The sequence below is a fragment of the Berghia stephanieae genome, chromosome 5, assembly GCF_034508935.2.
Source record: "Berghia stephanieae isolate SIO BIC M18660-M18661 chromosome 5, UCSD_Bste_1.3, whole genome shotgun sequence".
In the NCBI taxonomy this organism is placed as follows: Eukaryota; Metazoa; Mollusca; class Gastropoda; order Nudibranchia; family Aeolidiidae; genus Berghia; species Berghia stephanieae.
Window position 1 is genome coordinate 24,869,283 of NC_088364.1, and position 60,948 is coordinate 24,930,230.

At 35.0% G+C, this 60,948-nt stretch overlaps 2 protein-coding genes and 1 pseudogene across 9 annotated transcripts in view; all 3 read right to left on the minus strand.

The window, feature by feature from the left end:
• The window catches only part of LOC144972643 (uncharacterized), a 19,430-nt gene extending 19,266 nt beyond the window's left edge, over positions 1-164 (minus strand). Inside the window, exon 1 of the mRNA XM_078914114.1 lies at positions 38-164. Coding sequence (XP_078770240.1) covers positions 38-92 — 55 coding nt within the window. The 5' untranslated portion in view covers positions 93-164. The remainder of the gene's footprint in view (positions 1-37) is intronic.
• Positions 165-8,357: 8,193 nt separating this feature from the next.
• Positions 8,358-21,276, minus strand: LOC144972644 (RNA demethylase ALKBH5-like; annotated as a pseudogene). The gene is made up of 3 exons (XR_013645398.1): positions 20,930-21,276; positions 16,391-16,783; positions 8,358-12,764 (listed from the first exon to the last, which is right to left on the minus strand). The product of XR_013645398.1 is annotated as an RNA demethylase ALKBH5-like (transcript).
• A 5,410-nt stretch (positions 21,277-26,686) lies between these two features.
• LOC144972645 (geranylgeranyl pyrophosphate synthase-like) lies at positions 26,687-59,884 on the minus strand. Of its 7 annotated transcripts, none has more exons than XM_078914119.1 (13): positions 59,733-59,884; positions 55,781-55,920; positions 54,739-54,826; positions 53,383-53,451; positions 52,575-52,660; positions 52,285-52,331; positions 39,570-39,689; positions 38,617-38,718; positions 34,310-34,370; positions 33,722-33,800; positions 32,332-32,434; positions 30,107-30,221; positions 26,687-28,357 (listed from the first exon to the last, which is right to left on the minus strand). In XM_078914119.1, the coding sequence occupies exons 3-13, from the start codon at positions 54,805-54,807 to the stop codon at positions 28,249-28,251; spliced, it is 960 nt and encodes a 319-aa protein (XP_078770245.1). In that variant the 5' UTR covers positions 54,808-54,826; positions 55,781-55,920; positions 59,733-59,884; the 3' UTR covers positions 26,687-28,248. The 7 variants fall into 7 exon arrangements, with proteins under 7 accessions (XP_078770245.1, XP_078770241.1, XP_078770247.1 ...); XM_078914115.1 differs by having other exon boundaries at positions 54,739-54,825; positions 55,781-55,865; positions 59,733-59,868; XM_078914121.1 differs by having other exon boundaries at positions 55,781-55,828; positions 59,733-59,837.
• Positions 59,885-60,948: the final 1,064 nt, after the last annotated feature.

Here is a 60,948-nt window from a genome sequence, read left to right on the forward strand (position 1 = left end):
TATGGATCCGAAATATCTCAAATATTTTTATACTTGCCTTTCACAGCTAAATCCTCTAGCTCCAAACACTTTGATACCAATTCAAGAGACATCGTTAATTAAGCAGTAAGAATAGAAATCTAGTAGAAAGAGGCTCAGTCGTCAACGTCGAGCAGGGTTGCCAGATTATTTTTCAACAAAATGCCAGGGGAAGACTCAAAAAATGCCAAAACACTCAAAAAGATGCCAAAGTCTGTTGACTCCCACCCCCACTAAGAAAACTACTCACTTTTGATAGACAATTTACTATCATATCCTGGTGGCTTGCGTGTTTTCTTTTCTTTTTCTTTTCTTTTATTTTTTTTTTTTATTTTTTTTTTGAATTATACTAAATTTCCTGTTGGGGTAATTATTTACCTACTGACTACTAAGTGGAGTGCTAAACCACTACACCACGGTTGGATTTTAAGAATGAAAAAGAAATGTGAAGATGTTTGTTTTTACGCGTTTAGAAATAATTAAGAAAAGGTGTCATTTGAAGTATAATATACAAGAAAAGAAAATGCCAAATGAAAATGCCAAATGCCAAATGATTTTTCTAATGCCAAACGGTTTTCAAAAATGCCAGATTTTTGGAATCTGGCATTTAAAATGCCAAACTGGCAACCCTGACGTCGAGAAAGCATTTGGGTTTTTTTACGATAGAGTTATCTTCTCTTGGCTCTTGGACTTTTTGAAACGTACAATTGTCTATTCGCATTTGTTTCCGGAGTTGTCTTTTTTATTTATTTATTTATTTCAGTGGACTGAAAACACAGGAAATAAAAATATTTTAAAAGGACCAAATATCGTCTATACTTGTTACCAATTTTCACCAATACGGACCACATTGATACTGAGCCTATTATAGGCATCATCAGAAATGGACAGGCATATAATTTATGACAATTCAATGGGTTAATAATATTATTTACAGCGTTTTATTTACTCTCTGCAAGTCTTGATTGAGAGTTGTTCGAAATCGGGCGTCTGAAATAGATCTCAATTCTCGATAGAATATAAGGAAAAGGCTATTCGGACCCGAGTCTGAATTGCTTCCCGTGGCAATTCGGACCCCGAGTGTGAAGTGCCTCCGGTCTTCGTAAACACACACACACAAACACACACACTCATGAGTATCTCTAAGTCATTAAAAACAGAATAATCACACACACACACACACACACACTCCACCCCCCCCCCCCCCCCACCCCTCCCAAACAACCATTTCCACAACCTAAGAGCCGGCGGCTTTTTCTCTTTGATCTCGTATCACCATGTTCTCCCCTGCGTCCAGCGCCTCGGTCGTTTGTGGGTTGTGGAGATGTATGGTTACCCCCATCGTCTACTTGAGAAGTCGCTGGTTACTCCCCAATCCCATTACCAGTTGATCATTAATTTTCTCTCCGTATTCAACCAGTGCTTATTTTATTAATAGGCACCTAGTCCAGTATTAGTATTATCTAATATTATTATTATTAGACGGTACTCTGCACCTACCCCAGTGGCGGGGCTCTATTGCATGGTTTGCCACCAAGAACGCCTCTATTTTTATATTTAGAAATAAAACAGTATTTTTTAATTTAAAAAGTAGATACTGCCTTTTGTCAAAGCCTGACCCATACTGCCGTTAAAATAAAAGGCTCAAAGCCCATATTATTTTCCTTTCCCCCCACTTTTTCGCGGCCGCAAATGGCAAAATATATAATGTAGATATGTCATGCATGTATCTTTTGCAACATGCTCATGGCAAATAAAATAAATCTTCCAACACAAAGACACTCTTTTATCTATGCGAGGGCAAATTGATTGTTAACGTTAACAATAGCGACTACAATTGTAATCTCCCAAAGACCACAAATATTTAGATTGTTTTTGTTTTTTAAGTCGCTTGCAACACATTTAGGTCATATCAGCGCCAGTAAAAAGGGAGAAATTGGATAGTAAAAAGTTCTAGAATTACAATTAAAAAGTACCCAAGAAAAAGTAAAACAAAGGGGAATAATAGATCACCGCTTTTGAAGGTTAGTCATCTTCGGGAGTTCTAAAACGTGACTTGCTCGCTCACTCGCCCTCCTACCGACTGACAACTTACAACTGAGAACACAGACTTGGAGGGTCCTGTATTCTCTATGACTGAGAACGAGCACCTTCCCCCCAACCTACAACGCTTCACTTTCGACCCATCGTCCACTTCCGACACTTCCTGTGATTGCGCAGGCGCATTGTGGCAAGAGTCCGAATTGCCACGAGAAGCAATTCAGACTCGGGTCCGAATTGCCACTTCGATAATATAATACGAGATTCTTACCGTGGCTGCCAGATGGCCATGGACCTGGCCAATTTGGCCACACAGAGAAAATTGTCTCTACGGTCAATTTGAATTAACATTTATATCTATTTTTAATTTTTCCTAATCCGTCTGAATTTTTGTGATTATCAAAACCGATGAGTTTTCCCTATGTGTAACCTTAAATGTATATTGTCTCATTCATAGAATTTATGGATAACTAATCATCACCTCGCCCTTCCCTTGGAATAGACCCTAGGTAAAAATTTCCCCTTTGGGATGAATAAAGGGAATTTTATTTATCAGTTCCTCCAGGAAAATGCGGCCGCAAAAATTAGACTCATACAAAATATTAAAGAAAAAAAATATAAAAAATGTAAACAGTTGTATTATAAAGGGAAATACCCCATTTATGTTTATGTTTCTTGGCAATACAGTCCTTGATTGAAGGCTTCATTGTCAAAGTGTTGGTTCTATTTTATTGTCACTCGACAAGCTCATGTTGTTTTGTTTTTAAGGGTTTTACGGCGCTTGCAACACATTAAGGTCATATAAGCGCCAGTAAAAAGGAAGAAAATGGGATAGTCAAACGTTCTAGAATTACAATTAAAGCACAAAAGAAAAGGTGAGACAAAGGGGAATTGGTGTTCAAATATGTTTGTGTGTTTTATGGGTTTTACGGCGCTTGCAACACATTCAGGTTATATCAGCGCCAGTAAAAAGGAAAAAAATGGGATAGTAAAAAGTTCTAAATTACAAATAAAGCACACAAGAAAAAGTAAGACATAGGGGAACTGGGAACAAATAGGGATCAAATGTAGATTCCAAGAGCACACTATCAAAGAACTTAGTTTGAGATCACCTATAAGTCTCATCTGGACACAAGCACAAAATCCAACAAAGAGAAATACACTCAAATGCTTACATTATAAATTCAAAATAAATATAATAATACATAACAGAAAGATGATTTACAAGGAAAAAAATATCATCTCCCAAAACAATAACTATGCATTTGACTGTTTCCCTCCCAGCTAGGACCCCGGCCAGGGCCAGGACAAAACCAAGTAATCTCATTCCAAGACAAAAGACAGAAAGCATGTTGGAAAACAGATATAAGGGGATAGAAGACACAGTATGTACCTCCCTGCCCGCTATGGGAGGTCAGGATCCCCACCCGGTGATGTTGCGACTGTTGAAGCGTATTAGGGCTTAGTTTAAATAAACTTTGTAAATCCAATTTTCAGCACCAGGATCCCCACCACCCCAACATAAAACTGAATTGAGATAGATGATGAAATGTGTACTGCGTGGAAAAAAAAAATTTTATTCTCTATTGTCTTCTGGCACTTTTCTATTCACTTCATATCTTGTTGTTACCAACATAAGTGCCTGCTCCACTCACTTTTCTGAATTAAAAATTCACCCCATACACCGGAGCATACTCAATGTCTCAATCGTTTCTATGTTATATGTTTGTGTTGAGAATATTGGCTATTAAGCTTAACTGCTGGTCAAAATTATTCGCGATGGTGGTGTACGAACGAATCGGCGGTCTCAAGAAGTGGGTGAGAGAGGGATCTAGTAATGACTTTGGGTTTGAAACGAATATTTTTGTGTTCGTGGATAGCTCACACGGTAGAGCCACGCTCTCACCTGCCAGGCGGAGTTGTCGTACCAATAAGGTCGCAGGTTCGAACCCCACCACCGCCGCGAAAAATTTTTATTCTCTATTGTCTTCTGGCACTTTTCTATTCACTTCATATCTTGCGTGGAATCAGCGCTATTTCAGTTGGAACTCCCAAGGGACCAATAACCCTCCCTGCTCGTTACCTGCATGAGGTCATTGGAGTTCAACTGGTATCAGGCAGTGCCGTGTCCAATGGGGGCAATTATGGATATTTATGGTCTTATAATATGTCTGTATAGCGGGAAAACAATAACAGACTCTTTCACTTTATTATTTTGATTTGAAAAATCAGTTGTCTTTCTATACATCAGTGAAGATTTGACATTCTTGTGGTTAATACTTTTCTTTGAATATCACAAATTGTTGATCTAATTTTAAGTGCTTGTAAATTATGGTGCACTTAAATAAAAAAATTGTTATTCAAAACTCAGCGGCAGTATCTCAAGAATTTTGATAAATATCAAAAAAACATATATGCATCTATGTTCCTGTGCAATATTATCATATTGGCAGTTGATTTTCTTGATTTATTCATGGTTTTGTAAGTTCTGTGTATTGTTTTTTACCAATTCCGTTCCTCTCAAACAGTTGTGTTGATCATAACAGTAAACTGATATGATTCATGTCTTTATGTGGTAAAATAACTCATAAAGATAATATTTTATTGACCAGTAAAGACTAAAAACTAATATTGTGTATATTTCAATATCTCAATTTACTATCAATCTGCCTCTGAACTATGACTTCTTTACAAGAAAAAAATCAATCACCCAACAAGGTTACTGGACATACTACAAATATTGCAGTATCAATCATCAATTACAACTAACACTAAGCACTGGTACTGTTAAATTAAATGATTTGCTCAAACAGACGGACATAGTATGTGGACAATAGAGGATTCAAAATGATGAGGGCATATAGTTTATTCCAAGTAGTAACCTTTTTCTCCTTATTGACCAACTACATTCAAAACGAACACACTATCCATATAGGTTATATAGAATCATCTCCTTTCCTCCAAGAAAACACATTTAGTCATTGTCTTATAAAGTCATCTGATATACCATTGAACTCCAGTCAGTCAAATTTAGAGATAAAACAATTGAATAACAACCGGAGTCAAATCAGTATAACACCACAGGCATACCACAGCAAGATCATTTAATTTTTGGGAAATCACTGCCATATATATCTGGACGCTTCAGTCTATAAAAAGTTAACACATTCACTTGTGCACAAAAGGAGAACTTGAACTTACATTATATTACAACATGCAAGAATACCCTAAACATTGACACCTATATGACACTATAAAGTCGGCATTTCCTGAGACAACCACACAAAAGCAGTACCGTATACATCTTCAAACTATAATGCCTAACGGTCATAAAAAAAATATAATTTTGACTTGAATCGTAAGGGATTTAAGTATAGAAAAAAAGTTATCAAGCCATTAAAACGTTGGCTTTCAAATGTGCCCAAAACTCATAATATTTAAGTTAAATGCTTAAAAAATAATATTAATATTATTTTCGTCTAATGGTTTATATTTTATTCCTAAACTGATATTTGGACATAATTCATGGCATGGAATACTATGTGAGAGAAAATAAGGATCTCACCAAGTCATGCCAAATAAGAAATTTACACTAAAAAATTCATATCTTTTAAGGTTTTACTGCCCGGACAACAAAACTTGGCATGTGTCAAGATCATCATTTTTACTTTATATTGATGCTTGTTTCAATCATTTTCTGCCGCTGGGAATTAAAATATTGATATGCAAATTACAATAAATTAATTTCATTGATAGCTCAAAAACCACTAAATTGACACCTCTCTTATGAGCAGCCTTAAGAGGATACATTATTATAAACCATGGCATATGATGAAAGAAACAATTTTCATATTTGTGTTAGCAACTGAGCAATACCATGAAATATTGCAACAATTAATTACCATCAGTGGCATCACAGATTCCTACTGACCGCTACCTGTTCCACCCATGGGCTGACCCCACTAATGGGGTCAGGTTGACCTAGCACTGAAATACCGCTCAGAGGGGGAAATGCCACGCAGTGTGTGGTATATTATAAAAAGAAACAGTTTCGATGTGAAAGGATTAAAATTGAATCACAAAACAATTGTGAAAACATTGAAAAAAAAAACCCCAGTGAAATGTTCATTTTTAAATTTTTTTTACTATATTGAGCACTTGTATTACTTTTGTCTTTGTATTTTGTTTTTAAGGGTTTTACGGCGCTTGCAACACATTAAGGTCATATCAGCGCCAGTAAAAAGGAAGAAAATGGGATAGTAAATAGTTCTAGAATTACAATTAAAGAACAAAAGAAAAGGTAAGACAAAGAGGAACTGGTTCAAATAGGGAACAGATGTAGATTCCAAGAGCACACCGTCAAAGTACTTAGTTTGGGATCACCTAAAAGTCTCATCCAGACACAAGCATGGGTCCCAACTAAGAGGAATACACTCAAATGTTTACCAATCATATAATATAATATGTAAACTAAACATAATACAATGCATAACAGAGAGATGATTTACAAGGAAAAGAAATATCATCTCCCAAAACAATAACTAAGCATTTGACTGTTTCCCTCCCAGCTAGGACTCCGGCCAGGGCCAGGGCAAAACCAAGTAATCTCATTCCAAGACAAAGACAGAAAGCATGTTGGAAAACAGATATAAGGGGATAGAATACACAGCATGTACCCCCTGCCCACTATGGGAGTGGTTCAAATAGGAAACAGATGTAGATTCCAAGAGCACACTATCAAAGTACTTAGTTTGAGATCACCTAAAAGTCTCATCCTGACACAAGCACAGGCCCGGACTAAGAGGAACACACTCAAATGCTTACAAATTATATAATATAATATGTAAACTAAACATAATACAATGCATAACAGAGAGATGATTTACAAGGAAAAAAAGATCATCTCCCAAAACAATAACTATGCACTTGACTTTTTCCCTCCCAGCCAGGATTCCGACCAGGGCCAGGAAAAAACCAAGTAATCTCATTCCAAGACAAAGACAGAAAGCATGTTGGAAAATAGATATAAGGGGATAGAAGACACAGTATGTACCTCCCTGCCCGACAAGCTCAATTTAACAAGAAGTAGAAGCTTAAATGAGATCTGAGACCATTTGAAGTATAAAATAAGCTTATATGCATAATTCAATGCAAATCTTCAAAAGTGGTGTGAAAGGTTATAGTTATAGTGAAAACCAGCGTTTAATAACCAACTGAAAATGTGACTCATCAGCTGATGTGTAAACAGATCAAATGTATGAAAGAAAAGTGACACACGTTTGTCACCTTTGAAAGAATATTAAATAGTCTACACATCGGTGCATTGGTATTTCCTAGAAGTTAACGTTCCGGTGGTGCAATAATGATAAAGCCGGCAGAAGAGTCAAAATGCCGGAAGGCAATTATTACATTTACTAAAAAACCGGAAATTCCGGCATATGCCGGCAAACTTTCACCCATGGTTAGTAGTACTCAAGGAAACAAGTGATTCCATTGGCTGGCCTATTAAATACAACTCACGATTTGTTTTCTTTTGTGCCCAAAAGACTTGTCTTTTGACGTCCTTTTTTGGTCAGTGTCAGGCTATAGATAGTATCCGCTTGGCTCAGAATCTTACAATGACAACATTGCCATCCGGAAGTATAACGGACCAGCACACAAAACTCTGTGTAACCGTGAACTTTTATAGCCTGGATAATACATTTAAGTGAGAATTACTCATAAACGTGGATGGCAAAAAGCAATATCAAAGACCTGAGTGACGTCAACTTCATTCTACGAGTTTACAAAAAAAATTTTACCAACAGAGACAGCACCGTTCTCGTTAGTTCAAGTACACATTTTACACCAGAGAATGGTGGGGAAAAAAAGTGAGTAAAAAGCATTCTCCAAGGACTCAATCTTGTGCAGTTCATAGTGATAACCGAAACAGAGGCTTACAGATAAGAAGTCGAGTGTTGTACTTAAAATGGGACTACTTGGAATAAGAACCCAGCAGCATTTTCTCGCTGTGTGTCTTCTATGAGACCACCAAAAGTTCCACATAGACGCCAGCACTCAAAAAAAAAAAAAATAGTTCACAACTGGATGTTTTCCAAATCATTGAAATATCATATAAAAAGATGATTTCCAAGAAAATCATGTTAATGTTGTACATGATAAATGAATGAATAAATGAAAATAAAAACACACGTTCAGTAATAGTTCATTTCCAATAAATTCCTTTGGGCTCTGACAACATCCTTTACCTTTACCACCAAAAAGCAGAACAAGCAAACATAATAACATGAATTGCCATGTCAGTTCATATAACATTTTATTCAACAACTGATAATCAAAAGAAACAAAATCAGCAATTATGTTTGGCTAGTGTTGTAAGAAAGGCAAGTCGATAGACTTAGAGAGCAGAAATAGATGAAATGTACCTCTGGACCAAGTCTGAGACAAAAATCACTGTCTCTCTTGGATCTTTGCAAGAAATGAAAGAGACTTGTTTACAAAAATCAATGCATACATAATACAAATAAACAAATACAAACTAACCAAGAGGATTCAAAAGAAAGAAAAAATCATCTGACAAATGTGACTATCCCCAGATGACATGCTGTGATCTACCTACCACTACCACCCATGATTTCTATTGCAATAGAACTCAGTCCATCTAAACATCCAGAAACCCTGATACTGATAGTTTTACCCCACAATATGCAACAGGAGAGGTAATGTCATCTTGTTTCAAATCAGCGGAAAATTTCTGAGATCCGCAGAAAATTTTCATCACTGCAATCTACTTTTATTGTAATTGAGAGGAACATGGGTTTTTTAAAGCTAAATTTCGATATGCTATGAAGCTATTTTATCCCATGTTCATCATTACTCCCCCCCTTTACAATGCTGATGCCCATTCAAACTTGCATGGAAAATGTATAAACAATCATGTTTGGGATCCGGGCAAATCGGGCAGAATAAAACATAAATAAAAAATCCATGCTATTTATTAACTATTTATTAATTGATATGTAGGGAAGACGGAATAATGGGAGGGGGGGGGGGGGGGGCAATATAGTAAGGTTTCACAGTTCATATGTGCAGCTTGTGGTCTAATGATATGCCAATCAATGTGTCGGGTGACTTGTACTTTTAAGTCCCATGTTCCAAGTCTGATGAGGTCAGTGCAAAGTTGAGTTCTTAAAAAAATTATAATAGTGTGTGTAGTGTGTAAGTCCTACACATTGAATGTTGCCTTTGGCTGGTAACTGGTAGCAAAGCATTTTGAGCACAGTTTACTAGACATTGTCCTGTATTAAGTGTATATCAGGTTTGATTTATAAAGTAATGGGATAAAGGGTGCCTATTATAAGCCATATATCCAGCGCACCTCATTTACAACAAAGTCAACAGAACTACAGGTCAACATTCATTAGAACCAGCGTTTGGTTGAATCCAAGGTGTCACTTTTGACTTTAACATACAAGACATATTATCTTGTAAGCACTCAAAGTTGGTAAATATGAATGGATTACCCTCCTTGTCACATTGGCCCTCCAAGCACCACAATGATGTACAATGGCTCTTCATTCAACAGCCGTAAGATTGACCTTAACCCCTTCTTGACTTCTCATTGGATCCGAGATTGCTTAGATAAAGTACGGAGGTGCACTGTTTTATGTAGAATCCATTAGCAATATACCCATGTGTCTAGCATAATGCAATCTACAAGTTGATCAAGACTCACTAAAAAGGACGAACTTGGATGGTTTCCAGTACACATTCACACAAATATGTCTTACAAGGAAAATGAATATTATCCCCCATAAAATAAACACAAAAACTCATATACACATAAACGTACTCATATCTAATTGCCTCTATCTAAATGAATGGCCTCAGCAAAGATCTGGGTAACATTAAGACGTCCCACTCCAGGACAGGAATATAAAGTATCATGAGATGGAACTGCAGGTGAAGGGGAGCAAAAATTAAAGGCCTTACAAGTATTACCAACTGCTCACATGAAGCCATAGCATACATCCCTTTTTTGTGGCATAAAATGTTTTGTAGCATCTGTTAATACTCTCTATACGATAAATTGGTCTTTTGCGTATTACTCTTCACCAAATTTCAGTTAGACCACGCCGGACTCAGTGATTACCAGCATAAGGAAGGGTAAAACAGAGTCAAACCAGAGTAATTTGTGTATTTACTACCTTATAATTTTTATGCCTAGATTATTTTCAACCATTCCCCCTATTATCTATTTATAAATAACCACACATATACCTAAACATTTTCACCGATAGCCCTGTTAAACAGCAATGAAACATCGACTTACCAAAGTCGGGTTGCATTTCTGCAACTGGGGGTACCTGACAGCTGAGTTGGTAGAGAGCTTGCTTCACATACAAAGGGACTGAGTTCGATCCCAGGTGAGATCAATATTTTTTCTGACCCTCACCCCCCAGTGTAACTAGCAGTGATTGGGTACCTGGGTCTGTTAGATCTGGTGGAAAGCACTTTGTGATAGACTAGCGTCCTATCCAAAGGTAGCAAGCAATTGCTGTTGTCCATTTCACACTATAGAGACCGAGATAAACTCCAGTTCCATGGGCCTTATGGGTTTGAAGGACTACATCGTTGTTACTGCTCTCTAGGTTTATATATGTGGTTATAATGAGATAAATACTGTAATTGGAGAAATTAAACTCAAACCCAACTTCAAAGGTTTACATTATCATTCAAAGTAATAAGATCTATAACTTATATGCAAATTCTTGTTTCATCTCTCTCTCTCTCTCTCTCTCTCTCTCTCTCTCTCTCTCTCTCTCTCTCTCTCCCTCTCTCTCTCTCATAGCTGCCAACTTTTCAAAAATAAAATAAGGAACGCCCATTTGGTCCGGGATGAGGCGACGACGTGTGCCCCCCCCCCCCCCTTTCATCGAATCACAACATATAAAAGTCAGCCTTTTAATTACTACCACTAACACTGACAAGTTTGAGATGACAGAGGCTCGTCCAAATGTTGCTTAAGTACCAGGTATAGTCTCAGCACATTTAAATCGTTGTGAAAAGACAATTTCCACAATGAGATCAAAATTTCAGAACAGACAAAATAAAGAAAGAATTCAACTGCCTTAACTTTGATAAGGACCAATACACAAGCACCATGGTAAAATAAATGCAATAACTTAGGATGTTTAGAAATGCCTAACTGCCAACCTGGTACATCATTTGAGAAGGGGTTTTGGGATAAAAATTAAGGAGATTGGCGAAAAATTAGGCGATTTCATCTACATTTTCTTTCATGCAACATAATGGTCTTTAAGTAGTATGTAATAGTAATTGTAGTAAATTGAACCTCTAAATATTGAAGAATTCCTACCTCTTTACTTTGACAACATAAACACACTTAAAAATGGAGTATACTTATTTCTCTTGAACCTAAACCGTTGTAAAAGCTTACTTGAAAAAAAAAAATAGAATCAGATCAACATTTTTTTTAAGGGATTGAATTTATATTTCATAAATTAATAAAGGGAATAAATCATTGTAATGTTTAACTCTCTCCTTACCGATGATTTTCAGTATTTTCCCAAAATGACAGGCTTACCAAGCAAAAAAATTGATATTCTAAACTTAAAGAAGCTCTCTACAAAACAACTTTATGTTCTTATTAATTAAACAAAGATCATTCTTCAAAGTTTGTGATGTACAAAATAAATCTTAATAAGAAAAAATGTATATTGTGTCGTAACAAATGTGACGATTTTGCTGTAGGTGGTAAGGAGAGGGTTAATCAATATAAGTAATTGGTTTTCTGATTGAATACCTTCCAATCAAAGATGTTAAGTTAATTTTAATTTTAATTAACACACTCTTTGTAACAAATAGTGAAAGTATCAATTCTATCTGAGAATACTAAAAGTATATTCTAGGCTAACATGCATATTTTATGCAAATTTCAAATACATTATGAAATGTTTTAGTGAAAAACAGGCGTCATATAATCAACTAGAATTTTTTAAATTGTTGAAAATCATTTATCACAGAGATGTATTATTCAAATTAAAGAACTACATGGGAATGAAGCATATGCTGTGTTGATTTAAACCCTGCTCATCATCTCGAGCTGGACACCAATAATAATAATAATAATAACAATAATAGTATTGTGTAGTAATAATAGTAATAATAATTCATTAGGCCGTGTTTAGCACAAATCAGCCAAAAATGACAAAATACGGATTTTGAACTAAAAATACGGACTTACGGACTCAGGAAGCCAAATACGGAACAAATCCGTTTTGTACGGAACGGTTGGCAGCTATGCTCATATAAATTCTGGGTCACAAGACATCTTGACAACCATTATTGTGTACAAAAAAAAGAAGGAAAGTAATAATCATCAATGTGTTATTGGCAAAAATTGTAGCAATCAAATATCTTTTCTCTGCAAGCTATTGTGACTGGGAAGACCATCGGACAAACAAATTACTTTTACTTTTGAATTAACCTTTACAGGTCTCATGGCATCTCCAGATTCATATCCATCCTCTCTCTTGCCAGCTTCATCTTCACTACTTGAGGAAAAATAATTACATCGGTTCACTTCAACTTTGTCTGCATGATTTCCTTTTTCCTTAGTTCTCTTTCTTGATGGTGAATCAGTCTGTATCACAGGAGGCAAGCGTGGGGCGTCATCTCTTACTCTAATAAAGAAATAATATTTAATATAGATATCATAAGTCTGTATAGAAATATAACTTTAAGGCACAGACTCTTCATAAGCTAAACATTTGTCTATATATTGTCTATATTTATCTTACTATTAATTCTCTTCTAATTAATGCTTTGTGATATAGTTGCAAATATTTATTGGAATTTTGGAATTTTAATATGTACCACACATCTGTACAAAGAATTTCCGACAGGATGAAATAAAAACTATTATTATGAGTATTAATATTAACTTATATTTTCAAGTATTACTTATTTCCAGTCACCACCACCCCAATAATAATAATACTTTATTGCATCCCAAAAAGGAAATATTTTGTACAGAAGTGTTATAATTTACACAGTAAGATATACATATAAATAAGGAGTGGTTTCACAGCCAAAACCGCGTTTTATATATGAATAATTTCAACACTGTAAAATAGTTAAAATTGCCACTCTAAATTGAAAATTAATCAATTAATATTTACATTATTTGGAAGTAAAATAGTGAAAATAATTACATAAAATGATTATTGCTTGTTGTTATAAAGCCAAATACTGGACGGTAGAAAAGACCTTCGGTGTCTCTCTCTGTTTTTGTTGAAATAGAGAAAGGGCGACCACTCCTTCCTGACATAATAACTAATGGCACTAATGGTCTTAGTGGATGATGCTGGTCATTTAATATTTTAGTATTTTACTAATACAACATCTCTCATATAAAAGATCTACATTGTCAACATCATTTGTATGGCACTTAATGGATTTTTTAATTACTTGAATTTATTTTATTCCTTTCCACAGCTAAGCAATTGCCTCCCCAAGCTGTTATACAAAATGACAAGACACTTTCGATTACTGCTTTATAAAATAATGTGCATAAAGTGAGAAAGTTTTGATATAAAATAAGTACGTCTGCACATCTTATGTTTAATTATTTTCAAGCGCTTGTCCCACTTGAGCCTGTCATCAATCGTTATACCAAGGTGTTTGTAGTGAGGAACTCGTTTTCAAATGCATGCTCACCAAATATGCGAGTCATTTTTGGCTTCACGAGAATGGGATTATCAGATTTTGATTTTGATGTCAGGATTCTGGCTGGGACATAAAATCAGTGATGATAATGGTAATTTGTCAAAAAGGAGGAAAATGTATCAGTCCATCAGTCAAACTCAAACAAAATCAAAACATAAAATATCATAGTTTCTTATATCATATTACTACTACAAGTATACATCCATTCTTAATAGAAGAGAGAGAAAGTGAGAGAGAGAGAGAGAGAGAGAGAGAGAGAGAGAGAGAGAGAGAGAGAGAGAGAGAGAGAGAGAGAGAGAGAAAGAGAGAAGTTTAATTCATTATTTTCTTCTAATTAGAAGGAAGTTATAACAAGTTTCTTGTTAAACGCACCTATAACTAATAATAATGCGCTTTTATCAGAGGAAAATGATTGACAAGCAAAAATCAGCGGAAATTTTCTGAGAAAATCCCAAAACCCCAGAATTCCGTGGATCCGCGGAAGATTATCATCATTGATCAAATTTAAGCATTGCGTTAAAGTATCCAGGACAATCAAAATGCAGTGATTTAAAAAAAAAAAGTACAAATCTTGTATGTTTCTCTATTGGAAGCCAACGGAGTTTCCTTAGCAAACCCGAAGTAGATTGATTTCTCCTCTTTCCATAAATAAGCCTGGCAGCATCCGTCTGGGCTACATGAAGGGATTTATTTTGTCTTTGTTTATGGAAGAGAGGAGACAATTACAATAATCTAAAGATAATAATCTAAAACTGCTAAGACAGTGCCAAGAGGTGTTAACCTTCTTGACCGGAAATGTTTGGTAAATCTTAATCTTGAAAAACTATCAAACGGAAAATTGTCTTATAACAGAAGAAATATTATAAGAAAATATCGCTATCGCTGTATTTTAATGTGTGAATCTTTTTTACAAAGTACCATTGAACATTTTAGGAAGAGATTAGTGCTCCATAAATTGCATGATTATCATTATTACCATAATGCGATAAACTATAGTCAGATTTTTAATAAGTGGCGCATGCTTTTCTTTTTTTTTCCCCAGCTGTCTCACAATGCACAGCTGAAAAAGTTTGTATGAACCTCTGAATCATTTTATCTTCAATTAAAAAGGATAGGGTTTCACTTATTACAGCGATACTAAAAATGATAACTGGTAAGGATCGGAACTCATAGATGATTTACAGTTTTAAAATTATGAATTTTCACCATATCCATTTTGAAAGATTTCGTTCAAATGGAATATTCGATTGAAGCCATGAAATCATGTCAGTTTCTGAAGTTGGAGATTTGAATTAATCATGGGCCACTGAATGGTAGCTTTGTTCAATACAATACAGCTGGGTACTTCAAGGGAAGGCAGCAAACGGTTCTTTAGCGAGTCTTTAAACACCTCTGCATTGACCCCAGAATGAGTCTCTACCTTCCAGATGATAAAAAGAAGAAAAAATGGCATGGCATCCTTCTAAATATCTAGTATCTTCACCACCTGCAAGATTAACAATGATCCTCTATCCAGAACCCATGGGCCTTTTTATATCCAAATTATCAAACGTGCATTCCTTTGTCGGATGTATGTTTACATTCATCCAGCTCCATACAACTTTGGATGATATCCATATCAAAGTTGTCCTAGATCCTGGACACACTGGTGATATCTCTGTCAATTTAACAATATTGAGTGTATAATCAATACTTCCAAATTATTTAAAACTAGAGATTTCATATTGGTAATTGCGACATGATGTAGATTATATGCAATAAATAAAAAATTCTAAATTTAATGCAAACTATTAGTTATAAGTTTGTAACAGTAAAAGCAAATTGTTTTTATTGGGAAACAAGTATGACGTGAACTCATAATCATAATCACTAACCGGAACTACTGTGGCAGCACAAGATTTTTTGGAATTACAATGAATTTATCTCTTACTTTGTGGTGCGTAACTTGTTTACATATTTAAAAATGTAAAACCTCTAATTATGACAGAGGTTTTAAAGTAGTTTTTTATAGGTCTTAAAGAAAAAAACTTTTTTTAAATGGCATCAACACAGTCCAAAATCTATATTCAGTTTAAACAAATTGATCCAGAGGTTGACACAAATTTTTACAACTTTGGATAGAGGGACAGTGGAGATAAACCAGACAAACATGAGCCATTATTAATAAATAATCTGACTGTAGTGTCCTATCCAAAAAATCTAACTGTAGTGTCCTATCCAAAGGATAACAAGCAATAGTTGTCCACTATAGAAACCGCATGGTTATGAGGGACTACTTCCCACTATAATCCAGCAGAATTGTGGATAATATGTTGTTTTTAAAAAGAAAAAAAAACAACTTACGGATATGTCTTGAAAAATTTGGTTGCTATCTATTCAGTGGTTTGAGAGCCACAATTTCAATGTCATAATATACTTAGACTAGATGTTAAGCGTTTAAATTTCTTTATGTACAGAATGTCTATTCATTGTCAATTTGTAAATTATTAATGTTATCAATTTGGGTATTTAATTTTATCCATTGAACAGTCTGATACACTGCAATAAATAAATAGCTGATTAATGCTACATATATATTTACCTGAGCAAAGTGACACAGCCACGAGGTAAAGGCAAGGTGAGGACTGGTTTTGAAACTCGAATTGGTTTGAATGAAAATCGACACCCAAAGCTTAGGGCACTTTCACTGAAAAATGATACTGATGCAATCGGCCTTTCAAAAATATGTAAAGGGTCAATATGAGACACAATGCAGCCTCCTGGTTTATAGTCATTGATGACAGCTGAATTGACGAATCCCTCAGGAATGACCTTTGCTTCACACAATGGCTTTACTACAAGAAGGTGTATCCAAGTTGGAATTTCATCTACATCTCCTTTACAGTAAAGTCTTTCATTTCCTGGACCTTTTTTTTCTAGTTGAGATCCATATGTGTAACCTTCACCAAAAAAGTATTTGTTTCGCAGTGGAGCCCTGTATATATAAAACAAAACAAATATTTAAAATAGTAGACGGAGTAGATAATAGTAGAAATAGTAGATAACAGTGTTATCATTAAGTCATCCTCCTAAATAAATAATTTCAAATGACACACCACTTATCATGTGAGTTCGAGTTCTTCCAAGTCGACTTTCATCTCAAATGTGCAACCCTGTCCAAAGTACAATGGTTGCCAGGACTTATGCCATTATGTGTCTGAGAGGAGGTTCCCCAGTTCGAGAGCAACTTGATAACATTGAAAGAGGGAAGGGGCAAACATAAACTGAAGATCTTCTTTAAAGGCATGCTAACTAGGACAAACAGCCATCCCAATCAAAGACCACTCACAAAACCCAAGAAAGTAGCGCTGCTATCAGCTATCCCACTCCAGGTAGAAAACACTACACTCAGTCCTATTTTCTGAGTTTAATATGGGTATGGAATTTCTTCCAAACAACTTGAGAAATTTTGACAGTTATGAAAATTTTACTTGTCAATTAGAAAACATTTGTCACAGGAAGACATAAATATTGTGATAGAGAGTCATAAACTAACACCATCCCATATCACACAAATGTTGCGTCTATCTTCAGTACAAAAGCTGCAACAGTGTAGCCTGCCAATTGAGGCCAGGCTAGGTTCATGGAAGGGTTGCCAAATAGCTACGTCAGACCTGCCAAATTGAAAACAAACTTCAAATTTAGTAATTTCTATGTCAATTTTTAGTAATTTGACAAGGAAATTAAGTAATTTCTGAAATCGTATAAGACCACAATTTGACCTTGACGATCTCTTCCACATTACATCGTCATGCTTATTTATGCGCTGTAGAAATGCTCTATTGTTATTATTATTATCATCATCATGATCATTGTAGTCATTATTATTAATATTATTATCATCATCATTATTATTATTATTATTATTATTATTATTATCATTATCAGTATTATCAGTAGTAGTAGTAGTAGTTCTTATCATTATTATAATTATCATTATTTTAGTATTACTGAGAATTAAAATTTGTAACTTTCCATACAATATTCGTAATTAGCCATGACATTTGTTTAAAATTCGTAAAATTTATGAAAAATTCATAAGCTTTGGCAGGTATGCTATGTGCGTAGCCAAATTAATGAAAATTAGTTGAGGTGAGAATTATGTTTCTTTTATTAATTCACATTTTTTTGTTTTGCTTAATTTTATATTTTAATTTTTATCAAATTATAGCAATCTTTGAAAAGAAGAAGAAAAGGAAAAGTTCGTACCATCAAGAGTTGCGAAATTTCAGACCAATTTTTACCCCAAAATTACCATTGCAAAGTTGTGACCGAAATCGTGTGATGTTAATAAAAAATGGTTAAAACAGTCAATATGGGGTTATCCTATATTGTATACCAAAATGTTTGTCTTATCGAGGACAATGCATTTACATTAATAAAGAGGAAGATAAACAGTTCAAATTAACACATTATTACATAATATGACGCAAATGTTACATAATTAAAAACTTGACTAGACGTGAGAAACAATTTGCTATATCACTTCTGGATTTATCCCCAATATCTCACTGAAACAATTGCAAATAATTCCCCTCTTTGATTTAATACATAGAGAATAAAAAAGGGTTTGAGAGTATTTAAATGAAAAGATAAAATGTTGCGTAATGACATAATGAGTTTATTTTTACCTCTGGCAATTTAATTGCATATAATAAAATGGTAGATTGAAAAAGTTCAAATAAATTGAAACGATTCCCTATTTTAATTAGAAGGAAAGTTCTGGCTTTTAATACTTTAAAAAATTATGCTGAACCACTTTGGGTTTATTGCTATTACATCATTTGAACTGACAATTAATATAATGTTATTAATTATTATTGGATTTTTACTTAATTGGCACCATTTAAAAGGAAATTGAAAGACGAAAATAATGATACCAAAATATCTCCGATATTCCTCTTTATAATGAAGTTATGCATCTTTAATTGAACCCCCCAAAACACGAACAGCAATTTCCAGTCACAACTTTCCTATGGGCGAGTTGGGTCACAATTTGACTGCCACTGCTGCTGCTCACTAAACTGCCTGTCGTTACAGAAGCAAGCCTGAATGCCGTAAGCCTAGCCTGGCCTCACTAGGCAGGCTACATTCAGAACCAGAATGTTGATAATGTGAAAGTCTATCAGTTTTCAAACGGCATTTAAAAACCAATCTTTTTCATCCTCCTGTTCGTGATTCTAGTAATTCTAGATGTGAACTTCTAACAAGATTATATGTGTGTGACTGTTGCCGTAATTTTGCAGTCGAATGAATGAATGTGTGATACAAAAAAAAAAGGCTACGGTTATTCAGAGTCGACTCTGAATAACTGTCTACAGTTATTCAGAGTCAGGGAGTCCACTACTCTGAATAACTGTAGACAGTTATGAGTGATGAACTTCCAGTTACCAACCACACGGTTTTTCTGTTTTTTCTTCTCTTCCACCTCTGTTTAACCCGACGGGAAAAAATCGTTTTACTTTTTGGTATTTTCTTGTCTCTTCTGCCATGGCAGTTTTTAGCATCGCTGATTTGCATTGCGGCCGCAAAATTTGCAATTTTTCGAGATTTTGCAACAACAAAAAAAAAAAAGAGATATTTTTTTAAATATAGTGGGGACCAGTGATGATAATCTTCCGCGGATTTCTGGGATTTTAGGATTTTTTCATCAATGTTCCGTTGTTTTTGTCATGTCAAACAATTTCTGCTCAGTGGTAGTTCAGGGAAAAAAAACAATAATATGCCTTCTATCATTCTTTGACACCTCTGCTCAGTTGCATGAATTTTGGTGACACTCCTTTATTTATGAAGTTAGTCTAGACACACTGGCGCCAAATGTCAAAAGTAGCACAAGACACATGGTGGCCATGAATGGGAAGATGATCAAAAGGGAAGGGGATGGAGCAAATGGGTGTAAATATTTGTGTACTTTTTAGCTGTAGCATGATAGTACATTAATTTGGTGATTTTATCAGTTTTTGTTTCTTTTTTTTTTTTCCCTTTTTAATTTTTGTTTTGTTTTTGTTTGATTGTTCTGAATTTGTTAATAGAATTCATTACAATTTATGTCTAATTATAAAACAATTTTTTTTAAAATTAAAAATCAATTCATCTCTCTCTCTCTCTCTCTCTCTCTCTCTCTCTCTCTCTCTCTCTCTCTCTCTCAGCCACCATTCTATCTCCATATTATGTAGCTATCATTTGGTAATAGAGAGATAAAAAGTTAGGCTGATCGATTTAAGAAATGATTGTTTATAGGCTAATTTAAATTTGCTTTGTTGATGGAATATGTTTTGCAATTGAGTAAAGATTCCTATTTATAAGCGACTGAAGTTGAAAAATCGCAAAGTTTTAAGAATTTGGCACTAAAATTGCCAAAGTCACAAAGTAACTGTAGTAAACTGGTATCAAATTGAAAGAAACTCATCTCACGAGAACTCAACTCGATAGGCTACTCGGCTCTAACTATCTGTACACATGGTTATCCAGGGTCGACTCTGAATAACCATCTACAGTTATCCAGAGTCGACTCTGAATAACTGCCTACAGTTATCCAGAGTTGACTCTGAATAACCACTTCGAAGAAAAAATTATATTGTAAAGCAGCCCTAATTCAAATAGGCTACTTAATAGATAACATTAGCCATCAAAACAATCTTGAACCAAATGTAGGAACGTATTTATTATGTTTCAATGTGTTCCAGTTTGTTGTTGTTTGGCTATTAAGTTGTTGTTGTGAATTGATCTCATGCTGGGTAACCTTGGGTGTCATGGTGAGTTCCATTCACTGTTGTGTGTTGTTTCTTCCCATGAGTTTTGTGACGTCACAAGGGGTATAAAAACGGGGTTGCCTTCATTATACAAGCTCTTTTTACTACGAAACGGATAATGGATATTTGATTGAAATTCAAGTGTTGACTCTGTTTCTTCTACCGGACGAACATACCCGGACTAATCGCGTAACTATCCACTTCGGTGGAGATACATGCCTCGTGCATATTAATATTATTTATTTATTTTATTTTTCATCGTGAATCATTCACTGAATGAGTATGAGATGTAAAAATCTATTCACGACACAAAGATGACAATTACTAACCTATCTACAGTGTGCTTCTTATAAATTCCCATTTCACTCATTTGACAACTTTATCTATCTTCTTTTCGATATCACGGCATTGTTCGGGAGTGAAAAGAACTCTTTGAGAGATTCCAGCTTTCACATTTTGACTCATTTTGCAGTTGCAGTTCCTCTTCACGTTCCTCGTTGTTCAGATCGTCATATTTTGATTTTGGGGCTGATTTCCTTGTATATTCAGACTTCTTTCTTTGGTTTGAGCTTTTAGATTTTTTATACGATGTTGAAATATCAATACATTTGGCTGACGATTTAAATAACTTTTCTCGTAGATCTGCTTGCAGTGAGTTGGTCTCCATTATGTTAAGTTTCTGTTTGACTTTGTTGAACCAATTCAAATCTTCACGATTAAAGAGTAAAGAGCTCGTAATTAGGAACATAAAACAATTCGTCATTTATTATTATTATTATTATTATTATTATTATTATTATTATTATTATTATTATTATTAGAGTGCGGCTATGTGGTCCTGTGGTATGACACTAGTCTTGTCTTCTTATCGGAAGATCCTGGGTTCCAGTTTTGCTATGATTGGTGCATGGCATATTTGAGTCCTCGGAAAATAATCTTTACTTACATTCTCTCACCATACTCATGTGTAAAATGAGTACCTGGCCATTAACAGCGTTGTCCCTATCCCAAAATGTAATTTTGCCTAACAGGCGGCATGTCTCGTTCTACATGTTAAGTGTTGCTGGGGACCCTTGTAAAGCCTTGTAAGTACGGTATCATCATCATCATCATCATCATCATCATCATCATCATCATCATCATCATCATCATTATCATCATCATCATCATTATTATTATTATTATTATTATTATTATTATTATTATTATTATGTAGTAGTAGTAGTAGTAGTAGTAGTAGTAGTAGTAGTAGTAGTAGTAGTAGTAGTAGTAGTATAGTAGTAGTAGTAGTAGTAGTAGTAGTAGTAGTAGTAGTATTATTATTATTATTATTATTATTATTATTATTATTATTATTATTATTATTATTATTATTATTATTATTATTATTATTATTATATTATTATTATTATTATTATTATTATTGTTATCATCGTCATCCTCATCATCATCATTATTATTATTATCATTATTATTATTACTATTATTATTATTTACTTACAAGTGTTCTTACATTAAAGGTTCCAATGTTAAAATATAATTTCATCATCCAAAAACATTTGACAAGTGAGGCAAAAGACAATTCGCTGAGTGGAGGCTCAGTGCCAACAGGTGTCAGCCATGTTGACTCTGCTTAACACAATTAGAAAATCGCTCTCCCTGATCACACTGAATAGAATTAGACCGATTGTTGAAAATTATTTGTCACATAGTCAAAGCGGATTCAGGACAGAGAGAAGTACTGCAGATGTAGTTTGGACTCACAAATGGCTTGCTGCCAAAACCTGTCAGAAAAAATAGAAATAGTTATAACTGGAATAGATAGGTCTGCCGTCTTCGATCCTATCAATCGCCAATCCTTGTTAAATATTATGAAAGGAATAGTTATGGAAGATGAAGTTAGATTAATCAGATTCCTTATAAGTGAAACCTGGATAACGACCAAAATAATCGGTGCCTCAGAGAATAATTCATTCCTTGGTAACATCGGTACACCACAAGGAGACAGTCTAAGCCCTGTTTTATTTATCATTTACCTAGAAAACACTTTAAAAGATGTGCATAAATGTGTTTCTTCAGCCCAATTACGTTTTGAAAACGAACTCCCCATGGAAATTGCATATGCAGACGACATTTACTTTATCGGCCTCAAACAAATCAATGTAAATGACATCCAAAGAGCCTTACAAAATCACCAACTGTACGTTAATACTGACAAAACAGATGTAACATTACTGTCAAGGAAGAAAGATGAATGGAGAGCCACGAAAAAAGTAGGATCATTAATAGGAGACAAGGAAGATGTAGAAAGAAGAAAAAGTTTATCGACGGCTGCACTAAATAAATTATTACATACGAGGGCTCTTTCAGAAATAACCGAAAAATGCCCATTACTCAGCAACCAGTGGAGATTTTTTAATTCTGTAAACGACATGATATTCCTTATTTCCTTACGGATATTCCCAGAAATTATGAAGTGCATCATTTTGCACAATGAATTTCTAGACGATTTTAAAGATGGCGGCCCACCTTGAAACTTGGTCAAAGGAGGAAATCAGAGCTGTCATACGTTTTTTGAATGCCAAAAGTCTGAATCCTACCGAAATTCATAAAGAACTCCAGAGTGTATATGGTGAGCATGTTATAAGCTGTACACAAGTCTATCACTGGTGTAATTTGTTTGAAGCCGGCCATTCCGACTTGACAGACAGGGAAGGGAGAGGGCGTTCGATAACTGCGACGTCAGAAGACAATGTGAAGCGAGTTGATGAGCTTATTCGTCAAGACAGGAGGTTGAAACTTCATGAAATCGCAAGCAGTCTTAAAATTTCGGAAACTTCTGCCCATAGAATTGTATTTGATGAACTTGGCTACAGAAAAGTCAGCGCAAGATGGGTTCCTAAGCAATTGACAGACAATCATAAAGAACAAAGATTGGACATCTGCAGGGAACTTTTGAGAAGAAGCAAGAGCTCACGCAGGGTTCACGGGCATACTGCCAACGCCGGCGGAGACTTTCTAGGGTACGATGTGACTTTTCTTGACAGCATAGTCACCGGTGATGAGACTTGGTTGCACCATTGCACCCCAGAAACAAAGCAAGATTCGATGACATGGAAACCCATCCTCACCTGTCGCGAAGAAATTCAAAGTCATGCGGTCAGCAAAGAAAATAATGGGAACTGTTTTCTGGGACAGTCGTGGTGTTATTCTGTTCGAAACCTTACAACCTGGAGAAACAATCAATGCTGCAAGGTACTGCCAAACTCTTGACAAGCTTAGGGAGGCCATTCGCAGAAAGCGCCCAGGGCAGTTGACCAACGGGGTCTTTTGCAACACGACGACGCTACACCCCACACAGCACGAGTGACGCAAGGTTGGCTAGAGAAATATGGATGGGAGATTTTGCCACACCCACCACACAGTCCAGACCTCGCACCATCTGATTATCACCTCTTTGGGCCACTGAAAGGTGAGCTGGCAGGAAAGCGCTTTGATGTCGATGAAGAGCTTGTTGACCATGTGCGGAAATGGCTACAAAACCTTGACGGAAATTTCTTCCGAGAGGGTATCTATTCCATGGTGCGGCGTTGGCAGAAGTGTGTCGACAGACTTGGCTGTTACGTAGAGAAATTAAGGACGAGTCAAGGTATGAACACGTGCAAGAATTTTGTTGATAGCAGAAAAAACGCGGATTTTACAGGCATTTTTCGGTTAATTATGAAAGAGCCCTCATATATGGATTAGAAAAGATAAAATAAAATTAAATTCTAAAATCAAATTATACACAACCATGGCCGACTAATTATGTCATGTACACAACCCTTGTAAAATCCGTGCTCATATACAACTGCGGAACATGGGCACTGACTGGAACCGAAGAGCAAAGATTAGACAGATTCCATAGAAAACAACTGAAAAGAGTCCTGAATATACGATACCCCACAAAAATAAGCAATAAAACACTGTATGAAAAATGCAATGAAAGACCCTTATCCATTCAAATCCTGGAGGCAAGATGGCGGCTTTTTGGGCATATACTCAGAAGAGATGTAAATATACCAGCTAATAAAGCCATGAATACTTTTTTCACCCCATCCAGACACAAGAAATATCAAGGTAGACCACCCATGTCAATTCACACTGTCCTCAATTGAGATCTAAAACGCCTTCAAAATAACAAAGTATTAAAATCAAAGGAAGACCTCACAAAATTAGCATCCACAGCAAAAGACCGTGAACAGTGGAAAGAAATGACACGGATGATTAGAGAGACAGCCGAGGCGTCCTGATCGGATGATTAGGAAGCGAAAGGCCTTAAGTCAGTCATTATTATTATTATTATTATTATTATTATTATTATTATTATTATTATTATTATTATTATTATTATTATTATTATTATTATTATTATTATTATCATCATTATTATTATTAACATCATCATCATCGTCATCATCATCATCACAGAATCATTATCATCATCATCTTCATCATCTACATCATACCAATAGCTCAGTTGGTAGAGCACTCACTTCACAGGCAAAGGGACGGAGATTGATCCTGGATGAAGTCAAGACTTTTTTCTAACCCTCATTCCCTTCACCCAGCAGTAATGGGGTAGTTGGGACTGTTAAGCTCGACAGAAAGTAATTTGCGGTGGACTAGCGTCCCATTCTTAAATAGAAATTAATAATAAATTGTGGTAATGTAGCGCATATTCCCGGTGAAGGGCTCTATGCGCTTTACAATAAGATCGCAAGAAAAAAAAAACATGAAAACATGACATGCAAATATTAGCGAGAGGTCTATACATACGCATCTGCAAGTACAAGGTAGAATGAAAAGTCTTGACACAGCTCTTGTATTTTCAATAATAGATATGAAATTGACAAAGGTATCAAAACAAAGCTCAGCTTAAATGCTGGCCAACATACTTGTTTGTTTGTTTTTAAGGGTTTTACGGCGCTTGCAACACATTTAGGTTATATCAGCGCCAGTAAAAAGGAAGACAATGGGATAGTATAAAGTTCTAGAATTACAATTAAAGCACCCAAGAAATAGTAGGGAAACTGGGAACAAATAGGGATCAGATGTAGATTCCAAGAGCACACCACCAATGTATTTAGTTTGAGATCACCTGTAAGTCTCATCTGGACACAAGCACAAAATCCAACAAAGAGGGATACACTCAAATGCTTACATTATACATTCAAAATGAAAAATATAATAATACATAACAGAGAGATGATTTACAAGGAAAAAAATATCTACTCCCAAAACAATAATTATGCATTTGACTGTTTCCCTCCCAGCTAGGACTCCGGCCAGGGCCAGAACAAAACCAAGTAATCTCATTCCAAGGCAAAGACAGAAAGCATGAGTGAGGCAATGATTGCACCATGTACACTATTTTGAAGGATTATCAGTGTACCTATTTAAAGGGTCAAAATAAGATTATGTGGTTCTTTCCCTTGAAAATCGGCTATGACAAGAGCTAGGGAATAACGAGAATTTATAATTGGAACAGAGGTTCTCGTAATAACCGAGCTCCGCTTTATAGAGTTTCCATTTATAGAAACACTTCATTCAATGCTGTTCTGCTCTTTTCAGAGAAAATAATGTTTATGTAAACATTAAAATGTGGATTTATTCTTGAGTTCATTGAGCAATGTGAAGAAATCCCCAAAAATTGCTCAAAAAACTTGCTAACCTACATGTTCTTTAAATCCATCAAGATGGTTGTTGGATATAAAGGTAAAAGTGTAAATATTGTGAATATGCTATTCCAAATTACATAAAAACAGAAAAAAAAAAAAAGAGAGAGAGAGAGAGAGAGAGAGAGAGAGGGGGGGGGGGGGAGAGAGAGAGAGAGAGGAGAGGGAGGGAGAGAGAGAGAGAGAGAGAGAGAGAGAGAGAGAGAGAGAGAGAGAGAGAGAGAGAGAGAGAGAGAGAGAGAGAGCAAGTTGCATTGTGCCGTAGCCTTCGTGAACTTGTAGCCTGAACATTACTCCCCCCCCCCCCCCCCCCACTCCTCAAGGAAAAAAGAAAACAAGACATTGATCGCGAAAAAAAAAGAAAGTTGATTCCTGTGAGTTGTATTCAATAGCTCAACCAATTGAATCATTTATTTCCTTCAGCACCACTAACAACCATTCACTTTTCATATTTTAAAACTTGTTATCCCCGTCATGAAATATGACATAAATTTGTGGTCAGTCTCAGGCATAGCCATCTTAAGTGCTTGCCTGACCTGAAACAATCAGACCCATAATGTTTGTGTATTTATCACAATACGCTGGCACACCAATGAAAGTATTGCATTGCGACACCTGTCAACGTCAAGCTTATTTTTCAATTACCTGTGACAATCATTAGATAGCCATGGTTTCAGGCTATAGTTTTGCGAAGGGTACACGTGTGTAGACCAATGCCTTCCCCCTCCCATTCTTACAACTTCACCCACATCCTACCATGTTATCCCGCAAGTTGTTAGGCATGGTGGTGCATGTTTTGTTTGTCTAACTCAGGAGTGAATGATATTCATTATTCTGTCAACAAAAAGGAATGAATCCACGAGATTTGGATGTGTAAACATTGAGATGATATATTTGTACAGAAGGCTACATCACAGTTTGTGTCTCTTGTCTTACAGCCATTATTCACGTATTTGTCGAAACACAGAATCGAAAAACTTTTCAAGCTGTCCTTTGTAGTTCATCGAATGCGTATTGCTCTGTTGACATCTTTATTTCTATAATTCAAAATTCAAAGAATATTTTTCTTCACTTTCAATTTATTTTTAAAAACATAATCAATAAGGTAATCAGTAAATGAAAAGAATGATTCTATTTTCAAGTTCTAAATCTGCACAAATTAATTAACATATTGTAAGATTTTTGGATTTTGTTCCTTGGCAATGACATAAATAGATTATTTCAAAGCCAAATTTATAAAATAACATATTTGAAAACATTTATTTGAAAAAAAAAGCTTTGTTATATTGTATGGAGAGGGGTAAAAGAGTATTGCACTAGTCAATGGAATTTCAATGATAATCATTTCAAAACATTCACTCAGTTCATTCATTTCAATTCATATGGATTACATATGGAATGGGATTGAGACAATCACATCAAACATTGAACAAAGTATGAGTAGCAAGAAACGCAAAGTAGATTTGACGATAATATGGCAACAAAATGACTTTTAACTCACTTGAGCACATCAAGCAAGTTACGCATGATATGGAATCAGGTTAAAATGACGCATCAAGCAACCCTAGACTATCGTATATACATACATTTATTGCCTTTATTTTATGTAAAAATATAATTTATGAATATTTTATATATTCTAATTTAAAGAATTTTTCTTGATTGCTTTTTTCGATATATTTTTCGAAAAAAGAATTTTTTTTAAAGTATTGTCTGCAGAGGTTTTGAACTCCTAAAAATCCCTGTCTCAAGTGAGTAAAAAATCTCATTCACAATTATTCAAAACATCACTAAAACAATCATTGTAAAAGCTTTGATTCAAGATAAACTTTCTTTTCTTAATTTTTGGTCCATGATTTAAAAATGCAAGTTATTTTTAAAGTTGAAAACAGGTACATGTAAAGCTAATATGTTTTTAAAATGACACAGCATTAACTTTTGGAAGCAATGTCATTTGGTTCCTTGTAAATCTTGCTCAATTCATTAACAACTGCGCCAAGATATGGGTTGTCTCCACATGCCGCTATCTCATCCAACAGCCTGTTGAAATATAAAATGACATGGTGAGAATTACAATAAGGCAAATGATAGCATTTATATTTAAAAGTATTGCCTTAATAATAGATTATAGTTGAAGATGTGCAACATGAGTTTTGAGCTGGACCTTGATTCAACAATGAAAATGAACATTTCAATTATTTGCCATCAATAGTTTTTCGTGTCCTCCCTTCTTAGCATTGAGTTGTTGAACCCCATGTAAGAGTCACTCCAGAAATCAATCTGGAGTTTGAGCTATAAAGAAATGTGAAATCAAAGCTGCTGCTTGAATGCTTAGAGGTGAACACCGAAATGAGATAATACCATTGAAAAGAGCCCTTTCAGACAATATTAAATTGAAACAGCACCTTTCAGAAACTTATATTATATGAATTGACATTGAAAAGAGCCCCTTTCAGATTTTGGTAATATATTAATTGACTTCAGGCCTTTCAGACACTGATATTATACGAATTGACTTTGGAAACAGCCCCTTTTCAGACACTGATTATAGGAATTGACATTGGAAACAGCCTTTTCAGATACTGATATTATATCAATTGACATTGGAAGCAGCCCCTTTCACTGATATTATATGAATTGACATTAGAAATAGCCCCTTTGAGACAATGATATTAAATGAATTGAAATTGGAAACAGCCCCTTTCAGGCACTGATATTATATGAATTAATACTGGAAACAGCCCCTTTCCTTATATCCCCAAGATAAAAATCTGAAAAGGTGTGTACAAAACAGTGTCAGACAAAGCAGAAAAAAAAACTTACAAGAAAAAATCATCTTAGAAAAACTGTCTTTTGATTTTTAAAGGGGTAATGTACTGCTATTCCTCAAACAAGCCCATTCAGATAGAGTAAAATGCATTGTTCCAAGGCAAAACTTTATGATACAAATATCTATGTCTGTCATTAGTGCATGGCACTCTTGGAGAATCGAATCTTGTAAAGTCAAACAACACATGGTATATTGACCAACTTTCGTGTGAATTATATATTGTTAGTATGACACTTTCCGTCCTTACGTATTACAAATATTGTAAAATATTTCCTTTCACATTTGATACATATTTTCATATTCAGTTTTATCCTTATATTAATATATTATGAAAGTTTTGAAGGTTTAAAAGCGTATGCAAAACATTAGTTATTTTTGTCCCTTGAAAAGGAAGATGGTACACAACAAAGACAGAAAGATCATACTCTGTGCCAAGCCTTTGACCATCCAAACTCTCAAGCATGCAAACGGTATGGGATACTTCCAATTGGAAAACATCCAGGTCATTCATGATATGAAATCAATCACCCAGAGAGATGCTTAATGCGACCAATTATTTCACTCACAGACAGAAGGTCGTGTGTATGTGTGTGTGTGGCGGGGGGGGGGGGGGGGGGTGTCATATAACCTATCTCACGGATACCTATATCAGTGTACCTATGCAGAATCGAATCTTGCACAGTGAAAATAATCTGGAATAATGCCCAGCTTTAGTTTGAAGTACAAATAGTGAAAGTAATACTATTCGTCCTTACGTAAGGCAATGACGGGTGATGATATTTGTCCTTACGGATGAATAGGGCTACCCTTATCAAAATTTGTCCCAATATCAATTATACAGGGGGGTTTTTTTCTATAACAGGAGCATTTTCAACAAGCAATGGAGGTCTTCTGTAGAAAAAAAAATAATAATAATAATTGGCAATGCATTATGAACACAATAATTAATATATACTTACTGTTTCTCAAGATCCTTCATGACTTTTCTTGTGTATTCAAAACTTCCAATTCGCTCCATATAACTCACACAATATTTTTTCAAATCCCTGTCTTCAGTCTTTTGACGTAGTATGTCTAAAGCCAATAAGGAAAAACTCACTGGCATTTTTAAAAAATCAAATCTAATTTGATTATGTAAATGCTACTTAACACCTTGTCTCTTACTCTACTGACCATGCTCAAAATTTTCAAAACTGTGAATCAAATATCATTAAGAACAATGTATTTTTAATTCAGAAAAGTGAGTGGAGCAGGCACTTATGTTGGTAACAACAAGATATGAAGTGAGTAGAAAAGTGCCAGAAGACAATAAAGAATAAAAAATTTTTCGCGGCGGTGGTGGGGTTTGAACCTGCGACCTTATTGGTACGACCAACTCCGCCTGGCAGGTGAGAGCGTGGCTCTACCGTGTGAGCTATCCACGAACACAAAAATATTCGTTTCAAACCCAAGTCATTTCTAGATCCCTCTCTCACCCACTTCTTGAGACCGCCGATTCATTCGCACACCACCATCGCGAAGTAATTTTGACCAGCAGTTAAGCTTAATAGCCAATATTCTCAACACAAACATATAACATAGAAACGATTGAGACATTGAGTATGCTCCGGTGTATGGGGTGAATTTTTAATTCAGAAAAGTGAGTGGAGCAGGCACTTATGTTGGTAACAACAAGATATGAAGTGAGTAGAAAAGTGCCAGAAGACAATAGAGAATAAAAAATTTTTCGCGGTTGTGGTGGGGTTTGAACCTGCGACCTTATTGGTACGACAACTCCGCCTGGCAGGTGAGAGCGTGGCTCTACCGTGTGAGCTATCCACGAACACAAAAATATTCGTTTCAAACCCAAGTCATTTCTAGATCCCTCTCTCACCCACTTCTTGAGACCGCCGATTTGTTCGCACACCACCATCGCGAAGTAATTTTGACCAGCAGTTAAGCTTTATAGCCAATATTCTCAACACAAACATATAACATAGAAACGATTGAGACATTGAGTATGCTCCGGTGTATGGGGTGAATTTTTAATTCAGAAAAGTGAGTGGAGCAGGCACTTATGTTGGTAACAACAAGATATGAAGTGAGTAGAAAAGTGCCAGAAGACAATAGAGAATAAAAATTTTTCGCGGCGGTGGTGGGGTTTGAACCTGCGACCTTATTGGTACGACAACTCCGCCTGGCAGGTGAGAGCGTGGCTCTACCGTGTGAGCTATCCTACGAACACAAAAATATTCGTTTTAAACCCAAGTCATTTCTAGATCCCTCTCTCACCCACTTCTTGAGACCGCCGATTCGTTCGCACACCACCATCGCGAAGTAATTTTGACCAGCAGTTAAGCTTAATAGCCAATATTCTCAACACAAACATATAACATAGAAACGATTGAGACATTGAGTATGCAAAAAAATAATAAAAAAATTGTAAAAAATTTTATTCTCTATTGTCTTCTGGCACTTTTCTATTCACTTCATATCTTGCTGTTACCAACATAAGTGCCTGCTCCACTCACTTTTCTGAATTAAAAATTCACCCCATACACCGGAGCATACTCAATGTCTCAATCGTTTCTATGTTATATGTTTGTGTTGAGAATATTGGCTATTAAGCTTAACTGCTGGTCAAAATTACTTCGTGATGGTGGTGTGCGAACGAATCGGCGGTCTCAAGAAGTGGGTGAGAGAGGGATCTAGAAATGACTTGGGTTTGAAACGAATATTTTTGTGTTCGTGGATAGCTCACACGGTAGAGCCACGCTCTCACCTGCCAGGCGGAGTTGTCGTACCAATAAGGTCGCAGGTTCAAACCCCACCACCGCCGCGAAAAAATTTTTATTCTCTATTGTCTTCTGGCACTTTTCTACTCACTTCATATCTTGTAAGAACAATGTAGCAAAACAAAAAATGGTGTTGCTTAAAAATCCTCCATCAAAAAGTTATAATATGAATATAAAAGGAAGTATATTGATGTAGTGCCAACTGCAATTAAATTGAAATCAAGAAAGTTAGCAATAATGATTTTAACAACTTCTATGGTGAAATGATGATGATTATATGATGATAATGATGATGATGATGATGATGATGATGATGACGATAATGATGATAAAATAAACTTGATAAAAAAGGTTTTGTTCAAAATGAACAGCTATCACAAACTATACTTCATAAAAGTTTCAAAGGATACTTATAACTTGGTGGTCATTGGGGTCAGCACGGATGGCATGAATGATAGGAAAGGAGAATTTGCCCTCTGTTAAATCTTCACAATAATTCTTGTTGGTCTCGTACTGGTAAGGAGGGAAAATAACATCCAATGGAGTGCTGAGTGAGTGGCAGTACTAACGTATTAAATGCAACAGTAAAGCAATATTAATATGAAAAAAAGGACGATGAAAAGGTAAAGAAAAAAGAGGAGGAGGGGTGGAGGAGGAGGCAGAGGAGGAAGAAGAGGAGGAGGAGGGAGAGGAGGAGGAGGAAGATTGAAACAAAATGTTACAAGATGGAAATATCCCGCAGCAAAACACTATTTAGATCCAACTACACAATGAACAATCACACAATGGAGCAAGTTATGGAAAATTCATATTTAGGCATCATTATATAAGAAAACTTAAAATAGCAAGCACACATCAACAAAATAATAAATAAAGCAAATTCAGCACTAGCGTTCATGAAAAAGAACATCAAACATTGCCACACAAACCTAAAAGAAACTGCCTACACAACACTCATAAGATCCATCTTAGTCCATTCTTGTACAGTTTGGGACCCCCAACTACAATCAGATATAAAAGCAATTGAAGCTTTCCAGCGCTGCACTGCAAGATTTGTCTTAAATGACTACAGCCCCCATAGCAACATAACAGAAATGATCACACAGCTTGGATGGTCTCTCTTACAAGAAAGACGGAAAGAACAACACTTAACTCTCATGTTCAAAATTACAAACAAAATGACGGCTATCTTACCAGAACAACTAGACTTACAACGAAATACATGCATTCAAAGAAAAACTCACTCAAAAACACTAAAATACCTATCTACAAACTCAAACATCTTCAAATATTCATTTGCACCTCGCACTATCAAAGACTGGAACGCTCTTGTTCATGTGTCAACACAACAGATTTAGAAACATTCAAACAAAGATTATCAAAATTCTTCAACCAAAATACCAACAATGGCTGTCACACTCAACAACTCTCTCCGCCCTCAGATACAAATACTCAGATTGAGTCGACATCGAGTAATATTCAGATCCAGAATCAGAGGAGGAAGAAGAAGAAGAGGAATAAAAGTAGATGAATAAAAGAAGATGAATAAAAGTAGATGCAGGTCATTACGTGGATTTAAGTTTAATTTCATGAATGCTATTTTATAGAGAGATTAATGTATGCTAAAACAATTAGAGAGAATTGGGGTCAGGGTGAGCAGCTAAGAAAGTGTTTGTTCCCTTTTCAATAGGCACTTTTTATCATTTTTTTCTTTATAGTCATTACTAAAGAAAACATAGGACAAAGATTATATATAAACAAGGACTAAATACAATAATATTATCTAATTTGCTCTCTTACCTCTACAGAATACAAATTTGCGTAGTCATCTCTAATCTGAAAGAACAGGCCTATCAAGTCTACTAGAGGCTTGAAATCCCTGTTAAAAATAATATAAAATTAATAGTTGGAACGTAACAAAAAAAGGCTTATTGCAAATAGGATGGTAAGTAGCTCAAATCTAGTTTGAAAAGGTCAAAAGTTGTGGATTTGGAATGAGGCAATAAAATATTTCTTGTAACTGGACAAAGAATCTAAGGACATTGAGGATCTTGAGGAACTGCAGATAATTGCTGCAGATCAACAACATTGGTTAAACCTAAACCACGACTTGTTGGAGCAACTGAGGCATTCCAGTCCGATGACAGAGATGCGAAAGGCTCATACATCAAGTTAGTCATAACTGGAAAGTTTAAATGCTCTGAGGCATAATGACTATACATTCAATGAAATATATATTTGCACACAATAAAATAACAATGTTTTTGATTTGAAAAAAAATAGATAAAACTGAAGATTTCCAATAATGTTTTTTTTCACTTTTTCAAATAAGTGCCAATCCTAAAAAGTGCTAGATAAAATGGAAATTATGACCAAAAACGAGATTACCTTTTATTTTCACTAAACAACTGCATTAATTCCACAGCTAGACCAAACAGTCCTCCAGTCTCTGTAACATGTGATAAAAAGTCATAACACAAAATAAGGAGTTGAGGAGTTAGAAAGATGTTAAAATGATAAAAACACATGTTAGGTGATCTCTTCTAGCGACAAGTGAAAAAAATCACAGGTACTAAACCTTGAGGATGTAATTTTAAGAACAATGATTTTGGGATAATATTCTATATTTTTAATAAATATATAAATATATATCATATTATTTCTCTTCTTTTTTTAATTGAAATAATTAATTTTCTCAAGATATTTGGCGAACATTTTTCTTGCAGAAAAAAAACAAGCATGCTCAGATAAGGCAGTATTGATTTCAGCATTGATGAAAAAATCATTTCAAGTGATAGAAATCTGACACAAGTCTAAACTACATAGATACTATTTTTACCTATTAGCAAACTGCAATAGATAAAGAAACCTAAAGCTAAAAATGACTAGGTGAGCCAGTCAAAAGGTAACAAAAATATAAAGAATAAATATGGCTCATAAAATGAAGAACCGTCCATACTCATTTTAATAAATACAGCTACTCTCCCTTGAATTCAGACAAATCCTCTTTATTTGTAATCTACAATCCAGAAATTTACACTCCAGTTCTGAACACCAAATTAAGGAACAAGTTAACGGATAATATAAAGCTCATGCTTCAGTGATCTGAATGCTCAATCTCGCAACTCCATCAAACAATGACTCACTACACAAAATTCTTACTGATCAATCAAGACACTGATGGTAGACGGTGTGGATCAACGAATCTCATTTAAAATATGCATTCACCGTTCAGTGCTTGTGTAATGTCAGTAATGCAGATAATAACACTACAGAGAAGAAAAAAAAAAAAAGAAAAGAAAAAGAAAAAAAAGTGAGACAAAAAAAACCATAAATGATTACCCTTTTTCTGCACTTTCTGAAGAATGAATATTCCATGACCTACATCGCTTTAATTTCTGAAGTAAAATTGCTGGAAATTAATATTCAGATTTAGGAGATGCTTTTGTTGTTGTAAGTATCTATCTTTATGAAACTCTAATTTTGTGAGTTATGTTTGAAAAGAAAAGTTTTAAGATTTTGTTTTATCTTCAAAAAAAAAAAAAAAGATGACGAGTCTCTGCAACTTTGTAATTATTTAAGATTTAATCAAATCCTTAAAAGCCATTGAACCTTCTTGACTATTCATTCATTCCAGATGGATTGCGGTAATGAGGTAGGAAATATTTATCAAAATTCACTTGAATCGTTGTTCTGTTTTGGTTTGTTTATTTTTTTATTTATTCAATTTATAATGTATACTATACTTTACAGTATTGTAGGTGAATGTAAGAATTACTGTATTATTCTGGTGTCAATTTTAACTACCAGGTTTTGAAATCCATTTCAGAGCTACTAACAAAATAATGAGACAATTATTTGAAGAGCAGATCAAAACGTTCATGATACAGCAGTCTGTATTTTTCAACAGGGAGTCAATCATAGTCGGTTGCGGACATATTGTAATTGTAGTGATGCTGGATTTATTTATAAAGTTAATGAGGTGATTAGAGTCATTGATGATTTCAATGAAAAAAGAAGTGCTGGTAATTTTCTGTGGTTGGGATGGGTATCTCAAAACACATGGATATGTTCTTCAATAATGTTGTTTGCTTCATGGTCTCCAAAGGTCTGGACTTTTAATTTTTGTTTGCCACGTGGTTCTTTAAAGTGGAATTTGTTTTTATGTTTGTTTTTAAGGGTTTTACGGCGCTTGCAACACATTTAGGTTATATCAGCGCCAGTAAAAAGGAAGAAAATGGGATAGTAAAAAGTTCTAGAATTACAATTAAAGCACCCAAGAAAAAGTAAGACAAAGGGGAATTGAGAACAAATAGGGATCAGATGTAGATTCCAAGAGCATACCACCAATGTACTTAGTTTGAAATCACCTACAAGTCTCATCCAGACAGAAGCACAAAATCCAACAAAGAGGAACACACTCAAATGCTTACATTATACATTCAAAATAAAAATAATAATACATAACAGAGAGATGATTTACAAGGAAACAAATATCATCTCCCAAAACAATAAATATGCATTTGACTGTTTCCCTCCCAGCTAGGATTCCGGCCAGTGCCAGGACAAAACCAAGTAATCTCATTCCGAGACAAAGACAGAAAGCATGTTGGATAACAGATATAAGGGGATAGAAGACACAGTATGTACCTCCCTGCCCGCTATGGGAGGTCAGGATCCCCACCCAGAAAGTGGAATTTCATCATGGACCATTTTGATCATAGTTAAGCAGAGGTTTCTTCATCAGTGTCGCAAATCTGGCAGATCTTGAATTCTTAACATTTCGTTTATACAACCAGATGATAATAAATCTGAATCCCTTATGTTGGACACAATCCAGCTTGTATATGTCTCATTTCTGTTATGGGTCCCAAAGAACTGCACCATATTCAAGGAGGGACCTCACAAAAGAAAGATAAGTTCTACATTGAGATGACATTGAGAAGTACTTAAAACTACAATGGAGAAATCCTACTATTGATGAGTGATCTTCCTGATATGTTTGCCACATTTTCAGGTAATTCAATGCCGATATATTTATGGTTATGTCAGGATTGTACCATTGAGGCGATAATTGAAATTTGACTTGTTTTTAAGTCCTGCTTGGGCATTTTCGGGTGTTGAAATGCATGCCAAAAGTTGTACCTAGGATTCGTGCAAATTTAGTATAAATTCATTAATGACCTGGGGAAATTAAGCATGTGGCAAATAAAGAAAAATATTAAAAACAAAAGGAATGATAGAAAGGATAAAGACCATAACATTTATGTTGACATAATAATAGAGTTATCAAAGTTTGGAAAAAATAATTAATTAAAAAAAAAAACTAATTGAAAGAGAACCAATTTGTTAATGTATCAGTCATTTTTTTTTAAGAGAAAAGAAGTTGAATAAATTCCATGTCCCACAAGGCATTCAGTTAATTATCAAATCAAAATACACTGCAGCTACTTCAAATCAGTTGTTAAATCTTATCTCCAATTTGTTTTTGTTTGTTTGTTTGTTTTTTTATTTTGATATGAAAATATTACTTGACTATGTCTTTTAATATGAAAGTCAAAGGTCTGTTTTTGTGTGTCATAAAATTATGGCAGTTTAAATTGGGTTTATTTTCAACAAATCGGGGTGCTGACTGCATCTATTTTTGAATGGTTGTAATTCAGTAAATCATGGGCCCAAGAGCAACAAAAACCTGAAATCTAAAGTCTTATTCATAGGGATAATTCCAAATTATAAAGTTGTAGATAAACTTTAAAATACTTGTTTTTCAAATGTTAAAAACTGTCCAAAAGAATGTGCACAAAACTTCCAATCATCATTGAAAAGTCAATAACAAGAGTAAGCACAACTCTGGGAAAACGGAAATAAAGATATCGCAAAAAGATTTCTCATAGTTCTGAAGCGTCTGAAAATGTCATAGCCAAAATTAAAATCTTTCTTTTTTCCCCTTTTTTCCCCACATTCAATTTGAAATCTTAATACATTACTCCCTTCTCGATGTTAAAGAAGTCTGATGTTTCGTTATCAAGTTTGACACACGCTGTTTGATTCCAGTATAATATAAGTTTTTCACAAGTCGAAGGTCTTTACTGTCTACACCGATCTTTTCTAAGATTTTGAATAGTGTTCCGTGCTGTACTGAATCAAAAGCTTTGAAATCATCAATTTTAAAAAATCACTTTACCTGTGCTTCATTGATTATTTCAAAGCCAAAATATTACTAATGATTATAAAAAAGACTCTTTCACAATTTGGCCTCAATGAAAAAGGGAAGAATAAAAATGATTTAACACATGTGATAATAATTCTTTTTTAAAAACACGAACAGGTCAACAAAATTAAATCTAAAAAGGACAGAAATGATTTTTTTTTTTCAAATAGAATGTGTTCTCTTTAATCTGTGATTCATATAAAATCTAAAGAGAAAAATGAATAAAGGAATGAATGAAACCCAGAAGATAAAGTAAAAGCTCATTGGCTTCCAACTCAACATGATAAAATATACTTTAACAATATCTAATTCTAGGTAACATTAGGTTCTCTTAGGTCTGATCGTTTACAGTTTGTTTTTTTCTTGACCATGAACCGGATCATTTTTTTCAATGAAAAAATCGTTTATGAATGAAAAAATATTTGTTGAAAATTTAAAATGGCGATTGACAAAGATGTGCGAGTAGAAAGCATGAGGATCCTACTTCTCAAAACTATGAATTTATACTCTTCCTCTGTTGGGCATGTGCAGCTGTCTCGCCAATAAATGTCCATACCTTGACCCCTATGCAGGTCAAGCAGATGTTCTGAAATGTAGCAAACAATAAGATTATGTGTTTAATTGCCTCAAGAAATCGCGAATCTGTTGAGAGAATTATTGACAAAGTAATATTCAACTTTAAAAAAACAAACAAAAACAAATACCAATAAAACCTCAATTCATTTAAATAGGAATTGATGCACTAATCAAATGTTGATGTAAAGCTGACAGTAAGAATCATACAAATCCTTTGGATTTTCATTTGTTATAATAGTAATTAAAAAATAAATTGGAGTAAGATGCTTTAGTAGAGCAAAAGCTGAAAGGAGTGAGGGAAAAAACTGTTCTAAAACAAGTTTTTTTTTATCCTTAGCTTGTCACTCTAAGGGGGATGGACCACAACTAAGCCACAACTCCTGAGTGTCTTTTTTATTTTTTTATTTTATTTTTGAGCTTTTAATTCACAGTGCCATCAGCAATGTAATATTCATATATATGTACAGGTACTTCTCTCCAATCCGAACATATCTGTTCCCAGCATATTGTCTGGATTACAGAGACATTCGGATAATGGAATCATTCCCGAAAGTGTACAAATAAATTAAATAAAATCTATGCCCAGGAAAATGTACAGATAATGGAGATATCGGGATTGTGGAGTTCCGGATTAGAGAGATGAGACTGTATTTAGTGCATTTCTATAAATGGGCTAAATATCCTTTATAGCCTTACAATTATTGCTCCATCAAGCCATACAAACAATTTTCATTCTATAAACAACATAACTGCAGATAACTTAAAATCAGAGGCACTAACATAGAAATGATTTAATGAATTCAAAAGAGTATAAACTATAAATTCTACAATAATATTGATCAAGTCAAAATTGTGGCATACCTGTGAAGACTCGTGCTGTGTCTGCTATGTTGCCAAGTGTCAAGAGCTTCTCAAGAGCCAAAAAATAGACGTAGTTTGCCGAGTTGAGTGTTGATGGGACACCATAAATAGAGTGGGTCACTGTTGAGGTAATACAAATATCAGTAAGAATGACATTACAAATAATAATGAAAAATTAATTCCCCTCGTAATAAAGACACATATTAATACGAATATCGTTATCATTATTTTTACACAGAGAAACTATGTATGGTCCTGTTGAAAATTTTCTCTCTGTTCCCTTTATCAACAAAACTGACATGGCGGATTTTTGCAACAAAAAAAATCCCAAATTTGGCAAGCTAAAATCAGCAAAATTTGCAAAAAATTTGCAAATATTTTGCAAAATATTGCGATGAATTTTCCAAAAAACCCATAATTCGTTCATGAAAGAGAAAGGTATTTGTTTGTTTTTAAGGGTTTTCACAGCGCTTGCAACAAATGTAAGGTCATAGCAGTGCCAGTAAAAAGGAAGAAAATGGGATCTAGTAAAAAGTTCTAGGTTTACAATTAAAGTACCCAAGAAAAAGGAAGAACACGCTATCCGTGTGCTTATTTTGAGATTATCTAACTGTTTCATCCTGACACAAGCACAGGTCCCCCAGTGATGATAATGAAAATTCATCAAAAAGGAGGAAAATCTACTGGCCCGTCAGTCAAACCCAAATCTAATGCAAATATAACATAGGTATTCATAGTTATTTAATATATTATTAGTCCTAAAGCACTTCTGAACATTAGACACATCCTGGCCTTTTGCAAATATAATTTAATGAATTGTCAATTAATTGTCCAATTAAACATTTTAGAGGCCTATAATGTCGCCCATTATATCAAGTGATTATGATAAGACCAGGAGGTATTTGTTTTTACATAACAAACCCGGTTAGTGTCTGTATTATTGCAACCTTGTGATGATGCAGCTTATAAATAAGAATCTTTAATTAATTGCACAACATATTCCATCAACAAATCAAATTTAAATTAGCCTTTAAACAATCATTTCTTAAATCGATCAGACTAACTTATTATTCTATTACCAAATGATATCTATAAACATAATAATTGAAGGGTGGCTGAGAGAGAGAGAGAGAGAGAGAGAGAGAGAGAGAGAGAGAGAGAGAGAGAGAGGGAGAGAGAGAGAGAGAGAGAGAGAGAATAGGGGGGGGGGGAATTGATGAATCTATTTTTTTTAAATTGTTTTATAATTAGATACAAGTTGTATTGAATACTATTAACAAATTCAGAACAATCAAACAAAAACAAAACAAAAAAATCAAAAAGGAAGAAGAAAAAAAGACAGGCTTATAAAACATAAAATCGCCAAATGTACTATGCTAAAAGGTACATAAATATTTATATCCATTTGCTCCATCCCCTTCCCTTTCGATCATCTTCTCATCCATGGCCACCATGTGTCTTGCGTTACTTTTGACATTTGGCACCAGTGTGTCTAGACTAACGTCATAAATAAAGGAGTGTCACCAAAATTCATGCAACTGAGCAGAGGTGTCAAAAAATGATAGAAGGCATTTTTTTTTTCATGAACTACCACTTAGCATTGAAAGAAACAATCCTGGCATCATACTTGCCACAGAAACAAACCTCAATAATGACATCGAGAGTGATTACATATTCAATGAGAATTATATGAATCTACCACCTTCTTGTAAAGACAGTAAACTCGGGGAAGGTGGTGTGTTGATAGCTACAAAAAGTGACATTATAAGTATAAGCACAGAAAAAGACACAGATTCTGACTGTAAAATCATTTTTCATTTCTAGAAAGTATGTGCCTGAAGTGAAAAAGTTTCCTGCCAAGTTCATCTATGAGCCGTGGACAGCTCCATTGACTATGCAACAGACTGCTGGTTGTATCATTGGCAAGGATTATCCCAGAGCTATTGTTGACCACAGCATAGTTAGCAAGGCAAACATTAGCAAAATGGCTGCGGCCTACAACGCAGCTAAAAAAGGTAATTAGATAAGAAGTTGCTGTAGTGATATCTTTTCTCATTGTTTATCTGCTTATACCTACGGACTAATCAAGCAGAGCAATTACAGCATCTTTTGAAACATAAGTTGCATGATTGATATTGTTGTATCAGTGAAATAATATCCAAGATGGCGGCTCATTGATTTCTCAAGGATTTTGTGATCAGATTACTCGAAGTTAACAAATTTTTAGAGGAGAAATTCAGTGAAATTCTTAATATATTTTATCTGTGTGATATAAATTTATAGTTTTAATCATTTTGAAGTGAAAATGTCAAAGAATAAGAATAAAAAAGTCAATGGAAAGACTTCTGAAACTGAGGTTGTAAACACCCAAAATGGCGGAAAAAACAAATCATCGAAAAATGTTACTATTGAAGTTGATGAGTGCAAAGTATGTCACCAAGAGTTCAGTGATCCAAACCATGAAATGATTATTTGTGACAGATGTGATTGCTATGTTTGCAGAGTTTGTAGTGAAATAACAATAGAACAATATGCCCTCTTGATAGATGATTCCTGCAAGTTTCACTGGTTTTGTGAGGAGTGCGAGCGACCAGCTATGTCAGCAGTCAAAAAAGATAAATTAATAGAACAGAAATGCAATGAAATCCTGGATGATTTTAAAAGGAATGTTCTAGAAGATTTGAAGTCCCAAATTTTAAATCTCAGGGAAGAAATTGATACTTTGAAAAGAGATAAGAGTGTCCCACGAAACCCAACAGCAAATGCCCAACAAAGTTATGCAGAAGAGGTTAGAAAAGACTTAGCTAGCCAAGTGACAGCAGAGAGTGCAAAGGAACTAGCAGAAAGAGATAGGAGGAAGAATAATATTGTCTTTTTCGGTATCCCAGAGAGCAGTGCTGAGGAACTAGACCAGCGTATTAGAGATGATAAGACCTTTCTCATCTCGCTTTGTAAAGAAACTTTAGACACTGATGTTGACATATCAACCTGTAAACGCCTACACTCCAAAGCCCCTGGTACAAGACCTCTTCTGATATCAATTAAGAATGAGGAGCAGGCTTCTGGAGTTCTGAGAAATGGTCGTAAACTCCGCCAATCAGAAATACATAAAAATATTTTTTTTAAAAAGGATTACACCCCTTTAGAAAGGGAAGAGATGAGGAAATTGGTAGAGATGAGAGACAAAAAAAGGGAAGAGACAATACAGAAAGGGGGAGAGGAGAAGTGGACAATATGGAGGGGGAAAGTTGTAGATTCCAATCGAAGACAGGGCAGGCCAGCAGACAGAAAGAGAGAGGAGGAGGAAAGAAAATAACCAACGATTTTAGTTCTAATGTACAGAATGTTTTTAACCCCCATCAGACGGACAGTTTTAAGTGCTTGTACAAAAAATTAGACCGTCATCGTACGGACATTTTAAAGTGCTTTTATACAAATTCAGATTCTTTTATCAACAAGAGAGATGAACTTTTATTAACGATTGATGCTGAGAGTGTTGATGTTATAAGTATAACTGAAGTGTTACCTAAAAATCAGCAAAGAGGTAAAATCGACCCGGTAGAACTTCAGATTCCAGGCTTTGATTGTTTTCACAATATTCAGGATAAAAGTTGTCATCGTGGTGTAGCCATATGGGTTCGTTCAAAGCTAAATGCTCAACCAGTCAAGTTGTCAGACAACTTGTCATCATCCAAAGAATCCGTTTGGTGTGAAATAACACTTAGAGACAATGATAGGATGTTAGTTGGCTCGGTTTATCGTTCACCGAATAGCTCTTTTGAAAACAATGATAAGATTAATGAACTTTTAGTTAAAATGACAGAAGGCAAATCACATGTTCTAGTTACGGGAGATTTTAACTTTCCTGAAGTAGACTGGGCAAACGAGTTATCCCCCAAGGACTCAGATCACTCTGCTTCTAAATTCATGGAAGCTGTCAGGGATTCATTCTTAACACAGCACGTTAAGCAACCAACTCACTACCGTTCAGAGCAAAACCCAAATATTTTGGACCTGGTTTTTACAAATGAACATTCAATGATTGACTCAATAAGACATGAGGCTCCACTAGGCAAGAGTCACCACCAGGTTTTATATTTTGACTTTAGATGTTACACAAAGAAATGTTACTCGAACGAACCCCGCTACTGTTTCGATAAAGGCGACTACAAACAGCTTTCTGAATTAGTCTCAGCTGCAGACCTAACACACAAAAATAATAAACCTGTCTGTACTCGATGCATGGACTATTATCAAATCTGAAGTTATGTCTGCAGTGGACATCAGCGTACCAAAAGTTAAAAGTAGTTCAGACAGAACTTCACCTCGGTGGATCAATCCTACAGTCTTGGCAAAACTCAAGAAAAAGAAGCAAGCTTACAAAAAGTACTTAGAAACTAGAGAGGGTGCAGACTATATTAATTACACGAGGGCCAGAAATCAAGCCAAAAGCTCATGCAAAATTGCTGTAAAGGACTATGAGAGATCTATTTCTCGTATGGCTAAAGTGAACCCGAAAAAGTTTTTTGCATATGCTAGAACAAAAACGAAGACTAAAGACGGTATTGCGGATTTGTATGATGATCATAAGACAGCCTCATCTAACATTGACAAAGCCAATATTCTTAACAAGTTCTTTAGCAGTGTATTCACCAACGAGGATCTTACTAATATACCTACATGTGAAAGAAAAAGTGTAAACAACATACTATCAGATATAGAATTCGACAAAGACACTGTAAAGAAGAAACTAGACAAACTCAATATGAACAAGTCCCCAGGACCTGACATGTTCCACCCCCGCGTATTATGTCAGTTGTCAGAAGAACTCTCCGAACCATTAGCGTTACTGTTCCAAAAATCACTTGACTCAGGAACTCTTCCACCCGATTGGAAAGAAGCACAAGTTACACCGTTATTCAAGAAAGGAGACAAGAGTAATCCGGGCAATTATCGACCAGTTAGCCTCACCTCAGTGGTTTGCAAAATAATGGAGAGCATTATTAGAGACTATGTCATAACTCACCTAAAGAACAACAAGTTACTGTCTGAATGCCAACATGGCTTTGTTTCTGGCAGGTCATGTTCAACTAACCTCCTAAAGACTTTAAATGATTGGACAGAGTTTCTCGACCAAGGATCTTCGGTTGACGCAATCTACTTAGATTTTGCTAAAGCTTTTGATTCTGTTCCCCATCAAAGACTCTTAAACAAACTGGAAGCTCATGGTGTACAAGGAAATACTCTAAGCTGGATTAAGCATTTTCTAGTAGGCAGGAAACAGAGAGTTAGCGTGCAAGGCACAGTGTCAAATTGGACAGAAGTTCTTAGTGGAGTGCCACAAGGCAGCGTCTTAGGTCCAACTCTTTTCGTAATCTTCATTAATGATTTACCAAGTATTTTGTCTAGCTCATGTTCAATGTATGCCGATGATACTAAAGTATACAGAAAGGTAAACAATCTAGAAAATAGAGACAGTCTTCAGTTAGATATTGACAATCTAGTCAACTGGGCAGACGATTGGCAACTGAAGTTCAACGCTGGAAAATGCACAGTGCTACATCTTGGAACGAAAAACAAAATCTTTCACTACGATATGAGACAGCATCACTGTAGCGACAGAACAGCTCTGAATAAGTCAAAACTTGAGAAAGATTTGGGAGTACATGTTGATACTAAATTAAAATTCTCAAAGCATATAGAAACACAAGTTAATAAGGCAAACAGAATCCTTGGACTCATCAGAAGATCTTTTACCTATTTAGATGCAGCAACTATGAAAATACTATTTACTGCATTAGTCAGACCCCATCTCGAGTTCAGCAACTCAGTATGGTCACCACAATTTGAGAAAGATAAGAAACTTATTGAAGGCGTGCTTCGCAGAGCAACAAAAGTAATTCCTGGGTTGAAAGATAAGCAATATGAGGATAGACTGAAACGTATTGAAATTCCAAGCATGACATACAGACGAGTACGAGGTGATATGATTGAAACATACAAGTTTACACACAGTTTGTATCAAGTCGAGAGTAAACTTTTCGTGTTTGCAAACAATGGAACCAGAGGTCATAATTACAAGCTGCATAAACCAAGGTGTAACACATCGCTTAGGCAACACTACTTTAATCAACGTGTGATTGACCGCTGGAACAGTCTCCCTGAAACGGTGACCAATGCTCCAAGTGTCAACGCCTTCAAAAATAGCTTAGATAGCCACTTAGCAGATTACATGTTTAGCATAGTTGAACCGCCCATTAAGATCCCATCAAAGGGTTAGACGTATATACAGGTCAAAAGATCTGTTAGGGTTAGGGCCTTCAATTTATCAAAAAGTTTATATATTATAGATACAGGTCAAAAGATCTGTTAGGGCTTTTTATTGACTTTTATCTCGATGAACTGAATGCCAAGATCAGCAAAGGCACAAAACGCCTAATACGCTGGAAAACTATACTATACTATACTATACTAGCAGAAAATGTTTGACATCACAAAAACAACGGAACATTTATGAAAAATTCCGCGGAAGATTATCATCACTGGTCCCCACTAAATTAAAAAAATGTTTGTTTGTTTTTTTGGCAAAATCTCGAAAATTTGCAAAAATTTGCAAAATATTGTAAATTTTGCGGCCGCAATGCAAATCAGCGATTTTTTGCAATTTTTTGCGGCCGAAAGCGATGCAAAAATCTGCCATGACAGACAAAAGGAAGCCGGTTGTGCCAATATGAGGGGTGTAGTTTATACATCTTTTAAAAAGTGAATGGGTTTAATCAATTTTTAACAAGCCCCCTTATCAACTCAAAAAGAGAAATATGAGTAAAATAAATAAACAATTGCATAAAAAGTAGGAGCCGGAGATAATGTTACAAAAAACAAAAGATAAATTGATTTGAGCTACAGTACCATAAAAATTATTTTTAAAACTATCTTTAGTTCATAACAATTTTTCTTTCAAAATTCATTATTTGATTCTCCTTTTATATGTTCTCATTTTGAGCTGTGTATTAATTGCTATGTCAAAATTATTTTTATGTACTTATGTGTTTCTTACTGGGTGCTCAACTAATGAAATGGTTAGCATAATGGCCCGGACTGTAAAATTTTGGTTAGATTCCCAGATAAGTATATTTTTCTTTTTATCATTTTCTCTCTACAGTTCCTATCCAATTTTCCTTTAATGTTAACCTTGTGATAGAAATATTTATATGAATAAAGGGGGATCAATAATCAAAATGCTTTAACTTTTCTATTTTTCCTCACAGTTACCAGATTTCTTAGTTTCATACATTGCTTAAATAATTCTAAACAAGCAAAAAAGAATAGTTCAAATATGAGAGAAAGTAAATAAATCTAAGGATTGGAATTATTAAAGCAATCTATGTAAACTAAGATATCTGGTGACCATGAGGAAAAATAGAAAAGTTAAAGTATTTTGATTATCGATCCATGTTAATGATATTCCTGTTAAGTAATTACAACTTTTCCCACATGTGGTGTCCAGGGTCCAACAGAGAGGATAAAAGAATAGCCCAACACCAAGCCAGTGTGTCGTAAAAGACGACTAATGGTGTGTGACTCCCCCTTTTTGAGTCACCTGGTCCTCCAGGTTGGGGGTTGTCGAAGGGTTAACACCCCTTCTGTAAAACTCAAATTGTTACAGAAACACAGATGTACAAATCAAATCCTTTTTTTAGCTTGGACGACCGAAGAGTTTCTGCAATGACAGAATTTATGAAGGACAACAGACAGAGTCAAAAAGACTCTGCTGACCCCATGACATCTTCGCCAAACAAGCAGCTTCAAATTGCGCCGTGAAACGGTCCCACCGTGTATGAAGCAGGAAAAAGCTCTCAAATTGTGACAGAGATGAGAAGATACAGGCTGCATATACTTAGAGTATAAGCCCACAGGATACAATCTGAACAGACACACCTCAAGTCTGGGGAAAATATTTTATATGCAGGGAGAGGGGACGGGATCCATACACATGAAGTAGAAACAATTCATAGCAAGTTTGCCCAGAAGTCACTGAGAGGATGGGAACAACACGGAGAAAGGATCATCATGGCATCCTTTACAACATGGAGTAAGAATATCAACATGAACATTGTACAGATCTATGCCCCAACAAATGACGCAACAGATGCAAAAGATACATTTTATAGTCTACTACAACAAGTCACTGATAATATAATGAAGATTATATATATCATGGGCCATCATGGTATGGGAGAGATGAAGGACAATGGTGAGAGATTTGCAAAATTTTGTGCATTCAACAGTTTGGTGAGTGGAAGATTAGTGTTTCCCCATAAGAGGATACACAAGGCAACTTGGGTCTCACCAGATGGTGTGGCAGAGAATCAGATCGATCATTTTTGTATATCTCGAAGATTCAGACGTTCATTAGAGGATATGACAGTACGGAGAGGGGCAGATGTTGGATCAGACCACCACCTGCTATTAGCAAAGTTTAAGCTCCAACTCAGAAAGTATGGGACCAGATCACACACAAGAAGAAAATTCCAGGTGAATGCACTTGATGGGGAAAAGAATGAGGAGTCCAAACTGCATTGAGTAATAGATCCTAACTTCTGGCTAATCTCGGAGAGGACATAGATGTAGAGTCAAATTGGACAAAGATCAAGGAAGTCTACATAACAACTTGTCACGAGGTATTGGGTGTAAAGAAATCGGAACATAAAGAATGGATAAATCCAATCACCTTGGAGCTGATTGAAAAGAGGAGAACAAGGAAGGAACAAGTGAATGCAAGTCAAACAAGGGCTTCAAGACTGGATGCACAAAAGCAGTATCGGGCCACAGGAAGTCAAAAGATCTGTGAAGAAAGACAGGGAAGCATACATGAAAAGACTTGCAGAGAAAGCAGAAGCATTAGTGACAGGACACATAAGGATCCTTTATCAACCTACCAAGACACTTGCTGGAAAATATGGGAAACGGGTACCAGTCAAAGATAAAGATAGGATAAATATTTTTTGGAAAAGAGGCTCAATCTAAGCGATGGAGGGAACATTTCAACTGGCTTCTAAACAGACCACCACCAGACAACCCGCTGGAAATTTTGTCTGCAAGGAATGAGCTACAAATTTCCTGTGATCCACCATCAATAGCAGAGATTGTCGGTGCCATTCACAAGATAAAAAAGGGGAAAGCTGCTGGGAGAGATTATATCCCACTGGAGGCTCAAAAAGTAGATGCTGAAAGAAATGTTGAGGCCCTTCACCGAGTGTTTGAGAGAATCTGGAATGACAGGATATTCCCAAAGGATTGGAAAGAAGGACATCTTGTCAAGCTTCCAAAGAAAGGGGACCTCACTAACTGTAATATTTATAGAGGAATCACTCTTCTTACTATCCCAGGCTGAAGGAGGATTTTGAACCTGAAATGTTTTGTTTGGAATTCTGTTCTTTTCTGAACCTGTTTTTTTTTTTTTTGGAAGTACCATTCAAACACCGACCTAACTGCCCCTCTGCGAGTCAAAGTGGAACAGTCTTTAAAATGGAAATCTCCTATTATAGTCAACTTTCTGGATTACAAGAAGGCCTGAAGGAAACTTGAAGATAGAGATACTTTCTGCTATCCTGGGGTTGACAGAGGTGGAGGCACGTAACCAGAGGTGAAGGCATGAATTGGAAAGGCACAAGCTGCAATCACATCTTTGAACAGAGTTTGGAGAACTAAGCTCCCTTCGACTAAAAAAAAAAGAGCTTATATATAGCGCAATATCCACTTAATGTGCTCAAAGCGCTTTACAAGGGGTCCCTCATCAACAGCAACATTTAACATGTAGAATGAGACTCTGCAATTCAAAAGTCAGTCCTACTTTATGGATGTGAAACTTGGAATGTATCGCAGTCGTGTTAAGGAGGATACAGATTTTCGTAAACAGGTGCATGTGTAAGCTACTCAGAATAAAATGGATGGACAGGATTAAGAATGAAGAAGTATGGAAAAGAACACAGCAGAAACCAGTGGGAGAGGAAGTAGAAAGAAGACAATGGAGGTGGATTGAGCACACCCTGAGAAAGAATGACTCCACTATAACAAAGAAAGTATTGGACAGGGCAGAAGGTCAAGGGGAACATGGAGAAGAGTTAAAGAAGCTGATATACAGAGAAATGATAAGACATGGAACGAGATAAAAAAAGTTAGCTCACGATAGAGAGGGATAGAAACTCCTTGTCTGTGGCCTATTCCCTGACCCAGGGTGATAAAGGCAAAAATGATGATGATGAATTACAACTTTCAATACTTTTTAATTCATGACAATCAAATTAACATCATGTACCAGTAGATTATGACTCCATGATAGAAATTCACATTATTTTTTCAAGTGGATGATTTATAGATGATTTGATTGACAAAACTAACTTAGTTTCAATATAAAAGGGAAATCAATTTTCACAAATACAGCTCGGAAACTGGATGATATGTGAAGAATATTGAACTTTTAGAAAATGGACACCCAACATGTGACCCGTAATGTATGAAAAGAAAATGTGGTTCAATATGGTGTCCTGGGGAAATAAATGATTTATCAAGACGAGCAGTGACCAAAGTAAGTCCACAGAAATGCAATAAACAGTGCAACCTCTGGATAACAACATTGCCCGGAATCTGAAAATTATGTCGTTATTCTGAGGTTTTCAAGATGGCAGAAAAAAGGGGTATGACGAGACCAGTGAATACATAATACCAGTGCCTGAGAGAAGTCATGTCCTAACAATATTAGTATGTGTATTACTCCTGTTTACAAAGGGTATACCATTTTTGTTTTCACTCTTCAATGTGTATTGTCATTGTTTTGATCGTAAACAGTGCTCAAAGGCCACTTAACAAAAGCTAGTATGTATAAATCAAAAAAATGAAATGCCAATATGATAACACCGTTCAAGAACATAGATGCACAAATCTAGTTTTTATTTTAATTAAAATCCATATGATACTGCTGATGTGTTTTGAATACCGAAATTTTTATTTAAGTGCACCAAAACTTTAAAACACTTAAAATTGGTAGATCCACATAGTACAATATTAAAAACAGAAAACGACCTATGTATTAACCGCAATATCAAATTTGGACTTATGTTTAACAACCGATTTTCAAAATGAAAATAATAAAGTAAAAGAGGCTGCTATAGATGATGTGTGCTAAGCTAGTTGTTTTTCTCTGTTTTTGTTTTTAAGGATTTTACAGCGCTTGCAACAAATTAAGGTCATATCAGTGCCAGGAAAAAGGAAGAAAATGGGATAGTAATAAGTTCTAGAATTACAATTAAAGCACCCAAGAAAAAGTAAGACAAAGGGGAATTGGATCAAATAGGGAACAGATATCGATTCCAAGAGCACATTATCAAAGTACTTAGTTTGAGATCACCAAAAAGTCTCATCCAGTCACAGGCACAGGTCCCCACTAAGAGGAACACACTCAAATGTTTACAAATCATTATATAATATGTAAACAAAACATAATACATTACATAACATAGAGATGATTTACAAGGAAAAAAAATATCATCTCCCAAAACTACCTGTACATTTAACTGTTTCCCTGTCAGCAAGGGTATCTGGTCAGGGCCAGACAAAACCAAGTAATCTCATTCCAAGACAAAGACAGAAAGCTAGTTAGAAAACAGATATAGGGGGATAGAAGACACGGTAAGTACCTCCCACTATGGGAGGTGCGAGGCTAGAAAACTCAAAACATTGCCAGCCGGATATATAACGGACCAACACACAAAACTACATATAACCTTAAACATTTATAGGCTGATTGGTAGAATTTAGTGAGAACTAATAAAAATGCTGGCTAAAAACAATAACAAGAAGTGAGTGACGTAATTTTCGTTCTATCTATTGTTTTCATCGCTATTACAACATATTATAAAATTGTAAGACCATAAATATCCATAATTGCCCCCATTGGACACAGCATTCCCTATTGTCAGTTAAACTCCACTGACCTCAGACAGGTAGCTAACAGGGATTGTTAATGGACCCTTGAGAGTTTCATCCACTGATAAACTTCTTTTGCTCTGGTTCCATATGAACTAGCATTGATTCTATGCAGTGTGATAAACATGTATTTTAATTGGTCAGTAACAAAAGTGATCTCATTGGGAGGAAAATAATTTTTTTTATTGATTAAGAGTACGGGATGATGAGAATCGGGTATCAAGCATCTGTATCAACTGCCAATTATTGCTATATCGAAATCTCTAAAAAGGGGTTTTACTAAAATATATATCGCTATATTGGGGTTTTTATTACTAATGACATATAGCAAAAAAAATCTAGACTATCCAGGGGTTATCGTTTTTTTGAGGTGTCGTTATTCAGAGGTTGAACTGCATTGATAATCATAATTTTTAATTAAATGTCATCTAGTAATTATACTGCCATTCAAAAAAAAAAAACTCATAATGAAAAAAACAATTTTAAATGAGTGACAAAAATACATTCATTATCACTTGGCATAAATAGGCAGATTTATGTCTTTTCGATTTTATTTACCAGAAAAAGACATTTAAAACTTCGCAAAGAGATGCAGGGGATCATTCTGATAACAAAAATATATAGCTCTGTTTGACCCAATTTCAATTGTACAGCGCTTTGTAAATGCATGGAAATGTAGTATGGTGCAAAATAGTTCGAAAATTAAAAGAGTTAATATTATGCTAACTACCTGGGATCCCTCGTCTTAATTTAGAACTGTCTTCAATATCATCAATTCTGGAAAAGAATTTGTAAGAAAGAAAATAAATATATATATGGCAGCTAAGATGAAAAATGAATAGGAATGTTATAAGCTCTAAAAATAATAAAATGAATTTGTAAAATTAAGAACTTTGTAGAAGAAAATACTCAAATTATCAACTACCTGTTTTAATCAACGTAAACCAGTTTCAAATACACCTAACATGATCCTATTCCTTTCAAGAAAGGATTAATAAATAATGGTACATTTTCACTTACATTAAACTGGCATTATGCAACATTTGGATGACTTCTGATATGATTTCCATTTTATCCTTCGGAATTTGGAGCCAGTGATTGAAGGCCTGTTAAAATATAGTTTTAAAAAAATTAATTCAATCTTGCATAGAATTATGTTGTTTATCATATTCTGGATTAAAAGGTAAAAGGAGGAAATTCAAACCCATGTCCACCCACCATTGATTGAGTATCTCGGCCTTAATTGAAAGTACTTTATGATTGGACAGTATATTGTACCATGCAGTATCACTTTCCATTTTACAGAACAGAAACTGACATAAAATCCAGCTACGAGGGTACCATGGCATTAAATGACTACATCCAATAAACTTCCTCAACAAAGGAGAGTGCTAAAACAACTTTTTTGACATAGACAACGCTGTCACCATCTAGATACTCATTTTACACTGAATTATGGTGAGGAAGTGTGAGTAAATAGCATTTCCTAATGACTCAACTTTACATCTCTCACAGCAGGTCTTAAACTCATGGCCTAAAGGTCACAAGCTGAGATTCATACCATTAGATCCCAAAGCTGCATCACAAAACTGGCTAAAAAAAACTGTAAAAATATATTATTTGTATAGAACATGAAAATTTAAATGTTCATTTAAGACCCCTCACATATATGCCTTTAAAATTCAAAACTTAACCTGAAAGAAAGTTTGAATTCATTAAAATATTTAAAACATAGATATCTCAATAATTAACCACATTAAAATTTCCATTTTTTTCTTCTATTTTTCTTTTTGTGGGGGGGGGGGGGGGGTGTTTAAGGTTGACTTACAGCTGATAACTTTGTCCTTATTCTCTTCCCTGGAATCTGACAAATGTACAGGTAAGGAGCGCGTAAAACCTGAAAGACACATTTTTGAAAACGAATAAATGATTTGAAAATAATTAATATCATTGAGTAATCATGAGTTATATTAAAGAAAAAACTTAAACATTAAAAATAATTTGTGAAAACTATATTTCAAAAAAAGACGTTTCAAAATGCTAAATATAATAATATCAACAATAACAAAAATGAATGTAATAAGTGATAATGATAAACAAAACATAAAAAGTTAGGACATATAAATGACTTATAATCCACCAGATGTGCTCAAAGCACTTTACAAAGGATCCACAGCCAATAGCTCGATTTTGGACTCACTACCTGCAGAGGAGTCGGACTGGACATCCCCATTCAGTCCCTGAGAAGTGGGTGCTGCCATTAGCGACGTCAAAAATGACAAGGCAGCAGGGATAGATGGCACATATCCCGATATTGTGACACATCTGGGCCCCAGGGCATGGGCCTGGCTGATAGAGGCAATGTCTGACGTCAGTGCAAAACGAAAGCTCCCACAAGTGTGGAAGCCCGCTAAGACAGTTGCCATCCTGAAGCCATGGAAACTGGCGAGGAGGCCAACAGTTACAGACCCATTTTGGGCTGCTTGTACAAACTCTTGGAGCGAGTTTTAATAAACCGCTAGGGGTCCTAGATGCTGCCCTGCAGGCAGGCTTCAGGGAAGGGAGGTGCACCACAGAACAGGTCATTGCCCTTAAAGAGCATAATGAGGCTGGGCTTGAGAGGAAACAGCAAACTGGTGCTGTATTTATAGACCTATCAGCAGTGTACATTACGGTCTGGTGCAAAGGATTAATGCTCAAACTTACAAAGATCATAAGGTGCAAATAGACCTTGAAGTTGTTCTCTTCAATCTTGGGAGACAATTCCATGTCGCATTGGGAGACGCTATAAGTAAAGTTAGGAAATTGAAGAATTGGGGTCCCTCAGAGATCTGGCGTCAATGCTGTTTAATGTCTACACTTCCTCCCTGAGGCTGGGATACACAGATGACTGGGCACTCGTTACCCAAAGTAACGTGTGGACCCGTCTCAAGAGCGTATTCAGTAGCAGTGTTAGTAGTGTAGTAGTAAGGTCGTAAGAAGAAGAAGAGGAAGAAGAAGAAGAAGAAGAAGAAGAAGAAGAAGAAGAAGAAGAAGAAGAAGAAGAAGAAGAAGAAGAAGAAGAAGAAGAAGAAGAAGAAGAAGAAGAAGAAGAAGAAGAAGAAGAAGAAGAAGAAGAAGAAGAAGAAGAAGAAGAAGAATGATGATGATGATGCTAATGGTGAAAATTTTAGTAGATGTCTACCTGCTCTGTTTTATCATCCCCAGCAACTTCCGATGCTTTTTTATTTGCTTCTGTATTAGGATTTTCCATTTTATGTTGAACTGTGAAACTGGAGATTTAAAAAGAAAATTAATGTTATATTTCACGTGTTATTGTTGTTTACTCAAAATAACATAAGATTTTTAGAGAATTGAAGTTGAAGTTGATGGGTGGTACCAAAAAAAAAGGAAAATAATAATGAATACAACAGTCCACCTTATTTCCCCAAACTAGCCAAAAGCATACACGAACACAATGCAACTTGTAAATGAACTTTTGTAATTTTTTAAGAAACAGTAAAAGAGGTTTTCGTTGTTTGTTTTTTAAATTGTGCTAATCTAGAATTTAGGACATTAAGAAAATGGACTGGGGCAATAAGAAAAACTGAATTGTGTGCATAAATCACATGAACACTCGATTGACAGGTCTCTTCAAAAGGGAAAGATTCGTTGGCACAGATATGAAGAAACTAACTGCCACAGAGGTCATTAGCAACTTAATTCCTCCTGCCAGATGGCAACATTTTGTTTTGTGTCCTGATGGCACTTGTGAGACAGGTCTTTAAGAATCATAATCACACAATCAGTGGCAATGCCCATACTACATCCTCAACTTTTATTATTATACTCTTTGTATCTACATATTCTTGTAGTTAAAATAATAACACTAATACTAAAAATTATAAAAAGAATTGATATAAGAATAGATATAAATAATAGTGATAATAATAATAATAATAATAATAATAATAATAATAATAATAATAATAATAATAATAATAATAATAATAATAATCCATTCTTTAACAAAAAATAGGATCAACATTGTTCCATTCAGATAATGTTAAATTTTTATCATCGAATTACTGGCAAATCTAAAAATTATATAAAGCTATTTTTTACAGAATGATATACAAGTAACTTGCAAACCTATAATTAAAAAAAAAATAATAATAAAAACATTTATTTTTTTTTTAAACCATGCATTTTCAGTCTCAAAAACATGTATTACTTTTACAACTTACAAAAAAATCCAAATCTGTGCGTAGATTTAAGTATATCCTTTTAAACGCCTTGATATTTAGACAGATAGGTAGAGAGGATGGCTTGCTTAAATAATGAAGGTAAAAGGTATCATTTCATATTTATCGTTCTTGATATAAATCTGAATTTTAGCATAATCAACAATTTAAACAAATGAACCTTGTAATCTTACACGTTGTTCAGTATAAATATACATTTCACAAGCAATTCAATAAGAATAGTGAGGTTATGTTCGTACTGTATGGTAAACATACATAATCCTTGCAGATATCAATATGGATAACAGGTGTTACTAGATGTTACTGGAAATATTGGGTTTTCAATTGACTTGTGAGACTGACAAACTGTAATGTAATCAGACCCATTGTCCATGGAATTGTCAGATGATTGCTAACATTCAACTCAAACGAACATAATTTATTCATATCTATACAGATAGCGATATAAGATTTATGAACAATGCACTGAGAGTGATCAACTTTTAATTTTTATCCCAATATATCCTAGATAAATAACAACATCAAAAGGCTTTCTTCTAGTAGTATAGATATCTAAATCTAAATCTATTTGCCATTCGGAACTTATATCTGCCCCTATGATTCATCACTCAGATTATGAAGTTAGAGGAGTTTGTAAGTTAATTTAATAATAGGCGTCTAGTTCATTTTTCATTATACACTTCCTTGTGATTGCTCATCAAGTAATTTCAGTAAAATTAAAATATAGGTAGTTGCATGAAAATTTGAGATTGCAGCAATTGTTTTCAAAATAGTCTCATGCTATTCTGCAAGAAATACACTTTTCAATGGTACCAAAATTATGACAATGTGACAATTAGAACCAAAGTTACGGGATTATTAGTCCGCAAAAGTGGACCAAAATACTTAATATAATTTAAGAGGAAAAAAGAAACTAAAACTGTGACCAGAGAGCAACCGAAAAGCGGGGGAAATGGAAAATCACGGTTATTTGGGATGGAATACATATAAAACCATATATCAAAATGATCGCAAAGGAAAGACGAAGCAAATTTTAAAAAAATTAAATGATTATTATGCAATATTATGCAACGTCATGCAATTACATAACCCTAGAAAATGAAAAAAAAGACGCGAGGAACGGATAATAACTTTAAAAACAGATTTGAGGGTGGTCTTCTTCCAGAGCATGCTTACAATACTATGGCTATGATTAATTTTGAACACAAAAATTGTTAAAACAAGAGGAAAGGAGCGTAAACGTATGAATTTAGACACTAAAGTTGTGTCCTTGGGGAAGGCACTTAATATTTGGCATTGGCAAATGAGCAACAGACGAAAGATGACTGGTATTCGGAGAGAAGAAAAAAAAACAAAAAAAACAATGAACAGGGCTAGAAATAAAGTTGAACAAGTGTCAGTAAATGCAACTTGCAAATGTACTGCCCAATGTTTTTGCATCCTTGGACAAGACATTTGGGCACCAACAGTACTCGGGAGAAACAAGCTTGCCGCTTTATATATGCAAACATGGTCAGTGATAAAAATGCAAAATTAAAAACAAGAACTACATAAGAGTGGTAGAGAAAACTTAACCTGAAAATGCAAAATTGAATATTACGTAACATATTACATAATAACAAACAATAAGCCGATAAATACCGACACTTTGCAAACTTTCTGCAACATAGGCATGTCATATATCAAACTGAACATCTCGAAGAGATGTATCATATGACTAACTATTAAACTACATTAAAATTGAAATGAACTTTAGAAAATTTGATAATTGCTTTGCATTCAACATCACTAAGAGAACAGATTAAAGGGTACTCACGTACTGACTCGCTTAAATCCATAAGATGGCTGATATGTGGCAAAAGACAGAAGACAACAAAATCTAGGCACTCTGGGTTGTTGGCTGCATGGAATGTAGACACAGGCAATATCCAGGTAATGATACTGAATAAATACATCGAAGTCCAAGCAATGATACAGAAGTAGTTGGGGGAGACTGACGATCGAATTCATGTTGTTACTTCAATTTCATATTTAAAATACAAGGCAGATTATTGGAGCTGGAGGAGGCAGTCGACGGGAGTTGGAGGTGGCAGACAATCAAATTCATGTCGTTATTTCAGTCTCATATTTAAAAATACAAGACAGACGACTGGAGTTAGAGGCGGCAGACGACTGGAGTTGGAGGTGGCAGACAATCAAATTCATGTTGTTATTTCAATTTCATATTTAAAAATACAAGGCGGATTATTGGAGCTGGAGGAGGCAGATGACGGGAGTTGGAGGTAGCAGACAATCAAATTCATGTTGTTATTTCAATCTCATATTTAGAAATACAAGGCAGATTATTGGAGCTGGAGGCGGCAGACGACGGGAGTTGGAGGTGGCAGACAATCAAATTCATGTTGTTATTACAATTTCATATATTCAAAAATACAAGGCAGATTATAGGAGCTGGAGGTGGTAGACAATCAAATTCATGTTGTTATTTCAATCTCATATTTAGAAATACAAGACAGACGACTGGAGTTCGAGACGGCAGACGACTGGAGTTGGAGGTGGCAGACAATCAAATTCATGTTGTTATTTCAATCTCATATTTAAAAATACAAGACAGACGACTGGAGTTCGAGGCGGCAGACGACTGGAGTTGGAGGTGGCAGACAATCAAATTCATGTTGTTATGTCAATTTCATATTTAAAAATACAAGGCAGATTATTGGAGCTGGAGGAGGCAGACGACTGGAGTTGGAGGTGGCAGACAATCAAATTCATATTGTTATTTCAATTTCATATTTAAAAATACAAGACAGACGACTGGAGTTCGAGGCGGCAGACGACGGGAGTTGGAGGTGGCAGACAATCAAATTCATATTGTTATTTCAATTTCATATTTAAAAATACAAGGCAGGAAATGAAACATGAAAATGTGGTGTCATAATGAACGTCTGACTCTGAAAACAAAAAAAGTACTTCGATTATGATTAAATCAACAAAATTAAAAGTTATATAATAATTTTTGTTGTGGTAAAGAGTAAAGTAATGAATGAAATATACTTGAATTGGCTCTATCATGCTATTCTGTATTATTTGTATTGAAATTAACCACATTAAATTAAACCAACACACTTAACCTGCAGAACAAACAAAAATAAAAGATAAAAAATAATATCAGTGGAACATAATTTTTAGTTGTCCGGTATCATCCAGTTAAAAAGTCATTTCAGTTTCAACATTCATTCATAAAATAAAACTAAAATTATGGATGGGCCTATTTTCAGTCTTTTTACAGCAATTATTTAGCTTGAAATTATTTATACAAGTCACAAAAGCAAACACAGTCGATAGTTTACAGACTGCACTGTACACAGGAGACTCGGGGATACATCGAGAGGCAATCCTGGTTGGCCGTCGCCAACTTCATGAACACGCATCGTATTTAAAGTCACTAAAAGACGCTTTCGCCAGCATCAATCACCACCAAAATTCACACAAATAGAGAAAAATGGTTGGCGAATAATATAACATTAATTAAAAATAGGTAATATAATGAAAAATGTATTTAAAATGAAGTTAAAACTTACCAAATTTTCAAACAGCTGGCATCTGAACAAAGAATGAACGGATTAAAAATCTGAAAACGCCGCCTGATGCGCTGGCTTCTCCTCTTTAAAATGAGACCGGAAGTGACGAAATTAGTGCACAGGAAGCGATTCCACGGCAATGGAAGTAAAACTATGTTCACCGGTAAACACAATTTTCACTCCAGAGCCGTAACATCGATATCGGGGCTCGATCAGCGGCTCAGCCACGGGCGATGCGACTACCTATAAAATTAAAATCAATAAAATCAGTCAGATCTCATCTCAATCCAAAGTTGTGGGTTTTTAAGTTTAATGTGTATCCAAAAATCCTCTAAAATTTTTTCACAAACTACCTATCTTGAAAAAGCACATTCCAAGGCATGAACTAGTTGTAATGGTTCGTTTGGATCATTTAGAAAAAGAGGCTGAGTCACAAACCACAAAATAAAAATAAAAAGAGAATTAGTGTGGTTTGTTGACAGAACAGTGGTTGATACCCATCTATAGTTTTATTACAGTTACAGCAGTTGAGAGTCGATTTTTATCTCTTTCGTCAATAAATAAAAATAAATAAATAATTTTAAAAAGGAAAAAGGATATTATATTATATATATATATATATATATATATATATATATATATATATATATATATATATATATATATATAATATGAATGTGTGGTGGTGGGGGGGGGAGGGGTGAGCTTTGTTCAGGTGCCAGATGCTATATATTTAATTTTGAAACAAAAACGTAATCATATATTTTTTTTAATGTTTTAAGTGTAATGATAATTTTCTTTTCTTTTTTTTTTTTTGTGTGTGTGTTTGTTTGCTTGTTTGTTTTGTTTTGTGTTTTGTTGCTTTGTTTTTTTTTTGTTTGTTTGTTTTTTGGGTTTGTTTTTTTTTTTGGGGGGGGTGGGGGCACAGTGTTGAATAGGTAGCTTTTAGTACTCTACCTGCGCCGCGGTCAAGAGGTCATTCGCTCCAGCAAATTCCCTACCAGTGCAACTGGTTATCTCCCGTGATACTTAACAGATTTGTTACTGATATCTGGTTAAATTATAATCGCTTTCGCACAACCACAGTCAATTTCACCAATTCAAACAAATTGGCAACACATTTAGAAAACTTTGATCTGTATTTAGGTACCAAACACTCTATCATTAGAATCACTGTCTTTGAGATATTTTGCATTTAGATATCAGCACAATTTTGATTATAGTTGGTTAAATTTAATTTATTGATTGCATTATTATAACAAAACAAAACGATAGAAACTCTCAAAACTTGCTCTAACCAATGGAGGAATAAAGTAACTTTTCATTCATTCCCTCACAATTTGTGCGTCACTCTTATTTCTCTTATTTTTATTTCACCGTTGAAACGAACAAAATGTTTTGATAAAATATATCAGTTTTTTTCTGTTTTTATTTATTTTTCATTACGCTTATTTTAAGACATAGAAACTAGCGTTTCAAAATGATTTTATTTTAACATAATAAAATCATTTTGAAACGCTGGAATTACCCTAAGATATGAGAAATAGTCAATCATTGTCATTAACCTCA

Bases quoted from the DNA above. Each gene is read 5' to 3' on its own strand.
- LOC144972645 (XM_078914115.1), bottom strand. From the start codon at position 59,761: ATGCCTTGGAATGTGCTTTTTCAAGATAG. The intron at 38,719-39,569 runs GTATGCCACAAT...GCTACATTTCAG, and splicing joins CACAGCACGAGTCTTCACAG to AACATCTGCTTGACCTGCAT. The intron at 34,371-38,616 runs GTAGGATCCTCA...CACATGTTACAG, and splicing joins TAAATTCATAGTTTTGAGAA to AGACTGGAGGACTGTTTGGT.